General features: G+C 40.5%; 1 long non-coding RNA gene across 1 annotated transcript; it reads right to left on the bottom strand.

Moving 5' to 3' along the window:
- Nucleotides 1–56436: 56436 nt before the first annotated feature.
- LOC133501218 (uncharacterized) lies at nt 56437–70660 on the bottom strand. The gene is made up of 4 exons (XR_009795131.1): nt 69937–70660; nt 57293–57379; nt 57025–57200; nt 56437–56762 (listed from the first exon to the last, which is right to left on the bottom strand). It is a non-coding gene; the product is annotated as an uncharacterized LOC133501218 (long non-coding RNA).
- Between the last annotated feature and the right edge of the window lie 1429 nt (nt 70661–72089).

The raw sequence follows: 72089 nt of genomic DNA, 5'->3' as shown, positions 1-72089 counted from the left end.
ACCTAAGATTGAAATTTCAGACCCTTCCACGATTTCTAAGTGGGAGAATTTGCAATATAGCTGGGTGTTCCAATACTTATTTTCTTCACTGTAGCAGGGTGTTCAAATATTTATTTTCTTCACTGTACTTTGCAGAGTTCACCAATTGCAGGGGTGGTCCAGAACGTAAATGCCGTAATAAATGACTGATTACCATACTGAATAACATCTGAAAAAAGTTTGAGTTATAGGAGTATTTTAGTATGTATAGTATGTGTATGTAGTGTGGGTGGCAAAGAACGATTAAAGCACATTGTCGCTTCTTCACCGACATACAAACTAATCTAAAGGAGCTATGTGTGGACTAAGGATGGTGCGAGGGTCAAATTAACTGTCAGGGTAATTTTGCAAAGACGACATGCAGAGATGCTGATTATCCCTGAGCTAGCATCATTTTTTGTTTATCAAAAAATGTTAATTGCCTGTTTTTACGAGTGGGAAGATTAAAAGTTAATAGAAGAGACTAAATAAACACAATGCAATTGCACAAGGCGGTAGAAGATGGTAATTAATTTGTGGCCACCCCTGAGCTAATTAGCTAATATAAAGCAGGAAAAAAGAAGTTAATGAGGCTTAATGTAACTGATACTCGGAAAAGTTTAGACTAATGGATTTATGAATGCATGAGAAATCAACTGCTGGCTCGTACCAACTTTCACGTTGTGCGGCCCTGGTCTGTGATGGGAATCGTTGTTGGGGTTCTTCAACTTGATCACCTTGAATGTGCAAGTTTAAGAGTACTATAGCACTTTTTAAAATGTCATAGCTCCGTTTGACTCAAAAGAACTGCCTCCATGCCGAGTCAGAGATGGTGGACCATAGGAGGGCTGCTCCCCTTCCAGCTGTGAGTTGTTTTTTTAAAATCTTTAGGCTCGAGCTGTCTTGATGCTGCTGCAGGAGTGTATAGATTGGAAGGTCCGAGGAGGTCAGCCTGGCTCAGGTATCAGGAGTATGGAGGGTAATCTTCTGCTCGTCTCATGTGGGGGTACATATGGGGAAGATGGTCCAGTGGGCCCGTCAGAAGCGTAAATGAGCTTTATTGCATTCACAATCCATCTTGGTATGGTGGCATGCTTCTTTCATGTTTCATCTCCATTACCTCACTCTATTCACATGTGAACTTCATTCTAAGAGACACTTTATTATTTCACTTATTCCTGTGGCAACACAGATGACATTACGTCCACTCAATCGAGTCAAAGTGACATTTACTGTTGACACTATGGGCTTAAGGTTCATGGGTAATTTGAATAAAATTATAGGGGCTAGAATAATCCTGTGGGAGCTGAAGGGCTGAGATAATCAGGTAATTGCAGCTTTCATAAATGTAATTTATCAGGAGGGCAAAGACGACCGTTGACACGCTCCCTGCCTCCTAAGACTGACCTGCAAAACTTCCACCTTGTGACATATCACTTGTACGAGCCCTAGGGAGCGAAGAGGGATGATTAGGGAGATTCTGTCAAAATTACATAAATCATTATTCAAAATCATTTCATTTCCTGTTCATGGTAAACATATGATTTATCATGCAAGGTATTAATGACTATAAATTTACTTCTATGTCACAGGGTAAATTGTGGTGTTGCAAATTGAGCTCTAATGGATGTTTGACTTTGTTACGTAATCAGCATATCACAAAGGCACATCGTTGAAACAGTTAGTGGGGCTTTACATTGTTGGTATACTGAACCGTGATGAGCAACACAAAACGTTTGCTCCAGGTTTTAAAAAAATTAAATTAAATTCTGAAATAAAATTAAACAAATGCATTTAATTAACACATTGGAATGATACAAGTGATTGCATTACGTTGTCTTAAAGCCCAGTCAATCGGCCATAGTGTCCATATTTAAGAGTGGCCGTAAACAAGGAGCAGGTGGGAGGGCCGGAGAGATTGTGAGAAGCTGATTGGTGTACATGTATCTGATTTTCGTGACAAGGGGAGTGTTGCACGATTAATGGGAAACTAAAGGGGCAACATACAGAGAAGGAGAGATACCTGAGTATCAATCACGTATGAAGTAAAATGAGATGAAAGTTTAATATCTGCACCTACTCAGGAAACAAATAGAAAGGTTCTTAGTTGATTTTGTTCAATAAAAAAATATATTGTTTCTCAAAGTTATTTCACATTGCATTACAAAGTAATTATTTGAATTGGAGGTTATAACAAAACAATATTGCAAGATTATCTATATAATCATACTTAGTATTCCGACCTCATTAGTATTCTCGAAATTGTTAGAATTTCATTTTTCCTCATTAGGGTCACAGGTGAGCAGGAGATGACAAGTCAAAAGGCAGGTTACACTCTGGACTTGTCACCACCCATTTGCACAAACATATAGACAAAAAACATAATCACATTCACACCCAAGGACAAATGAGAGTCATCAATGAGCCACATATGTTCTTTTAAATGGATGCAAACTTCACACTAGAAGGACAAGACCACCATCCGAACCCCAAACCTCACGACTGTCAGATGGACTTGGTTGTGCCTCCCTTTTATCATAGCAACACTAGTTTCCAAATTGTTATACAGGTAGGGAAAACAAAATAAGAGCTGAGTTGTCTGGGGAACTTTTTGTATATTATGTATTATTATTTATTATAGTATTATATTATTTTTGTATCTATTTAGATCACTGATATTTACCTCATATAGTTTGAAAAGCTGTTTTCAATTTGACCCTAATTGGGACAGGACTTTGCTCCGCATTATAAAACAAATCACAGTTTTGTATGAATCATGTGGGGAAAAGGAGGCTCTTTCTGCTAATGAAAAGTCTCACCTTTCCAAAGGAATGAAAACACTGGACATAAAAACAACAACAACATTTTCCTATGCTTATTGTGTGGGTTCTTTCAGATAAAGTCATCTTAAGGAACTTTTGTGTCAGATATCGGCTTCTAAAAGAAATGAGCAAAAAATTAGCATAAAGCAGGTATTTGCAGTGCCTGGTGGACCTTGTGCTGCTGTCTATGGAGTCCCAACAAACTCTCGATGCAGGATCTTTCAAAGCAATGACATGTGGTGAGATTCATATCTGTTGAGGCATTTGACATCAGAGTCGACTTTACAAATGTATTAGCCAAACAGAGAGGGTGTCCGACTTCGTTTGAAACGTGAATGTTATTTTTTATCATTCAAATAAACTCACCCCCACATTCACACCTACAGGCCATTTAGTGTTCAATCAACCAACCACGCATGATTTCGGGGTGGAGGAGGATATTGAAGTACCAAGTGAAAATCCATGCGCTCGTGGTACAAACTCAAGATAGGTGAGGCCGGAACTGAACCATGGTCCTCAGAACTGTTGGACCTCCAAGGGGTGATGGCTGACTGTCGGGACAATGAACATTTCTAAAAAAGAAAAAATATATATTTATATGATAGATTTCTATAAAAAGTACTTCTTGGCTGTATGATATTTTTAAGCTATTATGAAATTACAACACAGAGTAATTTCTTCATGACTCACAATTTGAGGGGTGGGAGTGGGGGTGGGGGCTGTTGCCTATGCTGGAAAACTAACAAGTAAAGGATAGGAACAAAGGGTAAACATTATTGAAGAATCACTCAGTCAAGATGAAAATGTTGCTGAATATTGAAAGGCTAAAATCTTATTTAAAAGGCTAAATATTTGCACACACACATCAGTACAATGATAGAGCTGTTAAAATGGATTTCCTTCATTTTATACATCCATCCATGGATATATGGATAAAATTATTGATATTTTTGCTATGTCAGAGGAAACCGGTGCTCGGGGAGAACATGCAAAGGTCACACAGGTGAGACGGGATTTGAACACGGGTCCTGAGAACTGTGAGACAAACCAGGTGTCCACCCTACACAGTTATCCATCCATCCATTTTCTTAGCCAATTATCCTCACAAGGATCGCGGGGAGTGCTGGAGCCTATCCCAGCTGTCAACAGGCAGGTGGGAGGGTACACCCTGAACTGGTTGCCAACCAACCGCAGGGCACATAGAGACAAACAGCTGCACTCACAATCACACCTAGGGGCAATTTAGAGTTAGATTTAAACCGACAATGAGCAACCCATTACATAAGACCGTAATCAGACAGTTTAATGGAAAGTAACATAGAGGTAGATATCATTGGCGCAAAATGAAACTAATGAATTGCTCGGCAAGTAAAGTGAAGATTCTGTAACAGTCTGTGGTGGGCAGTGAGAGCGTAGCAAAGCCTTTCATTGTATCTCACATACTGATTTCATACAAGCCTCCTAGACAAGACTGCAACATGATAGGTCAAATACAGGTCTAAATGCCTTTTCCAGTTTTCTTATTTTTCCATTTCAACGCATCCGCCTGGTGCCCACGCTCTCTCGCTTCTGTAATGGAACACTATTGCAGAGGCATTTCTCTGTCAGATGGTGTCAAGAGGTCATCACTGATGTCACTGTCAAAGTAACCAGTGGCAAATAGGTCCTGACATGCACTCTCCAATGAGAGAATGAGAGTGGACAGCTCCTCTTGCTCGGCAAAACTGATAAGCTACAGAAGCGAATATGTGAGGGTTGAACCATTGTGGCCACTGCCCTGATTCTTGAGAGAATCATTTCAAATTTAAGGCTTGAAACGAAATGGGTAATCTTCTCCAGTACATTCTGCTTTATTTAAAGTGCCTCTTCTATATACATTTTTCTTCAAGGTTTTGATGAAAAAAAACCTGTATTAATGTTCTTTTATTATTATTATTATTATTATTATTATTGAAGTATCCCATTGTCCACAAGCATGTTCATGCTATATCACCCCTGTCACTCTCAGTCATTGTCACCCCCCACCCCTTTATCTGAGGAGTGCAGGGTTAGAGCGAAACAAATTCCTCTTGTTTCATGTCAGTTGCATGTCATGTAATGTGGAGTTTGCAATGCATGTCGAGGGCTGATTTCCACGGCTGTTTGTTTTGTACAAGCTTGCAGCGTCACGCTTATCTGTCTCCTGTCTAGGCAAAATTCAAAAAAGAAATGGCATTATATAGAAGAGAGGAAAACATAAAAACCTTACCACTCATATTAGTTTGACCTTTTACTGAGAGCCCCAATTCATGTTCCACCACTGGCTCCCATCCACGTCTCTACTCTGTTTCATCCTCTGCACACCAGTAAGTGCGAAGGATGACTGAATGAGCAGGAGACTGGCATTTTCTGATAGAGTTACACCCCACAAATGGAGTCAATCAAGGACCGGGTGGGGAAAAAAAATTCATTTTCTGGCAGAGGTGTCAGTATGATTGTCAGACCCCCATGACAATAAATCCATAGCACTAAAAAGAAAAAAAATGTGTTAGAGAAGGATGGGTTTCCAGCATATAAAAAAAAGGATGGAGGACTTTAGAAGAACTGAGAGGCCAGACGCAGTGTGAAACAGAAATCCTTGGAGTGTATTCACAGTCAATCAGAGCACTTACCTTTCAGCTGTACATAACACTATTTCATAGCAATTATTACCCTCAGTGAGCAGGTGACAGCACCGTGCAAATGTCTCGTAATCCTGAAATGACGGATTGGGAGGGAAACCTTGCAGTGAATTGTGACAAAGTAACCCAACGTGGACTTCTGTACTTAGCAACGTGAGAGTAGTTTGTCTTCATGCTTATGGTTACACTCTTAACTTGATTTGATGCAAGGGTTTTACTTCACCAGCGTCAACACTCTGACTTGGGCTGTTAGTAACATTCAAGTTCTTAATTGAAAAAAATGCTCTAGGGTGTGAATTAAATGTTTGAAGTATATTAGTAAATACTTAGAGGTGCACCTCAAAAAATTTGAATATTGTAAATAAATATTTATTTCAGCAGCTCATAAAGCATACAGAATCACTTGCACACTGAAATATTTTAGAGCTTGATGTTCTTATTATTTCTAGGATAAGAATACAACTCTTGAACATCATCATCTCAAGAACTACATTGGTCACATTATATGTACGGAGAATTTTCAGATTGACCCATCAGGGCTTGTCACAGCAGGTGCCGGCGTGAGGTTTCCCCCCACATTCCAAAAACATGCACGATAGGAAGACTGAAGAATCTAAATTGCCCATAGGTGTGTGTGGGAGTGTGAATGCTTGTTAATTTATATGTGCCCTGCAATTGTCTGAAAACAATGTCAGGGTATACTCCACCTCTTACCCATAGGTATCTGGGATAGACTCCAGCATACCCACAACTCTAGTGAGGATAATTGGTGTAGAAAAATTATGGAAATGTATATCGAAAAAGACATGCACAAGGTCCAACACTCTTACATGAGGATACATATTCATTCATATCTCAGAAACACTTTTTTATGGCTAGTATTATTAGAACTATTATTGTGTGGATACAACATAGCTGTCTCATTCTGGCACTTCAGCTCAAAGATCCCACTGGTGTATTGCACCAATAGTCTACTGTCAACATCTTGACTAACAAAAGGCAGTTTGTGAAAGAAGGAAAAAGAAGACGCATAGATGCATATGTGTTAGATTTCATGGAAAAAGCATATTCAGTAATGGGGTGCGGGGGGGGGGGTATTATACCTGTAAATACCAAAATGCTATAACCATTTACAGCCAACATTTTGCAAATCATGAAAATTCATTTCAGATACGTACTGAAAAGACATTTTGCCACTGTCTGAAAAAAAAAAAAATATTAATGTTTTAAAGAGAACAGCACGTGCCTGTGTGGGTTTTCTCCAGGCACTCCTGCTTCCTCCCACATCCCAAAAACATGGAACATTAATTGGACACTCTAAATTGCCCTAGGTATGATTGTGAGTGCAACCGTTTGTCTCGATTTGCCCTCCGATTGGCTAGCAACCAGTTCAGGGTGTATCTCCTCCCCGTTGACAGCTGGGATAGGCTCCAGCACTCCCCGTGACCCTTGTGAGGATAAGCAGCAAAGAAAATGGATGGATTGATGGATGTTTTAAAGAAATATTTATACATTTACTGTTTTTATGACATTTTTTTGCAGTGGTGGACTGACTATCACATCTACCATTTATGAGGACCCGGGTTCAAATCCAGTCTCACCTGTGTGGAGTTGGCATGTTGTCCACATGCCGGCATGAGTTTTCTCTGGATACCGCGGTTTCCTCCCACATTGCAAATATATGCAAGGTAGGTTAATTGAAGACTCTAAATTGTTCGTAGATGCAAATGGTTGTCTATTGGCTGGTGACCAGTTTAGGGTACCTGCCTCTCTCCGATGGTCAGTTGTGAGTCAACATGCCCGCTACCCTAATAAGAATAAGAATTATGAAAAACGGATGGCTGGACATTAATGACCTTCTGATGGAAAACACCTGCCAATAATTCTAACCCTGCAAAATTCATAAAATTTGTTCAGTGGGCCATTTCTTTACCGGCATTGATGAAATCATATGAATATGACCCATATGTAAGACATGATTTGTCCCTGGAGGAGGTTTTCGAGCACTTAAGTGCTATTCTAGTTTTCTTGTTGCAGTAACATTCTTCTTATAGCACCGAAGCAGCGTAACCTACCTTAACAAAAAGGACACTTTGGTTGACTGTCTACTTGCAAAACCTCAAACTTCAGTCATTCTTTTCAAACACATCCATAAATCCTAAAGTTCCCTGCTTGTTACATTTCCTTTATGTCAAGATGCCACCTAGTTCCGCTAGGGCAGGATGTCAACTTAATGCATCCTCAGGGTTAAGAAAACACAATCTTTGCTGCTGACTGATAGCCTGTCACCGCTCACACAAAAAGTTTAGAAATTTGATCCACCTGTCATCTCGTCGTTGATTATGAATCCCTTCCTCTCGGGACTAGGCAGCTCATTCAAATGCACTCGAGCCTTGCCTCCCTATTTGTTACATGGATGAGAAAGCAAACATTAAATGACTCTAAATGAGGCAGCGAAGGAAAGAAAGAATCCGGCTCATCTTAATGTAAACAACTGGCCCCAGTGGTTAGCCCACCGAAACAGTCTCACTAGTAGATGAAAACCATCAAGCGCTCTGATTTCACTTACACCAATCATGCATTGCAGCAGGAATTGAAGCATCGTCAAAAACCCAAAGAATATTTCAGTATGTCTTTTATTAAAATAAAAAAGAAAACATAACCAAATGAACAATAACAACAAAACTCTCTTCCATATTGTAATATTTTTGTTCGTTTGTTTTACTCCTCATTTCATCTCCTGAAGATGAAAAGGCAAACAAAAGGAGGGACTGTTTCTCACTTTAACCTCACTGTGAACTATAGATGACCTTCAGAGTCAAATGGCTTTGGGGTAGCCACTGGTCAGACTAAAGATATGTGTGTGCGTGTGTGTGTCTGCTGGAGGGGGTGCAAGATGTGAGCTCCAGAGAGGGGATTTTTCATGTTCTCCATGAGAGTTGTTTGGGTTAGAGGGGTTAACTCAATGAGGCTAAGTAAGTTTGAACTGTGAATCACAGCAGCAGACTTGTGCATTCGCTTATACAAATCTGTGGTGTGACCGCATCATGACTTTATTCAAAGGAGCTTTGTTGTTACCCATTGTACTTTCCCTCAACTTCTGTTCCCAAATACTTTCCTTCAACTTCTGTTCCCAAATAGTGTATGAGCTTGACATTGATTTATTGTACTGTAGATTGTATTTGTTTTGATTGGGTTGTGATGGAAAGATGGGACTCCAGCTGGTCAAGATGCTTGGGAGTTCTGGCACTCCTGGCCCGGCTGCCCTCGTGGATGCATGAGCCAAGCGGGCATGCACTATGAGGGCCACAGCGGGGATTGATGAGGCCAGAGAGGCGAGTTGCCTTCAAAGCCTTGATTGGCTTGAAGAAATAAAGAAAGCACGCATGCAAGAAATTGTACATATATTTTTTCCGTCTTCAGCCATTCTCTATACATGGGGAAATCACACTAATTAAGCTTGTGCTGTTTGAATTGTTGAACATTATCACATCTACAAAAACTTTATTTAACAATAGAACATGTGGACGTCATTGTTTTAGGTATGTTGGATTCACTTCACAAAATTACCTAATGTGACTGGGACTTAAAATATGCGAGGGCAAACTAAACAATGTTCATTAGGGATGGAAGGAAAGAGGAGTACTTTGTGAAAACTAAGTTTGTGCTGTTTTCCATAACTCAAATACATCCATTTACGTAGCCGCTTATCCTCACAAGGGTCGCAGGGAGTGCTGGAGCCTATCCCAGCTGTCGCCGGGCAGTAGGCGGGTTACACTCTGAACTGGTTGCCAGCAATCACAGGGTACATGGAAACAGACAGCCGCACTCACAATCATATCTCGGGGCAATTTAGAGTGTCCAATTAATGTCGCATGTTTTTGGGATGTGGGAGGAAACCAAAGTGCCCGTTGAAAACCCACGCAGGCTCAGGGAGAACATGCAAACTCCACAATGGTGGGGCCAGGATCGAACCCTGGACCTCAGAACTGTGAGGCCAACACATTCAAGTTGACCACCATGCCGCCTATTTATATATATCTATATATATAGATATATCTATATATCTATATATCTATATCTATATCTATATCTATATCGATATCTATATCTATATCTATATCTATATCTATATCTATATCTATATATCTATATATCTATATATCTATCTATCTATCTATCTATATCTATCTATCTATATATATATATATATATATATATATATACATATATATATATATATATGGAGAGAGAGAGAGAGAGAGAGAGAGAGAGAGAGAGAGAGAGAGAGAGAGAGAGAGAGAGAGAGAGATACTTGTGATTAATGCGCGTGCATTACTGACAGGGGTACTCTGGGTACGTAGCAGACACTTACTGGGAAATCCCACAGTCTCATACTTCCCCTTTTTCTACATAGAGGGCGCTAACATACATTATATCCTAACCTCTTTTGACATTCTGCAGGCTCCACCGGAATAAACATTGCTCAAGCAGAGCAACTCCCATTGGGAAAATGTAAGAGATCAGGTAGGACCAATGGAGAAGGTGGTGGAAAACGCCAAAGTAGTCCCTTTAACTTTTTAAAGACTTTTTCAGCATTTGTTCTGCACACTTACCTACGCAAACTCCAAGGGGCCTCAGTGACTGGGGTCCCATTTCAAACCCAGCGTGGAGCCGGAGAGCTCCTCAGCTGTAAAATGAGAGCGCCGGAGCGCAGTGTGAAAATGGATTAGCCTTGCTGAGATAAGGGGAGCCCTCAGTGAGCACTGCACACTTTGGATGGGGAAAAAGAACTGCTGTACAAATTGTTTTTGGTACATTAAGTACCTGTTACTTTATTTCACAGATGGAAAACAATAACACAGGCTCTGGGGTTGGAACCACCACTATATTGAGGAATTTGAAAGGTTCACACCCCCCCGCCCCTTCAGAGTTTGCCCCTTTTTCTTAATATGCAAAGTGATTTTTACTGAGGCCTTGCGACTGAGACAATTCAACAGATTGACAAACATCACATATGATGATAACAGACAGACAGTCAGGTTGGCTGCCAACACGCTTCTGAGGGAAATCATCCCAAATATCCACGTTAATAGAAATAGAGCAAAAAAAGAAAAAGGTGAATTTTCCTACACAGCAAACTGTGCATGGATATTTCATTAATAGCGTTGCTGCTGTGCCAGGTGCCCTAAATTAAATGAGTGTGTCAGATCCTAGATGAATTATACATTTGGAGTGATCTAACAGCTCTGTGGAACAGCATTGACACCCTGACAAGTCAACAATGGATATGAAAAATGAACCAATACCACACCACTAAATTTCAGACTTTCAAAGCCAAATGCAGGCATGGTATCTAAAACACTAAGATAGCCGCAACATAATGAACTAAAGTGGCAAAATGCACAGTTTTAGCTAAATCATTTGGTGATTGTATGAAAGGAGTGATGGAGATAAATTGTTCCAAGTGTATGCGGCACTGCCTTGGTTTATTGATGGTTGGTTTTTTTGGGGGGGGGGGTCACTGCATGAAGAGAACGCCACATTTGAGCTACGCACGTAAGATTCAGGCCTTCAACTCAATGGAAAAGGTAATTTCAAGTCAGTGGTATAAGTACCTCATTTCTCCACCAAACACATTAAGAATGTGCATGTACAGTGTAACACACAAACACACACACACACACACCACACACACACACACACACACACACACTTCTAGGTTATGGTTTTGCCACAAAAAAAGGAAACTTTAGGAGACTGAAACTAAAGTCAGCATTTCTTCGTCGAAGATGTGATATAAGGTGTGTTTGTAATAATCCTGTGTGGAAGGCAATCGGCTGCACTGACTTGTTTGGTGAAGTGATAAAAACCAACAATTGTGAACTAAAGCAATTTTTCCCCCTGTTTCTTCGCATTGTCCTCTTAGCTTCTCATTCTCTGTCTGATGAAAAACTGCACTCACTCTTCCTTAGAGCTCAGCAGATTTAGAGGAAACAATTACCAGTCCGGTGATCTCTGCTTTTTCAGCCCCACCGATAAACGCCGAGTGCCCTAAGGTATGGTCAGAAAATGATACAGTTTTAAACGGGTCAAATTTCATTGCCCCCCCCCCCCTCCTCATTCTCCCCACTCCCTTTCCCACCCTCTGAGGTTTTATTTCAAAAAAGTGTGGACAGATTTTTTTGTCGATGAAGGTAAAAAAAAAGAGAGAGAAAGACAATAAAGAATATGAAAAGGCCATTTTCACAGAACATTAGACATCACAAAACATCCCAAAGCTATGACTGGATATATCAAAACTGACAGGTAAAAGTTGATTGCTGGGTGGCCACTGATTGAGCTATATTTCATTGGGGGGAGCACAGCATCATTGTAGTCTCCACTTTGCAGGAAACCAACAGCTGAACAGCTTTTAATGGAAAGAAACTGAAAAGAGACAGCCCTATTTGCTTTTTAACTTTCATTTGCATACAAGTAACATTATGTTCAGGCTTTAACATCTAGAATTAATTAATGCATTTATGGTTGTGTGAAGGCTGTTTGGTCAGGCTTTGAGGTAAGACTTATAATTTTATATATAAAATATTTGTTCAACTTGTAGTACTAATATGATGTCTGATCTTTTTCTTAATGTATGTTGAGATATGATTAACATTCATTTTACATTGAATTTGATTACAGGTGCTGTACTTAACAGTTAAAGGTAAAGCAGTGATGACATGAAGTAAAAAATAAAATAAAAGTGAATACCATGGCTAGAAAGATGCCCTGTGCAAGTTTTCTAGATTGCATTGGGAAGTGTCACATTTAGTTATGTTGGACACCCTGTGATATGATCATTTGTTATTTGTGTCTTTATCCCCCACAAGTGAATGGGAGCGACGGTGAAAAGAAAGGGCATGAAAAATAGGAGAGATGCTGACAAGGAATGAAACGCTTGAGCTGTGGAGAAGGCCAAGTGGAGCAAAAGCAGCGCAGGCCACGAGTGATTGAATGATCCCATTCTGGCTTCTTTGTTAGACACGAGGCAGCGATGTATGAAGATTGATACACAAGTGCTCCACTCGCTTTGTTGGATCATCAAACGGATTGATATTATACTCCAGCCAAGGATGAAGACAAAGTAAGTGTTATCATACTCAATAGTGGAGCTTGTCAAAGGCGGGAAATCATCCAGTGTCACTGGTTATGGGAACATTTCGCAGACTGTCATGTGAATTTATCTATGAGATGAGGAGCTCTGGTGGCAGCGTGCAACTGATGGCGGAGGCCAGGCTGGCCTGTAAAGATCTTAGCTAAAGATTGAATTACAACATCATGCTACGAAACTACATTTATTTCACCGCTATCGTGTTTGTCCCGCGTCGACAGTAAATCAATCAATCTTCTTATCAGGTCTCCGTTTATTGTCCCTGAAATAATTGTATTCATATTGCGATCATTATTTTGATAAAAGAGATTACAGAAAATTGTTTGTCTGTGATAGTACAACCACCTTGTACGCACCCCCTGATGTTGCTTTAGGCTCTGCATCATACATGAGTCCTGGGAGCGGCAAGTGCAAAGTGATTGGATTAATGAACTGGTCTTTCGGGTGTTTGGTACTTCCTTCAGAGCTGTTTGACAAAAAATTACAAAGGAGTCACTAATGCCTGGATAAGACTCAAGGGTGTCAAACAAGGAGGGAAAAGGGGGACAACTGTCCCACAGGGCGCTGATGAATATGTGGACCCCAGACTGACATCGGCAGTGAGAGTTTACAGAATAGTTCTGGCAGCCAATTGACCCCTCCATAGAAATTGCGTCATCCGCGTCGCTGACCAATCAGAGGCCAGAGATCTGCATAAACCAAGCCCCTTGTTGGCGTCCGCTATTACCTCAGACAACGTTGCATGGTCCAGCATAGCTTTTGTTAGCGTTTTATCGCGTATTTGGGTTCTTTAAATATAGATATGGTTAAGAGGTGTAGTCACGGACTTTGTCATAGTGACGACAGGTATCCTGAAAGGCTAGTTGGTGGAGTTAAATTCGTACCCTTTCCAAACCGAAGACCCAGTACGAAAAATGTCTTCGATGGATCAAACTTTGTGGAAGATCGTATGATCAACTGAATCCATCTAAAATCAACCGGAACAGATATGTTTGCACGAAGGTAAGCCCTATATTTGATTTTCAATACATGTCTCATATAAATGAATTAGCAGTTCTTCGCTTTCATAACATAGCTACGTGTGAATGATTGACACACTTGATCTGTGTTGAGCGATATTTTGCAATGATCTGACTGCACAAACGTGTCTCTGTTCGGCGGCTCCCAAGCTAAGCTAAACCGGACTTTGTTTGCACAAAGGTATGCCCCATATTTGATTTTCAATACATGTCTCATATAAATGAATTAGCACTTCTTTGCTTGGATAACATAGCTACGCGTGAATGATTGACACACTTGATCTGTATTGAGCGATATTTTGCGATGATCTGACTGCACAAACGTGTCCCTGTTCGGCGGTTCCCGAGCTAAGATAAACCGGACTAGCGAGTCCTAAAAGCCTTCGACGTGCACCAAGACACCAAGACTGAAGGAAGGATGTTTGAGGACACTATAAAGTAGTGATTGTCGTACTCGGTCGGGACTTACGTAGGTTCGGCACTAATTCAAGAATAATTATTGAGGGGAGCGCGTGACGTTACACTAAGAAAACGAGAGAAACAACTCGTAAATCAAGCCTCGCCTTCTTCTTTTCCTTCATACGACGGTTCACAAACGGCTATACAGATACACATACAGATTCTGCACACAACTGTGATAGGTAAAAAGAAAATAGGAAACTGTCAATGACGAATTCGTCTTTGGGTTATAATATATTATATTATGTGGCTTCTCCGTCTTCCTCTGACTCCGGAAAGATCTCGTGCTAATATCAATGGTTTCTCCGTCGATATGCATGTAAATACCATTGAAATACCCTTCGCTGAAATACTTGAAGCCCTGCTGTCTGCTTTTCAACGATATTTCACTATTCGCTAAGAATGCGAGTGAGAAATCAGCTGGTAAATCAGACAATTTCGCTCTAGTCTTTTCTTCCTCCGCCGCCATTTTTGCTTATTGTTTGTCTGAGGTTAGCACACGTGGGGTGACGTAACTTCAGGAGGCGTGGTTAAGTGCCCTGTACGGAGGGGTCAATTGTGATATTCACCCCCCCGCAAAAAAAAAAAAAATAAAATTTTGATTAAAAAAAAAGCAATTGTTCCAAATCATCATAAGGTGAACGAGGATGCCATGAGAATTTTATATGTAACATTGGCACAAGAAAGAAAAAATATATGAATGAAAACTGATTAATGATTGTTATTATTTTACTGCTGCATTAATACAAAAAAGTACTAATTAGGATTTTACATGTCAGAAAATGGACAAGTCTTTGTGTAAAAAGCCAGGGTAAGTACTGTATCTGTATCATTCATCCGAGAGCGAGACAGTCATGTGATTGTACCTTGGATGACATCATTTGTTTTACTACCAATATGTACAAAAGCTAACACAAACACCCACGCTCCAACAACAGTTACAAAACAAGGATACTTGAGCCACATGGTGTTTGCTGTGATTTGGCCTTGTTAAGCTGTTAACCCAGAATAGAGAGGATTGCTTCTGTTGGGAAATGTGTGTGTATATGCGTGTGTGTGTACTGCTGTTGTCGTGTTTGTGTAGGTGATGGGAGAAAGAGGACGGGGTGGGTGTCCTAGCTTTGTGTTAAGGGGTCTATCAAGGGACAAACTTCTAAAAGCCACATGATCCATCTCCCTTTTTAGCTGGTGTCAAGACCAGTTAATGTGATGATGATTTGATGTTCGGAAACCAGGTCTTTGACTTCTTGCCTTAGATTGTGCTATGATAGAAACATTGGCACTACTGTGTTGTCCCTCCGTTTATTGTCACAAAATCACAAATACCATTCCATTGATTCAGTAGTATATAGATTTTGGGGGAAAAATGACATGCTGACTTTTTAATAGCTAAAATCCATCAGTTTTCTGTGCTGCTTATTCTCACGAGGGTCACGTTAGTGGTGTCGCCAATCAATCAATCATCAGCTGTCATCGGGCTTGAGGCGGGTACACCCTGAACCGGTTGCCATCCAATCGCAGGGCACATGGAGACAGCACTCACAATCACACCTAGGGACAATTCAGAGTTTCCAGTTAATGTTGCATGTTTTGTGGATGTGAGAGGAAATCGAAGTGTCCAGAGAAAATCCACACAGGCACGGGAGAACATGTAACCTCCATATAGCCGGGGCAGGGATTCAAACTCAGGTCCTCAGAACTGTGAGGCAAACGCTCTAACCAGTTGCTTCCTCCAATTTTAAATAGCTCATTGCATGTTCTATGATAAATGTTAACTGTTGTCCGTTTCCCTGTCTAACAGTAGTGTGTGGGTGTTATTGACTTGTGTATTTTATTTTATTAATTTTTTTGAGTGAACCCTCTGTTCATTTACCATATTTGATTAGTTCAATGCAAGAGACTACTGGTTGTTGGATGCCCAACAGGTAAATTCTTTTCCTTGACTTTTTGCGAGGAGCCATTGCTGTATTGCAATTAAAAGTAGCGAGTGCACTGAACCAGGAGTAAGAGTCGTGTTCATTCATAGTAATAATACTTATGTATGAGTAAAAAGTATGCATGTTGCATTGGAACTAGTCTAAGAAGTCCAATTTTTCAAAAAGGTTACTCAAATAGATTTAATGGAGTACAGTACACCTGCATGACGGTAACTGCCATGAACACCGCCTAGCCGTGCTACAATGCTCTCTTGTAAATGATGCCACTGGCTAAATCATTTAACTGGGAAGTGTTGCATGATGAATAAAATGTAAATATGTACAGTATATAAAAATAGAAAGAACTGTATTTTAATTTTCATCTGAGGTAAAGACTGATGCTGATAGCCTCACCCTCACATGCCGGTGAAAAATAAAATACACTGAGTCACCATAGTTGTAGTATTGTCCATGTGTACATGTGGCTTTTAAACAGTCTATGCAGTGTTGGTGATAGGCCATTCAATTGTGTCATAACTCTTTCCCGTGGACAATGGGCAGGGATGCTGTGTGTGTGTTTAAATGAGAGGGTTCTGCTACATTAGCTTCATAACACCATAATCCTCTCTCCATAAAACATTACATGCACTGCAACATTTCTGATTTATGAGGGTTAGAGAATCAATGGGGAGAAAAAAATATGCTCGCAAAAACGTCCCTGGGACAATATTGAGCAGATTATAATTGTGATTTCCTTCAAGTGGCTGTTAGCCAGATGATGAATGAGAGCCAACCTTCCACTCTGCCGAGTACTGCCGAGAGTCTTTAATATGACAATTAAGTGTCCGTCTCATATATTTCAATGCATCATCCATTCAATATCTTATATTTTATTTCCTCTCTCTATTCTTTGAAAATTCTGCTTTTATCTTTGGCTATCTTCCCGCCCCCCATCTTTCCATCTTCATGCAGTTTTTGCACAGATCAAATGGGACTCCAGTTTACTTCATCTCACAGCACTTACTTATGTTTTATGACAGACAATGAATCAGTTTTATGCTGTTATCGATTCCCACTTCTTATTACTCTTTTGTTTGAATCGAAGTCTCAAATTCTCACCACTCTCGTCTTGCGGTGACCTTGTGCGGATGAAAGAGAAAGAACTGAAGGGGGTGTATATATAGTGGAGGAGTACGTGTATTTAATTGTTTTTGTTTGCATGTGTATTCCTGTGGATTTATGTGTGTATATACGTGTTGCTCAGTGACTGTAGGTTTGAAGGATTTGTTCGTACCCTAAGAGGGTTGTCAAACTCATTTTTGTTGCTGGCTACATCCTAGTTATGGTTACCCTTGAGGAGCTATTTTGACCCCATATAAATGTATGATCGCGTCATGTTCTACACAACAAATTGATGGTTAACTACTTTTAAAATCAGTAGCCACTAAAAAAACGTTCAACTATTATTCAGGAGTTTTCTTTACAAACAAATATCTTATTAACTCGGTTTTTATAAGTGAAGAAAATTTGTAATTTTGGTATTTTCGGGAGAAATATGAAGTTAATGCACATGATTTGCTTTTGCAAAAATGACGCGGTGGACCGGCTCTGGCCAGTGAGCCTTGAGTTTGACACCTGTGCCCTGTGACTGCATCCAGTGCGGGGTCTAATTTGCCTCAGTCATGTGTTTTTTTTTTTTTTACACAACCCTGTTACAGAATGATAGGAAATGAATACATTAATTTTGTCTGAAAATATGACCCTTCTTTAAATATTTTGTTTTGTTTTGTTTTCCTAGCCAACAACAATGATTTTCTTTTCCTCTGGAGAAACTCTGTTGGGTCTATTATGCTTTGAATAATTTTTATTTTGAGTTGTTTTCATTATGTTGTTCAAGTAATGGAAAACATGCTTTGCAGGGATTTATGATTCACCTTCATCGTTATAAGTGACAATACTCCTGTTATTTGCATTTATTCACAAGAGTGTCTAAATACTGTGCCAACATGCCTGTAGGCCAAAATTGTCTTTTATTGTGTCACAGAATGCAACGGCAGTAGACTAAAATAATCAGTAAACACCAAAATAATTAAAACAGAGTATGGAAATGTTTTCTGTGTCCAACAAAACCACTGCTCATTAGATTTAAAAAAAACCAAAAAACAAATCATGAACATCAATGAACATGAATCCTCGGCCTGGTTCACAGATGACTGATTCATTGTTTTAAGGAAAACTGCATAACTGGTAAGCGCAGGGGGTTAAATGGAAATAGAGCTGGCTTGATCGCAATCAATTTGTCCCCCCGTCTGTTGGCAGGAGCCCAGACTTTGAGTCCCGTTGCCCAGAGTTGGCTCCAACAGGGCTGCCAGCAAGGAGCAGCATCAATGTGACCATTGAGAGAGAGATGTGTGCAGATGCAGTAGGAAGGTCGGGCCATTGTGTGGCCCTCTTCCCTCTCGCCTCTTTATTCAAGCCTCTAAGACGCTGTCCACATCAAAGTTCTTATTGAGGCCCCCCGAATCGGAAATCCCGGTTTGGCAAAGAGGTAAAGTCCTGAAGAAAAGAATGAGTTCCTTGACCCATCATAGGGACTTGTGTGGCATTAAGATTATCCATTGCAGGGCTTTAACACCCCAAAGATATACAAATATTATAGGAGAACATGACAAGATTGAGTCACTTTTTATATATATTTTTTGCAATAATTTGTTATATTATTTTACTATCCATTTAAAAGCTTTCAATTTTATCTGCAGTGGCAGATAGTGTGGTCTGTCTGCTGTAGACATGATATCAATTTTAGAAAAGTAAAAGACATCTTAAAAGCATTGTGAAAAAAAGAAAATATAACAAATATCAGAAACAAAATAAAACATAGTTCTCTATATATTGATTGCTTTAAAGCATCCATTTACTTTTTGGTACTATGGTTTTCTTAATGTTTTTTTATCTTTCATTTAATATGCTTTTAATCTTGGAAAGTACATTGAGTTAACTTGTGCCCTACAGTATATAAATAATATATGTAAAATACATAACTGCAACAGCATGATTAATAAAGTGAACAAAAGAACATATCATCGATAACTGGAGTTTGTTTTCAGCTTACTAAATGATCAGTACTGTTTTTTCTTTATGGCCCCGTCACACCATGACGTTCTGGTCAGCGTTCTATCGCGTTTGAGGAAACGTTGGTAGTCGCCCATGGTCACCGGGATAGCGCCAGATGAGCATTGTTTGAACGCTAGTGAACGTCAATGATCGCTGGGAATCGGCGGAGAACGCTGGTCTGGAAAATAAGTTTTGAACATGCACAAATGTTCTCACCGAGACCAGCGTTCATCAACGTTTAATTTTAAACGCCGCAGAACGTTCAAGAATGTTCGTGGAACGTTTTACTAATATTCACCGAGCGTTGCACGCGTTTGGCTATTGTTAGTCAGTCATTACTCTAGCGTTACTTGGTTGTTATTTATCGTTTGTTACCATCGGACCGTCATCACTGGGGTTTTCATGGTGTTTCGGGTCTCCAAGGGGTGTCACATGATGCGTTACTTCTCGGACGTGCTCTTCCTCCTGATGTTCTTTTTCCTCCAAAGACATTGCTAGTGAAAGAGGCTTTGCATTATTACTTGCAGTGGTAGTTGCTGAAGTCCGCACCCCACCTGTTTTTCGTCTAGGCGGCATGATGCTGACTGTTCAAACTCACGAGAACAACTGAAGTGACAATGAAATTTCCGTTTTCATTCCCGTTCCACTGTAACAATTACACGCCAGCAAAATACTATTTTGTGGTTATTCTTCGTTAGTCCCACACTCAACACGCTCGTCTAACGTTGACAAATCGCTCGTCGCGTGTTAGTGACTCGTTAGCACACGCTACTGGTTTTAAGGGGTATCATATTTGGTCGCTGTTACACACTTCTCGTGCGTTAGACACACGTTAAGTCATGCGTTACACACATGTTAATCACACGCCAGATGTGTCATCCGCGTTTGAGAATGCTGAAAAATAGAACGATTGAAATGTTCAGACAACGTTGACCAGAACGTCTTGGTGTGACGGAGCCTTTACATTTGAGAGAAAAAAAAATGTTGCAAATGCCAAAAAAGGGGCTTGTTTTTCAAACACCTTGTTGATATTTTTCTAAAAATCATGAAAAAGCAAATACAATTGGGTGAAGGGATGTGTCGACATAGCTCGGTTACTCCTCCATTTAGCTTTTTATTCGCTCACGTGGCAAAGCATTTGAAATTATGATGTAGATTGACATGCAGCAGCTGTCCCTCTCCTGGGTCCCGTCAGTCACCTCACTTGTCACCGTTGACAGGACTATGATGGATTAGGAATTGTCATCCAGGACGTTTGTCACTTGTTTACAAGTCGGCCATCCCTCATCTCTCACCACAGGCCAAGACTCGTCCAACCCCACCCCCTTTGCAAGCACTGCAGCCAGACACGCTACACAAGACAACACTAGACATTACAACAGCTTTTTCCCCTCCCTCTAACCTCTCTCTGTCTCTCTCTCAACACACACACCCCCCACACACATCCGTGGGCTGAACACAGTCAACACATTTAATGCATTAATATATGTGTTCTGTTCACCAATCTCTTGGGGACTGGGGCGATGTGTTCTCCTGTCAACCTCCACCCCTGAGTACTGACTGGGTTTTACACAAACATCCCACACGGAGTAGGCGGGAGCCTCAGAGTTTACCTGCATTCTGTTATTTCAACAATGGCCTTTGTTACCCAAAAAATTAGATACAAGTATAACTGTTTTTTTAAAATTTGTAAATAGATATATTACTCATAATATATATAATATCATATTTAATATATATTTATATATATAGTGGAAAGCTCAGACATAATTCTTCTTTGTTCAACCTCTGAAACATTTTTTTCAATAGGGAATAATGTAGATGAGTTTAATGCATTGCCATCCTCCAAATAGTAAATTTTTATTTTAATTCCTATTTGCGTCAAAAGATGTACACCGTGATTTCAAACAATAGAAAATGCATGAACTCAAAGCAAGTTAAATATGTATCATTTATCTTTTTGATTGTGGTTTGGTGGCATTGGAGGGATTCGAGTTAAGTTACGCTGAAATTCCACTCCATGATTTAACTAAGTAATTCTTCGGTAGGGTCTCCATTTCTTCAATCTGTTGCATTTGCTTTCTAATGCTGGTCAGTCCTTTGGCAACATTAGCTGCCTATTATTAATTTTTTATTATTTAGGATAGTTGAAACAGTTGACATGAGGTGTAACAATCGCAGCCCATTTTCGTACTTAGCGACGATCTCCTTCCTTAAATCTATTGTAGTTCTCAACTCGTTCCTTTTTCCTGCCAATCATTGGCTGAGCCTTTGCCATTCTGGTTATTCTGAGCTCCATTTTGATGGTTGTCTTTTGTTTTCTGCCACATGTCTCTGGTTTTGCTCTCCATTTAAAGCCATTAGAGATCATTTTAGCTGAACAGCCTATAATTTTGTACACATTTTTATCTGGTTTCCCATCTCCAATCAAATTTTTAATCAAACTATGCTGTTCTACTGGACAATGTGTTGAACGACCCATTTTCCTCAGGTTTGTTGAACAGGTGTTGGGCCTCATCCTTAAATAGGGACCACCTGATTCAAACCTGTTTTTCACAAAATTGATGACCTCACTGTTTGAATGCAACGCTGCTATTTTTTTTAATACACCCCATTCAACAAATTTCCCAATTGCAAAGCATTACTAGTATGTACACCATGAAGGCTGGGTCTTGTTGGTTTTCTCAGAATCTACTGCACCTACTGGTAACTTGTTTAACATGTAGCAATAAAAAATATACTGAAAACGTGGTTCAATATGGTTAGTCACATTGGCCTGCTATTATTCTGATCACTACTACACTACTATATGTATGTGACCCAAAAATGCGTCCCATTTTCTGGCTATTGTAACCCGGTTAAAAGTTGGTACAGGTAAAAGTTCAGTATAATAGAGTAGCAATTAGGTTATAGATTTTCTTTATGCAATGTGGTGGAATATCTGAGTTAGCCGCTACCACAGGGGCTAAGTGCATGCATGGCACTTGGCTTGGGCGCTAGCAAACAGCTAACACTAGCTAGCAAGGCCTGTGTGTTGGACCACGAAGAAGAAGACAAGGGCACTAGCGTCGAGCTAACACGGCTAGCAAGGCTTTTTTTTTTACTTCAAGGAAGAAACAAAGGATGAGGACCGTGACACTGGACAGAAGAAAAACCGCCTTCACCTTTCTTCACTCCTTTCCGAGGAAGCACCGCAGTGACATTGGGGTTTGAATTTCGTTTGCTTTGCCGGCTAGATTCAGTTTTGTTTGGTCTCTTAGCTTAGGTTAGCCTAGCTATGTGTGCAGTGTGTACCTGTTTTGTTCAATTTATTTACTGAATGACTGTTGAGTAAAGAAATTTGCTTTTCTAACCTTTATTTTTTTATTAAATGTTCACACTTTTTGTTACATAACTAGGTGTATTATTTGACTATCCGCAAGACAGTTAGAAGTGGGGAGTTTATATGATAGATGGGTTATCTACATTAGTTAACCTTTACTAATAAGGGAAACTTCATTTCTTTATATACTTTTTGATAGAGAATTAAATGCACAAGTAAAGTTGTAATAGACATTTAGAGTAATTACCATTGAGTTAATTCATTAGTTTCCTACTTTGGAGTGAAGAAAGAAATCAGGTGGCTACCTCGTCCAAGTATTTTATACGAGAGAGGCGCTACACTATATTGCGCAACAGCAAAAGAAAACAAGAGTGACCAATTCTGAAACTAAAAGAAATTGTCAACCATGGTGTAAGTGGCAACAGGATACTATTTTTAGACACATTTACTGTCCAGATGGATCGTTATTTCCAATACCCATTAAATCTGGGTCCATTAAATCAAGGTTCCACTGTCTATCCATTCTCTGTACTGCTTATCCTCACTAGGGTTGCAGGTATGCCAGAGCTTATCCACACTGAATTTGGGTGAAAGTCCCGAGTATGTTTATCAGGTACTCAATTTTATAATTTAAAATTTAATGTAAATAACTTGTTCAATAAAACAGAACCAAATTACCTGGAATACACTATGCAACAGCTGAGAACTATGCAGATTCCCATAAATCTACAACAATTGAAATTCAACAGACAGATTTTATTTGTCTTTTAATATATTCAAACTCTTTCAAAGTACAGTACATATTTGTGCTGTCTTAAACAATTGTAATGAAAAACTTTTGCTTTTATCAAGCAACTTATTTTTTTTCAATATCAATTTGACCCCGTGGGGGGGAAAAATGATTTTAAACGTAAAATCAAATTCTATCAAAATCTCAGAAAGGAACATACGGCATACCATTAAGAAAAAGAACATTAGTACACCGTATCAAGGATTGTTTGTCATTAAAGCAAGAGAGATCGACCAATGCATGAATATCTGTGTAGTTTTACGTTTAGTTAGTTTCCTCTGTCGGAAAACGGTGGCGCGTCCTCTCCAGGTCAGGGATGAGATCCTACCCAACGTGGAGGACTTCAAGTATCTTGGGGTCTTATTAATGAGTGAGGGAAGAATGGAGCGAGAGATCGACAAGTGGATTGGTGCAGTGTCTGCCGTGATGCGGACTTTGTGCCAAGAATGAGACTCGAGGGCAGACCCAAATGCACGACTCAGGTGACAGGTAAGCAGTGAGGAATAAGCCTTTATTCGTTCCAATGTCAGTTATCAGGGAGTCAGTCCAAACAAGCAGCAGGATCAGTAACGGCAGGCTTACGGGGTAGATCAGGAGAGAGGCGTTGGTCGGTACACGGGTGGTTGGTGTCAGGAGTACGGAAGTGCGGGAATGAGGCATGAGAGGCAACGATCTGGCGAAGACCAGTTATCCCCAGGGTCCTATAAATGAGGTGTAGGTGTGCGCCTCCTATTCAGCACCGGTGTGCTGGCCTCGCCCAACCAGGACTGGAAGGCAGGATCATGACAGTACCCCCCTCCCCTGAAAGGCCAGCTCCAGGCGGCCCAGGGGCATCAGGATGGGCCGTGTGGAAGTCCAGGAACGCTCCTCTGCGCCGTATCCCTCCCAACCCCTGCGACGAGAAGACAGCAGCCGGCGCACAGAATACACCGGACTGCCTTCCACCATGCGGGGGGCGGGGGTGTGGGTGTTGACCGGAGGAACCAGCGGTGACGGACGGGTTGGGCAGAGCCTCCTCACGTGGAAGGTGGGGTAGACCCTCATCGACAGGGTTGATGATCTTGCTGACGGAGAATGGCCCAATGAACCTGGGAGCAAGTTTGTGAAACTTCGTCCGCAGCGGAAGGTCCTTATTGGACAGCCATGCTCATTGTCCCACCTTGAGCGCTGGTACCCTTTCCTCTTGAGGTCCGCTGCGGACTTGTACCACGAAATGCCGATCCGTGTCCGGCACTGTGAGGATTGGTGCGGTGGTGAAACTTGCCTCGAGCTTGTCGAAAGCCTCCTGAAAAGGTCCCAGTCCAATTGAAGGTGTTCCATGGGGATGTGAGAGCGTGGAGAGGGGCGGCAACGGAACTGAAGTTCCGTATGAATTTCCGGTAGAAGTTTGTGAAGCCAATGAACCTCTGCACATCCTTCCTGCAAGCGGGAGTGGGCCACCGAAGGACCTTCCTGTCATGTGAGATATGACGACGGCAGTCCGGGAGTGGTCCGTCGGGAAGGCGGATGACTGTAATTCAAAATGGAGGTCGGACTGGGCAAGAAAGGGCTTGACGTTCCCCGAGTCACCCGAGAAGCGTTCTGGTCGTGAGAGAGGTGTTATGCTGGTACGCTGGATCTCCACAGAGGGCAGAACAGACGGAACAAGCAGCAGCCAGAATGGCCGCCTTCGGCGTTGCAGCAGCGCTATCTTGGGAGACTATCCACGGCTCCAGCCGGGCACAGATCTCATGGAGACTCTGATTTGTCACCTGGAGGGCAGACGCTGCTCAACCAGGCATCTGCCCTGGACCTGCAACGAGCGGCGGATGGCTTCAGAGTCTGCTGGGTCCATGTTATGGCCAGATCGTTCTGTCAAGAACGAGACTCAAGGGCAGACCCAAATGCACGACTCAGGTGAGAGGTAAGCAGTGAAGAATAAGCCTTTATTCATTCCAGTGTCAGTTACCAGGGAGTCAGTCCAAACAAGCAGCAGGATCAGTAACGGCAGGCTTAAAGGGTAGGTCGGGAGACAGGCGTTGGTCGGTCCACGGGAGGTTGGCGTCAGGAGTATGGAAGTGCAGGAATGAGGCATAAGAGGCAACGATCTGGCGAAGACCAGTTGTCCCCAGGGTCCTATAAATACCGATTATAATCAGTCGGGATGAGGCACAGGTTTGGGTCATGTCCAAAAGAACAGGATCCCAGATACAAGCGGCTAAAATGAGTTTCCTCCGCGCCCCCCCCCCTGGACCCCAGTCTGGTGGCCATCCAGGCCACCAAACGCGAGGCGTCCGGGTGGACAGGTCAGCAGGACGACCCAGACGCCAAGCACCAGGGTCCCCACGGGGCGATTCGGGTGGACGACCTCTGTGAGGAACCAAACGGCGAAGCAGAAACCAGAACGAGGCAGGCCACTGCTCCGGACAAGAACCTCCCACGCCGTGGTTGCAAGATGACCAGGGATTGGTCGCCACTGAGGCTTGGTCAGTAGGCAGCCGTGGATTGGTCACCAACGAGGCCAGGTCATGAAGCGGCTGGGAGCCATCAGGAGCAAATAGGATGATGGAGAGAAGAACCAGAGCCATGACCGCCACCATTACCATCACAGCCATCCCGTCTCTCCAGCTCCGGGGTGGCTCATCAGAACTCCCTAGCTCTTGTCGCCGTCGAGAAAAGGGCGTGGGACAGCCGCTGACCGGTTGCCGCTGGTACTCCTGGACAGGAACATGAGGCAGCTGGGGAACAGTCGCCACCTCCTGGACAGGAACGTGAAAAGGTGGAGGCAGCATCACCAACTCCACCTCCTCCTGGACGGGAACGTGAGGAGGCCGTGGTGCCATTGCCCCCTCCTGGACGGCAACGTGAGGCGACTGGGGAACCATTGCCTCCTCCTAGACAGGAACGTGAGAAGGCGGAGGCAGCATCACCAACTCCACCTCCTCCTGGACGGGAACGTGAGGAGGCCGCGGTGCCATCGCCCCCTCCTGGACGGCAATGTGAGGCGGCTGGGGAACAGTCGCCACCTCCGGTCGCCGACAAAGCAGGAACGGGGAGCGACCGCGGGCCGGTCGTCGACGAAGCAGGAACGTGGAGCGACCGCAGGCCGGTCGCCGACGAAGCAGGAACATGGAGCGACCGCAGACCGGTCGCCGATGAAGCAGGAATGTGGAGCGACCGCGGGCCGGTCGGCACTGGTACTCCAGAGCACGGACGGGAAGCGGCTGAGGAGATGTTGCCACCTCCTGGACAGCAACGTGAGGCGGCATCGGGTCGGTTTCCATGGCGACGTGAACGAGATTAGGCAGAGAGTCAGTCGAAACTGACACATGGGCGTGTCTCGGGAGCGGGTCAGTTCCAACTGCCGTGTGAGCTCTGCTCGAAACAGCCAAAACCTCGACGTGGGAATGGCGAGGAGGCGGGTCAGTTTCCACAGCTACGTGCGCTTGGCGAGGTGGCGAGTCCGTTCCCACTGCGACGTGCACTTGGCAAGGTGGCGAGCTGCGACGTGCACTTGGCAAGGTGGCGAGTCCGTTCCCACGGCAGCGCGCGCTTGGCGAGGGGGCGGGTCTGTTTCAACGACGATGTGAACGAGAGTAGGCAGAGAGTCAGTCGAAACTGACACATGGGCGTGTCTCGGGAGCGGGTCAGTTCCAACTGCCACGTGAACCTGCGTCAGCAGCGAGTCCGTCGCCGTTGCGACGTCAGCGTAGCTCGGCTGGTTCGCCAATCCTTGCTGGACCTGGGCCGTGAGAGCCGCCAATTCGGCGCTCTGCCGCTCTATCTCCGCCCGCATTTCGCGGCGGAACGCCTCGTGATTTGGCAGCTCCTCCTCCCTCTGGGCTGGAAGCTTCGCCACCAGCTGCGGGTCTGCCGGTCTCACCGTTGCCGGCGAGGAGTGGGAGGACGGTGTCTTCGTTGCCGCGCAGCGGGAGACACCAGGGAGCGCCTGGCCGGGGCGTCTCCTCTGGCCGCCACGCGGAGGTCCCTGGTAGATGGCCAAGCGGGTTCCCTCAAACGGCTTGGTGTATTTGTATCCACCGGGCGAAGACGTTCGGGTGCTGGGAACGCGGTGAGGTGGAGCAAACTGACTGGGATGAAAAGCCGGGCAAAGAGATTCAAAATCAAAGTCATCGGAGTCGTACTCAGGCAGCCGGTCATACAAATCATGGTCCTCCACATATTCCGAAAAGTCAGAGTCCAGAAGAATATGAGGAGCTGGACGGGTCCTGGTCGGGACGTATTCATAGCTCGCTGGCAGAGCGTATGACACGGAAGCGGAGGACGTCAAGGAGCCTACCCAGATCGGACAGGCTTGGTCCTCCGGCAGACGGTCTACCTTGCGTCGGCAGGCAGAAGTATTAAAGGAGTCAGGCTTACAAGGTTGGTCGGAGAACGGGCGAAGGTTGGTACACACAGGTTGTCGATCAGGGATACGAGAGAGCTGGAACGGGACATGAAGCTCAACGAACTGGCCCCGGCCAGTTGTCATCGGGGTCATATAAATACACAGCATAATCAGGTTGCATGAGGCGCAGGTGTGCACCTCCCAATCAGAGCAACCGCGCGGACACCCGCACAGCCCGGGCTGGAGCGGCAGGATCATGACAAAATGAGCCTGGACTTGAAGCCAAGTCCTCAGAACTTTGAGGCAGATGTGCTAACCAGTCGTCCACTGTGCTGCAATACACACACACACACACAATGTTCCCTCATTAATCGTGGGGGTTACGTTCCTTCTCCCCCCGGGAATCCTAAAAATCTGTGAATAATTGATGCAGTTTTAAAACACCCATGTATGATATCTACTCTATCGAGAGGTCAACATGTTCCACCTTGTCTACAGCTTGTCTCAGTCATATCATGCTGTGGAATTGGGTGAGTAAATATCCCAATGCAGGCATTGGACAAGCTGGAAAATGAACTACTCAACCTGTCTTTGCTTGGAGTCAACGATGCCAGCTGTGATCATGCAGAGAGGATGAAGGGATGCCATCTACCTTGTACTGCTGGGACGCACCTCACATTCCCACTGTGGCCCTTGAGAAAGACCGTAATATTCTTTATCTGCGTTAATGGCTCCCTCTGTGGATGCTGAGATAGCAGACGTTGTGAGAGGGAGGTGGGGGGACGGTAAGTATTTTGCATGCTGAATCCCATAAAGAGCATATTGTAATTAAATTGAAAATTTGTGAAGACTCCCTTGCTGGTAGCATAACCGCTGCTGTGAGAGCAATCATAATTGGCTCTCAAAACATGCATAATTACCTTCAGATGGCATTCTTTTACAGTTGACACTGTTGATGCAGTGAGGGGGTGAGAAGGGAGCAATTGGGAAGATGAATACAAGGCTCATTTCACAATAGTTTTACAAGCCCAATTCCAAGGAAGTTGAGACATTCCCTTAAACATCAATAAAAACAGAATAAAATTATTTGCAAATCATATTTAACCTATATTTAATTGAATACACTACAAGGACAAGATATGTAATGTTCAAACTGAGAAACTATTGTTTTTAGCAATAATTCATTCATTTAGAATTTTATGGGTGCAACTCATTCTAAAAAAACTGGAACAGTGTGGAGTTTACCATCGTGTTACATCACCTTTTCTTTTAACACCATTCTATACACTGGGAATTGAGGAAACTAATCACTGCAACTTTGTAGGTGGAAACATTTCCCATTCTTGCTTGGAGTACACTTTCAGCTGTTCAACTGTCTGGGGTCTCCGTTGTTGTGTTTTATGCTTCAAAGTGCGGCACACATATTGAGGGGGAGACATGTCTGGACTGCAGACAGACCACTCTAATACCTGCAGTCTTTTACTACGAAGCTAGTAACACAATAACACAAGTTTAACACATGCATGTTTCTCCAAAAACTGTATGCAACGTTCAGCATTAATGGTGCATACACTGATGTGTAACTTACCCATGCCATTGGCCCTAACACTGCTCCATACGTCATCACAGATGTTTGCTTTTGAACTTTGGCTTTAACAAATATTGCTATTGTAGTGCATTCAATTAAATATATGTTTAACATGATTTGCAAATCATTTAACACAACGTCCCAACTTCATTGGAATTGGAGTTTGACAACAGAAATATTTTGAATATGGGTGAAATATTACATAAATGCGTTACAGTACTTATCTGAGCTTAAAGTTGTTGAATGGGTCATCTATACTGATGACTTGTAGCTGAGGGTAAGATGGGAGATTGGTATTAGTATAATAAAAATAATCACATAATGGTTGGGATTTTCAGGGAACTCCAGGATTGCTGCATTGATATTATATTATGAGCATATGTTTTATTCCTTATGACCCCTTTGGAAGGAAATAAATGTGTTTTTGTGCGTGTTTATGAGGGTAACTTTATAGGTGTGTGTCCATTTGTTGTTTTTTTTTTCAATGAAGTCAACTCAAAATATCCATCCATCCATTTTCTTTTACAGCTTATCCTCACGAGGGTCACGGGGAGTGCTGGAGCCTATCCCAGCTGTCAACGGGCAGGAGGCAGGGTACGCCCTGAACTGGTTGCCAGCCAATCGCAGGCCTCATAGAGACAAAAAACTGCACTCACAATCACACCTGGGGGCAATTTGCTGTGTCCAATTAATGTTGCATGTTTTTGGGAGGAAACCGGAGTGCCCAGAGAAAACCCACGCATGCAAACATGCAAACTCCACACAGGCGGGGCCAGGATCGAAAGAAAGGTGAGGCCAACGCTTTACCAGCTGAGCCACAGTGCCGCCTCAACTCAAAATAGTTTCACAAAACTTTTTGTCACTGACCAAAGAATTGCCAAGGTCAGGCTCAAGGAAAACTTACATCTACATACATACAGCATACATCTTGACAGCTTTTTGTTGTTGTTGTAGATTTCCCTTTGAGCAGCATGGTGGACGACTGGTTACTACATCTGCCCCACAGTTCTGAGGACCAGGGTTCAAATCCCTGCCTCACAACCCTAGTGAGGATAGGCGATACAGAAAATGGATGGATGGATGAACATTTCTCATTAAAATATGGTGTTGAATAGCAACATTATGAAGACTGATGGTACATGTTTCTAACATCCCCAAATTCTAATTGCAATTCCACCACCTGCCCTCTGGAATGTTGTCACGTTTTTCTACAGTATATTTTGTACAGTGCATTTCCTTTTCTGAAGTAATATGTTCTGTTAAGAAATTTAAAAAAAGTTACTTCACCACCATGGCTCACTTTTGGCTAACAAGAAAACTGCAATCAAGAATGATGGCCATAATCTTAGAATTCTTTGCAAAATGTAGACGGTTATTGGTTTCATATTTGGTGACGTAAATCTTGGACTTTCTATGTGTCTCTAATCTACTACTCCCTTCAACATCATCTTATATTTAGCTATAAACATACAGTGTAGGCGATAATATGCAATTAAAAACAAAGATCATTAAAAAGTTATTGGTGTCTGCCTAATTACTATAACTTTACCTCCTTTATAATGAGCACATATTGGTATTGATTTGAAGCAAATCTCCCTTTCCTCCTTGAACATGCAGGTAGTTACTTTGTGTTAAATCATTAATATTGTAATGATTTTTTCAGAACACTCTCAATTAAGAGCAGAACAGAAAACGACCCTGGGGATTTCAAGCTCACACTCTTTTGTGATATTCTAAATATAGGCTGCCTTCTCTCACAGGAGAATATGGAAATGGTCATTCTGCATTTCTTTGACATTTGTTCATTAGGATGAGCATTTATCTTTTTAGATTACATGTTTATAATAAGTACTGTATATATGAATATTTGGTTGTAGGTAACATCATGTAATCATGTAAGGAGAGTATGAGTTTCACACAAAAAACCTGTACAAAAACATATGACACTTTTTATGTAGCCATCATGGATGGATGGATGGATGAATAATAACTGGTTCGTTTCCAGTTCCCGAACTGGTGACAACAAATCGAGTAGGTCCTGACCTGCACGAGCGTTCAATAACTAAATCCTGATGAATTTGGACCGAATGCAATGAATACTCGACGTGGGACACCCCTGGTGACGACTTCAGTTGACTAAAATCATCATTTGTATAATCTTAGTACCCAAGCAGGAGAGAGGATGTCAGAAGAATGGCGGAAAAGTGTGCTAGTCCCCATTTTTAAGAACAAAGGTGATGTTCAGAGCTGTGGAAACTATAGAGCAATAAAGATGAGGAGCCACACAATGAAGTTATGGGAAAGAAGAGTGGAGGCTTGACTCAGGACAGTATCTGCGAACAACAATTGACCTTACAAAGCATAACCAGTAGTGAAAATGGATGAGAGGTTGGAGTGATGAACATTGTCAGTCTTTGTAATCTAAACCTAAATACTGTGTGATCTCTGCTTTGCAACCCAAACACCTCCTCAATTGTGCTCACTCCCACCCACCACCAAAAAAAAAAAATAAAATTAAATAAAAAAAAAAAAACACTACTTCAACGGGATAATATGCTATCCAAACCAACAGCCACAAGAAAATCTGTCTTAATTTCCCCCAGCTTCAGATAAAATTTTCCTCTGGCTCCACGAAGGTAGTTGTTCACAAACACCATGTGTTTCTTCCAGGGGCATTCTGGGCACAGCCATCCCATTATGCATTGTGACCATGCCAAGAGCCTGAATATTTGTCCTGACCCCCTTTTTTAATTCATTTCCTTGAGTCTTTCTGGGGCCCCCGTGCAAAACACATAGAATACAGGGTTCAAGTGGTGATATACAAAACCCATGTCTCTCATTTTCCTTTCACTGAGACCCACAACATTCAGGAGAACCAGGAGGGGCTTGAACAAAGACCTTTGGAGATGGGCGTAGATTCACTATACTCTGTTACCACAGTTTACTAGGGCTTCCTTTTAAAATGCTTGACATTTTATTCTCTTTTTGTAGATATAGTTGTCTCGTACAGTGCGTCATCTTTGTTTGACTTCATCACATGCAAAGAGCCATTTAATGTCATTACCTAGGAAACCAGTGAGTTTTTGCTAGCAATGCACCAAACGGCCAGTTTGTCAATGGAATGTGCAAAGTGTCAATATAAATCTATCAAAGCCTGCTGGTTCCCATTCAGAAGATTATTTTTCATATGTATATGAGATGTTTCATTGTATTACTTTCTCACACAATTTGGACAGCCAATGACAAACTAGAATGGAGCTCAGGAGACCAGAGGGTGAAGGGATGTTTTATTGGGGGAATGCGGGTTAGAATGTGGTTAAAAGGACACAAAGAGCTTTTACAGTAAAGGGTTCTGTTGTGGGTGCTTCTGCATTTGGCTTTGGGATTAGGATTATTGTCATATAAATAAATACTTTATCCCAAAATACACTAAAATACCAAAGGTCTGGTCAAAAATCAGGGGTCTATGACCTGTAACGATTTTTAAGTTGAGAGTCTGTGACATGAATGTGAGATTCCTTGGTGTACTTAGATCTGATGCCTGCAGACAATTGTCACAGCATGGCATTTATGCTCATCTGACATTATCAAAATGTTCATATGACAGCACACCAATTATGAATCTTGACCAGAAAAAATTCTTTCTAACTTGACCTTTAAGTGAGATCCTACATTCTTATGCTATATGTCCCGTTGCTTTCGCTCATTTTGAGATTCATAGTTCTTTGTTCCTTGTTCCCATCCCAAGGTAAATCCCATTCGGTCGATGTTTTGTCATAGAGTCTTCTGAAAATTTGCACTCCACTTGTGTTATTTATTGCCTGCAAACGGTCATGAATTCTGAGTCAAAGTGAAACTCATATTGTGATCAAAAACATAAAACTCCTATCACTTTAGGTGTCACTGCGGACACAAGAAAATGAAACAGGTACTCATAAAGGCAGGGGCATCATAAATCAGCAGAAGAGCTAGTGCAAGGAGATGCTTGATTAAAAAGAGGAGAATTAGGTATTTTTGGAAAAGTGGCAAATAACATTGATCTATGCCCCTGTCAGTGGTGGGGCTTGACATTGTTGTTTAGTTTTTATGTGTATTGATGGTATATCACTCTCTCTATGTAGCTGACAGAACAATATGAGCGGGCACAGAGCCTGTCCTCCATGGCCTGCATTAGTTTTGTAGATGGGAAAAGGACATACATGTGATCACAGTGTGCGTTCTATAAAATTCTCTGTCACTGAAACACAGCTCAAAAGTGTATTATTTTCTTGGGTGAACCAAGTGAATCAGACTGTTCTGTTTTGAATCTGTTTTTTTGATACTGCCATGGAGCATGATGAATTTGAGGTCAGTCAACGGTGACACCTAAAACTATTTTATATGTGATTGTAAATCACTCTTAACCCAATTTCGAGTCAGAACCCCTTCCACAAATTAAGTTCTAGATTTCTACTTAGAGGAGTAAATGAACTATGCTTTTATTAAGTTGATGTCATCTTTAATTTGTTGATTATTACATGGTCAAACCTGCACTGCTGTAATTTTAAATTGGGATTTACTTGTATCTGCATGGAAAGGTATTGTGCAAAGAAAGTTATTCTGAAAATTGGACTTTATTTTAACATCTATTCTACATTGTATAGTTGAAAAATTGAATGTCAATTTTTTTTTTAGGCTTAACATGTCTAAAAAAAATGAGCATCAGTCTCTAAAAGTATGATTTTCATCATGTTCCCCACTATAATTTTGAGGTGTCTGGATGGCTGATGGAATCAGTGAACTCTGGAGAGCGGGGTGAGGACCTTCCACCTCATCCATCACTCAGTGATGGACATGGGAAGCGGGTGCCTGACAGGTTGGTGGCTGGAGGTAGGCGGGTCGGAGGGTAGAAATGGGGTTAAGGATAAGGTCGGAGAGTATTGAAGAAGGGAGGGTAGTCAGTATGTCCAGAATCAAAATTAGTCATTTGTGACTAGGCGAATAAAGCTATCTTAACAAAACATTGTTTCCCTCTTTGTGACCACAAAAACAATTCCACCTCCACACATTCTGTTCAGATGTTTTTCCCCGATGAAAATAAATGTCACTTGTGGTTCTACAGTTGACAATAATGTCACCCATTTCAAATGGTTAAGGAGAGAGACCACAAACTGGTCTTAGTGAGGTCTTAAGAGTTTCCATAAGATGCTTGTTTCTTTACACCAACTAAAATGAGGATGCTTGTCATCAATCATGAAAGCACCTTCACATGATCTTCCTGACATCGCTCTCCACTGGAGATTTCTTTTCAGGAATGTGTTCCCCTGTATTATTTTTACATGTGGGGCATGAATAACAATGCCTTGTAGTTTATGTACAAGCTTTGCAAACAATGACAGTCAAACCTTGAACTGAGACAACAAGAATTGAGTGACACCCCGCAGGCAGTGCGTCTAAGTCGAGAATTTGGTTGGGCTGACCCCATGACCTCATAAACGTTTTGACAATGAACATTTGCTCGATGTTCCAATATAGGACTAGCCTTGACAATAATACATAATAATAATAATCATATATATATCATAATTGGTGACTGGTTAGTCAACTGGTGGGCGACATCTACCTCGCAGTTCTGAGGACCTGGGTTCAAATCCAGCCTCACTTGTGTGGAGCGTGTATGGTCTCCCCAAGACTGTGTGGGGTTTCTCCGGATACTCTGGTTTCTTTCCACATCCCAAATACATGAAAGGTCAGTTAATTGAAAGTCTAAATGGCCCACAGATATGAATGTGAATGCGAATGGTTGTTTGTTTTTATGTACTGTATGATTGGCTGGCGATCAGTTTAGGATGTACCCCACCTCTCATCCAAAAATTGCTGGGATAGGCTCCCGCCTGTCCATGATCCTACCTAGGATATGCGGTTTGGAAAATGGATGGATTCTCTGAAGGATTGATGAATTATTATTATTATTGTCCATCCATTTTCTGAGCCACTTATCCTCACATGGGTCACAGAAATTCTGGAGCCTATTTATTGATTATAAGAAAAGTAAAGACCTGTGTTACTAGTATCTATACAATATAAGTACTTCATCTCAGAGGAAAGAAATATTAAAATGAAAATACATTTTTCAAAATTACTTGAGGACAACTTTTAGGGTGGGCTAAAGTCCACCCAAAATAGGGCTGGCCTTACCACTGCCCCACAACATGAACCAACAATGGTTTAACTCAGGCCCAAGCTCATGAATATAAGAGAGATATGGGTTCAATGATATTTGACCCAGGTCATCCTAGTGCCTTTCCATAAAGAAATATTTAGCACATGACTTTGTAGTCAGATGTTCCTATGTCTAGCCTTAACGCAATCATGTCTAGACACCTCTGTTGCGTTCCTGCTGCATAATTATATTGCACACATTATGTCAAAACTTTTTTAGGAAGGTCTGAGATCTCTCCTTCCTCTCTGCTGACAGCAACAGCTCTAGAAGAGTGAAACCAGGAACTAAAGATGGGTGAGATGACTGGTTCACTCTCACTCATATTATAGATCTGAGATTTTCTTTTATTTCCTTTTTTTCACAGAGTATATAAGCATGGGTTTGGTTCGGTTCAGCATTAACTCTGCAATAATAAGAAAAACTTTTATGATAAATATTTTGGGTGGCCAGATGTAGTGTAGTGGTTTCAGAGACTTTTGTGCATCTGGTATGAAATCAGTTCACGTCGAATGCTCATTTACTGTAGGCCAGAGTAGTACACCTTGGTAGTCATATAGGTTAGTCAAGGCCTCTGCCTTGGCTTAGAATAAAATGGGCTGTCTAGAAAATGGAAACAGAGATGGCTCATGGTGAAATGGGTGTTGCGCAGAGTCCTGGGTCAATTTTTCTACATAATGAAGGGCCACACTTGTTCTTCCAGTGGAAGAGAAGCGAAGTAAGTCAAAGCATGCACATTTCTGTTATGTCATTATCCAAGTCGCCTATCCTACTAGGGTTGCGGGAGCCTTTCCCAGCTAGCTTCAGGCAAAAGGCGGAGTACACCCTGAACAGGTCGCCAGTCAGTCTCAAGGTAGATATTGATACCATCACTGAGCGGGAATCAATCCCACACTGCCTGCACCAAAGGTAGGCATGTGTACCACTACACCATCAGTGACGTGCACTTTTTTGTGAATTTATATTGATATAATATTAATATATTGTTTACATATGTTCATTAATATATTCAACACTATGTATAGTGGGGATTATGTGCTACTACCACAATTTGGGATGTTGTGAGTTCGTAGGCTAAATATTTTGAAGAAATTCTCAAGTCCACTGACATGATTTCTCATGAGCACATATGCATTAATATATTCAAAGCAACACAACAGAGGGAGAAGGTTTACAGAATTTGTTCAACAAAAGAAACGCGCGAGTGTTAAAAAAAAATATGAACAGAAAGTAACTCGATAGAAGGTCAATATGAAAAAAATCCAACAAAGTGGTATGAAATAAGGAAGGTGGAGGGAAAGTCACTAGAGGAAAACACTAAAAGTAACTAGGAAAACTAACTAAACTACACAAGGCAGAGGAGCACAATCAGAATCATACCGTAGTAGTTACAAGCAAACCGCTGATGAAAATAGCGACTGGCAGGACAGAATCCCAGTAGGAATGTGTGAGAGAGGAACAAAATCAGCAATGTTTTGGCAACAATGTACAATTTCTGTGCATTTCTTTTCTGCATCTCCCATATCTAAATGCACTGACAATAACAAATTACCAGCAGGTCTATGGCCGGAGCCGAGAATCCTGAAGGAACTTCAACACAAAATAAAATTCCACACATGAAAAAAACATATATACATACATCCATTTTTTGAGCTGCTTATCCTCACAAGGGTCGCGGGAGTGCTTAAGCCTATCCGAGCTGTCATCGGGCAGTAGTTGGGTTACACCTTGAACTGGTTGCCAGCTAATATCACAGGGCACATGAAGACAGACAATAGTCACACTCACAATCACACCTGAGGCCAATTTAGGCCATCCGTGCATGTTTCTGGGATGTGAGAGGAAACCAGAGTGCCCAGAACATTTTTTTTTTTTGAGGTGATTTAGAATGAGATGATTTAGAATGAATTCTGGACAGGGTTGAGAAAAATGTGCTCCGCGATCCACCGTTTCAGGAGAGGGAAGGTATGCAGAGTCAACACCATGTATAGTGGGGATTGTGTGACACACCAGCACCTCTGGATTGAAGAAATGAGGTGACGGTCCTCTGTTTTTAAGAAGGTTGTGTTATAACTATAGGGAAAGCACACTCCTCAGCCTCACTCGTAAGGTTTATTCAGGGGTTCTGGAGAGGAAGGGGTCCGTCAGGAAGTTGAATCTGGGATCTAAGAGGAGCAGTGTGGTGTTTGTTCACCGATAGCAGGGGCCTCAAGGGTCCATCGGTGCTTGCACAACCAGTTTACATGTGTTTTGTGGACTTGGAGGTGTTTGACATTGTCCCTTGGGGAGTCCTCTGGTGGGTACTTCAGGAGTATGGGGCCCTGAACTTCCTGATATGGGCTTGTTTGACCCTTTACATTGGGTGTCAGAATTGGTCCACATTGCCTGCAGTAAGATGGATTAGTTTCCAATGAAAGTTGGACTTGAACAAGGGTGCACTTTGTCACAGATTCTCTTCATTACCCTTATGGACAGAATTTCAAGGCACAGCCAGGGTGTTGAGGGGTTCCAGATTGGTGAAATCAGTATCTCATTGCTGCTTTTTGAAGATGATGTGGTCCTATCGTCCTTAAGATACAATATTCTTCTCTCGCTGGAACAGTTTGCAGCCGAGTGTAAAGCGTTAGGGATGAAAATCCCCAGCTCAAAATGGTCATGGTCTTCAGTGGGAAAAGAGAGAAGACCCCTCTGTGGCTCGGGGAAGAGATCCTACACCAAGTGGAGGTCTTCATGTATCTTGATCACAACTGAGACAAGAATGGAGTGTGAAGAAGCAGCTGAGACAAAAAGCAAGGCTCTTGAGTTACTGATCAATCTGCATTGCTACCCTCATCATCTAACGAGCTGTGAGTCACGATATATAAAAAAATAAAAATAAGATTGCAGAATGAACCAGCTGAAATGAGTTTCCTCCGGAGGAAATAGGATGAGAATCTCAGTGGGGTTCAGGCTCAGAGTTTGGCCGCTGAGAGTATGAGCGGAGCCAGATGAGGTGACTCGGGGAACTGGTTACCATGCCTCCTACATGCCTACCTGGTGAGGTGAGGCACATCCCATGAACTCGAAGCCCTGAATTCTGACCCAATACATGCTTGAGTGACTACTCAGGGTCAGTAACCCCCATGGTGAGGATGGCTAAGGCAGATAGCAGTAACAACATGTAGAAGAGTGCAATACTGGGAAACATAATCACTATGCTTCTCCTCACCATCCATCCATCCATCCATCCATCCATCCATCCATCCATCCATCCATCCATTTTCTGAGTCACTTATCCTCATGAGGCTTGCAGGAGTGCCAGAGCCTATCCCAGCTATCATCGGGCAGGAGGCGGGGTACACACTAATCTTGTTGCCAGCCAATCGCAGGGCATATAGAGATGATAAACAGTTGCACTCACAGTCACACCAAGGGGAAATTTTGAGTCTCCAATGAATGCATGTCTTTGGGATGTGGGAGGAAACCTTGCCCAGACAAAATGTACGCAGGCACAGGGAGAACATGATTTAAACTCCTTAACTTAGAACTGTGAGACTAATGCTCGAACCAGTTGTTCCACCATGCCGCCCTACTCTACTACTGCTACAATAAAATTATTTCACTGTTTCAAAATGATAGATCAAGTTAGCTGCGATCTGTATCTGGTATATACAGTATTCTGCATTTGGCATCAATGTTAAGAATATGTTATAAACTGGTCATGCGTATAACTCTGATTAGGTCAGGATTTTATACTTTCAGTCATGTCATGATGTATTTTTCAAAATAAAAAGTGATTACCAGCCAGTCAAGCAATCGGGCAGATATAATAAATTCACACCAGATTATCCAATTTATTCTGTAACTAAGGATACACAGTTGTGAACACAGCAAACAAAACACAGATTAACTCAGATAATAAGCTTCAGAAAAATGTACTAATTTTTTGGTTGCAGCAGACGCCTTAAAAAATATTTGCACCTTTACTGTAACTGCATTTGCTTCCTCCATTGCATTTGGCAGATGCTTGTGATCAGTTACACACTGGTAAGACACACATTACATCGGCCTTGCTTGTCATTTGCTAGCCAGAACCTCAGTGGGATGGGTATGACAGGACGTGCCAACAAATTGCCTCACTTCTGCTTGTGTAGCTGAAGACAATGAGCCACCATATGCAAAACTGGGCAAATGAATGGAGCTCATTTGTACTGGCACCCAGAGTCCCTCCTCCGCTCAACGCTTTTGGGGCCACAGTGGCACTGAGGGTGAAACAGACAGACGAGCCCACCCTCTGCCATGATGGCAAGTCTCGCGTTTTATTTGGTTTAGAGAATCTGATTTTTAAAAAAAAAAGAGATATACTGTATGTGTGTAGAGTGTTGCATGAAAATTGATTGTATATATATATATATATATATATCTTACTGTAAAATCAACCTTTCGTGAAAGTTTGAGTTTGTGTCATTCTATTACGGTGTGCGTGGTGTTTTTGTGTGTGCGTTGGCCTGGGATGATGGCAGATGATTAAGGAGTGGCTGCTCTGTTGACATGAGATACTAATGAGGATGAAATGAGAAGGTCAGGGCTCGTCTCCAGGAAGGAGACACTGCACTCCACCCACCCCCACCCCCATTACCTACCCAACCACCCCACCCACAGCACCATCTCCCACTCCCCTTTCTTAGCTTCTATTTTCCTCGCTCCTCAGGATAGACAGCTGATTCTCCTCTTCTTCATCACCACAGACCGATACACACAAACAAACCAAGGTAGACACTATTACAGAGACAAACACACACGTACAGTACATAATGTGGGACCTCTGATCTTGAACTCTGCAGCTTCATAATTCTAGTAATTATCAGCTCAACAACTCTGGCTCAGCAGCATGATTAGTGTAACTTGATAACCACATCATCTTGTACTCTTTTGCCAGTCATGTCTGCCTCGTGTTTTGTTCTTCTTCTTTTTTTTTTTTTTTAATCTTGTGATATTTACAAATCGATGGCCTAGATGTGCCTAGTGCTGCCAAAACTGATGTGCTTGTTGATTCATTCAATCACTGGACATTGCTTCATCTTGCTTGCAGAATATTTCAGTTATAGAACAAACATCAAGGTTGTGCCACTTGTGGTGAAGAGAGTCAGTGATACGCCTCAACACATTTATTCAAGGTCTTACATTACAATATTCGATAATTTGGTACACATTTCCAGGATCCTGAATTGTTTCCCCCAAAGTATCCAATAAAATCAGGGACATAAATAATTTTCCCAATGTGAGCAGGAGCAAAATTGCTGAATATTTCTCCAAAATACATAGAATGATTGTGGACCCTCACCCAGACAATGAGATCCAGGGTACACCGTGGACAGGTTGCCAGTCAGTGACAACATATGTACATAGGCGACTGTTGACACTTTTTTTGTTGGACTGTAGGAGGCAACCAGATGATTCAAAGAGAATTCAAGGAAACACAGCGAGAACATTCGATTGCTACGTGGACAGATCCAAAATGAGATATTGATATAGATGTGAATTTGCTGCCAGGGCACGGAGCTACTCTGAAAACCAGTAGAAATACAAGTTTCAAATGAAGACAAATGTGACAGTTGTGCAACAATGCAACAAAGTGAACTGTGTGAGTTCAGCAGAGCTCTTATTAATGGAGATGTGTTTGGGTCTCTATCAGTATAGTGAACTGTTGACCCCGACAAGAGGAAGGATGTAGTTGCCCAGCTGTATGCCATTTTTCATCTCTTGGGTAAATCTCAAAAGAAATGGGCTAGGAAGAGGTGGAGGGAGAAATGGGGAAAGTGCAGCTGGGTTGCAAATAAAAAAAAAAAGTTTTTCCCATCAAGTGTTGGATAGAGGCCACCTAAACCTGGGTCCTTGTGCATCCCCTCATCTTGTTAATCGAAGGTTAGTGTATATCATACAAAGACACACACACACAATACATACATAAAAATACCAGGCCGTAATCTCATTTTAATTTGGTGTGATTGTGCTGGCCTTCTCTGTCTGATCCCCAGCAAGTGAGCCAGAGGAAAAATGAGCCTGCCAGTGGTTAATTGACCATACAGATTCCTAATGTGTCAAGTGCTGGCCTTGCAGATGAGCAATGGCACTTTTTCTCAATGCATCTTCCTTTGTTTCCTCTTTAAGGCTAATGAAATCGGCCTTCTAGTTACCACCTGGACGAGAGTCTCTGCCATTATCGAGACACTTCTGTGATCCCATTCACAAAGTCTACAGCTAGGATTCGTCTTACCCTCAACACACGTGTAATGTCTCATAGACGGACACTGATTGCACACAATGCAAAGAACAATGCATGTGCATGATTTGTATTAGGTGGACACTTGTGAAAGACATGTTATCTGGGCCAATGTTTAAAATATATTAATGACTAAAGCCACGTACCTGTTTATTTTTACTTCCTCAAAGAAAAAGTATCCATTATTCAAAGATTTTTTTTTCTCAGTTGTCTTCTTTTTTTTCTGCATGCCTTTAGGTAGCACACTAATGAGCTTAGCACTGGGGAAACATGGAAGTGATTAGATGAGTTTGGTTGTTTAAGAACTGTGTGACGACATTTTAACATTTTTATTAAAACAGAAAGACGGCTGTGAAAAGAAATTAGACTAACTGGATTACACTGTTTTTATTAGGGTTAGGGTTATATATAGCTTGTAACTAGTTAATGTGTGTGTGTAATTGTTAGGCATAGATCATAACTGCCTTCTGATGGACTCCTTTGTGTCTTTTCCCCAACATCCCAGGAAGAAAGTTTTGTGTTCAAGGTGCTCTATTACCATATGTTTGCTCATTGGGGACTGAAGCAGGCAAGAGCTGGACTCTTTGACCTTCAACCAGGTAGAGCAATGAATACTCCAGGCTCTGCTCACTTGGGTTCATGCCAGGTGAACACAGTAGTGGCCCATCCCAGCCAAGCAAGAAGAGCCCTGTGCACATTTTGGTAAAGCCAAAAAGAGAACAGGCTGCATGAATGTTAGAAATAAACAACTTTTGAGAATTTAAAGAGGTTGAACAATTCACCACACCACCGAGGACTAAGGTGTACTGTATACTAGCCTAAAAGTGGCAGAAATGCCATACACCTCTCATATACAGTATAAAGCGTACAGTATGCCTCCCTGCTTTGGCTTTCAAAGACAAACAAAATACAATGAAACACATTCATGACAGTCATCCTCAAGTTGATATGTTCCGCCCTCCAAAATTAATGTAAACTGGTCAGGGAGGCTGCCAAGAGACTGCATTGTTGAAGGAATTAAAAATAAAAAAACACTTGAAATCCCCAAAAGCATGTTGGAAAATGTGTTTTTGTCTGATTAAGTATAACTTTTTGGCACTAATGCCAACAGATAGGTTTGGCGTGAACACAATACTGCTCATTACCAAAAGAACATAAGGACCTGCGGTTGAGGGAATTATGAACAATTTCAAATACCAGTCATTATAGGCAAAGAGCCTTCACGTTTCAACTAAAACTGAACATTGGGGTTAATCAGAGCCCTTTTAACTGGTGGCAAGTTTGTTCTAACTTCGATTTAATGTATTTGAATGGTAACTGGTAATTTCTTGACAAAGCCAAATTCCTAATGGTATGTAGGTGTGCACAATTGTACAACAACATTATCTTAGTTGTTAATTTTTACTTACACTCTAAAAAATACTCATGTATTTATTCGTATTATTTCTCTCTTTTCTAATTTAGTTGGACAGTCATTTCAATGGTGGAAAAACTTTTGTAAATATTTATCTTAGTCCATTCATCCATCCATCCATCCATCCATTTTCTTAGCCGCTTATCCTCACAAGGGTCACAGGAGTGCTGAAGCCTATCCCAGCTTTCAATGGGCAGGAGGTGGGGTACACCCTAAACTGGTCAGTCGATCGCAAGGCACTTAGAGACAAACACTCAAAATAACACCTGGGGGCAATTTAGAGTCTCCAATTAACGCATGTTTTTGGGTTGTGGGAGGAAACCAGAATACCAGGATAAAATCCCACATAGGCACGGGGATAACATGGATTTGAACCCCAGTCCTCCTAAACAGTTATTCCACCGTGCCACAGTCCAGGTTTTACACCACAAAAATCTTTTTTTTTTCGTTTTTTTTTTTTTTTTTAACAGGGCCTAAAACTACTTCACACTGTAACCTGAGCTTGAACGGGTCCAATCTGTCAAATAATTAGCCGTTGCCAAGCACAAAGGTTTTATTTGTATTAGACTTTTCATGTCTACAAAATTTGGCAAAATTAGATCTTCCTGTTTTGGAATTTCACTTTCCACAACGTACGCCGTTCATTTTGTGAGAGGATTCAAATTTTTCACTTTGTAAAAAGTCATGAAATAACTGCTGTTGCTGTGTGCTGACACACACCTAACCCCTGTCTCCCACATGTACACAGACACACACACACACATACAGACTCCACGGTCTGTGATTTTGGATGGATAGATGGTTTAGGAAAAGAAAGGGTCTGAAATACATAATCTCCTGAAAAGAATGAGGCCCTCCGGGATTTTCTCCAAAGTGGCCCCACTCTGCACTGTGGCTGAGGAGAGAGAGCACTGCTTTATGTGGGAGGGGCCTAAAACTACTTCACACTGTAACCTGAGCTTGAACGGGACCAATCTGTCAAATAATTAGCCGTTGCCAAGCACAAAGGTTTTATTTGCAGGAATTTCACTGAGGCAGGATTGAATAATATGCTTGTGTATTGTGTGGGGTCATGGGAACGTCATCTCTTACTGGTGGGCCATAAAAGATGGCTAAATGATAATGAGAAAAGGCTCGAGTGACTTTTGTATTGGTTTCTAGCTTCCTCTCCTTCCCTCGTTTACCCTCAGTCACTCTGATCTTTTTTCTCTGCTCATCTTATTGCACAACATTACATTGAAGGTAAGCAAGGTAGCTGTATTAATTGTCATTGTGAGGCCAAAACAAATGGGTTTTGCTATCAAGCAACATTTTGTTCACATCATATAGTTTTTATTTTGATGCTGGATTTATGATTAAAGTTTATTAGCGAATTGATAAAAAATGTAAAATAAATTAAAAACGCTATTCCTAATAAACAAGAAAAAAATTTACAAAATTAATAAATGTGCTTGTAATGAAGCCAACTCCAAACTCCGCCCAAGAAAAAAAAGGTTGCCATATGCTGCTGTCTGAAACCCGCTTGCTCAATTGTCTTCGTTGTATCGTGACCCCTAACCCCTGAGTGCAGCCAACCAGGAAGTGTATAGTGTTAAAAGGGATTGATTAGTCTGTGGTCTATTGATGATTGTTTATATCATTCCATACTGCAGGTTTGACCCCCAGTGACCTCTCTGTGGACCAATCTGCTGAAAACCATGACCTCCATCCATTTGCAACGCCACTAATTAGCTTTGACAGGGTCTCCATTTGCATCTGGGTTGTAAAATGAAGCCATGGAGATCCCTGATTGAGGGAAGACGTGGCCCAGCAACTCCACTATTTGCCTAACATTTCCTCCTGACAAATGTCAAACATATTAAACTTAATGTACCAGCAAATCTTACTCCATTATTTGTATTTTGTTGGTGTATGCGTATGGTGGCGTAAATGGTGGTCATATGTCAAGGGATGTTCAGCTGCCTGAGCACAATGACACATGCTGGTGTTTACATGTGAGAGTTTGCAGTTTTACCAGGAGAGCCATGTGGGGTACAAGTGTTCGTCCAACAAAACACTGCATAGGTATGAGGAAAGTTGCTTTAAAGTAGAATAATTGGATTATTGGTTCCTGTGATCTTGCTAATTATAATGAAAGCAAGCTTACAATTTCCCAATTATTATTCTATGCCAACTCCGCTCCTCCTTTAATAAAGAAAAGCACTGATGCAAAACAAAATGCCACAACTCCATTTTCTGCCTATGCCTTAGAGCCATTTAGAGATCAGGGGACAAAACACCCTTCAAATATCCCTGTCCCACACCCTTGCAACATATACGAGACACCCATAACGTTACATACAGCTGCATGAGTGAATCCTCAATATCAATTTTATTTCCATAAATGAAGCATTGGAACCATGACCACCAGGAGGAAAAAAATCAATTTTATACTGCATGTTAATAATGAAAACAACTGAGCAAATGAGACTCTTGCTTCCATCACTCCACTAATTGTGTTCTTTTCTGCATAGTGTGTATGCCAAATCGTAAGATTTTGAGGACTTCTTTTTTGGAGGGGGTGTATGGTTTTCAACTGCGGGACTTTGTAATAGCATGTTTTATTGAGGGCTTGGCTTCACTTAGACACATATAGGAACTGATATCTTCCAATCGTCGTGGACTGAAATATTAGGTGCCAGAAGTTTGTAGACACCATGCGAGACAGATTTGACGCAGTTCTCAAAAACAAAGGTTACACTCTTATATGTTGACTCAGTGATTCAAAGGAAGGCTAAATCTTTAATTCATCACCTCATTTTGAAATGGATACAATAAATGTATTTCTAAAGTAAAATACAGATACTGCAATGTTTATTATTTGCTGTTCTTCATGTAAAGAAAATTGAATGTACAATTTGTATTCTCAATGCATGTGTGTGTAAGGATATTGAAGAACTTTATTTTGAAAACAGCTGTACATACAGAAAATTACATAACTATAGCTCTCTCAATCAAATACATTTTGACAGTTCGAATTTACTTAAACGTGGCAACACTCAGCATAAGGGAACGTGTCTAGAAGTACTTTGCTCATTACTCCATCAAATTAACATGAGTCACATGTTGTGCAAACAAATCATTTCAAATTCTCTCTTCACTTAGCTCCTCCTCCATCAGAGACACACTTGTGATTCTCTGCCATCAGTCACTCATTCACCTCTCATGGCCGGGCTGTCAGTCTTTCAGAAAATGCCCTGGATCACAGTACATCTGAGAATATTTCATCTTGGATTCGAGGATAAGTGAGAGGATTTCAGTTCAAGCTCGATCTTAGCATGAAAATGCCGCTCAGAGTGAAAAGCTGAGGATCTACACAATGTCGATCCCCTCACCTCAACCAGATCATTGTCCCCTCCACCCCAACTTCAAAATGCTACTCACTCAATGCTTCTTTCTCTATTTCCCTCTTTGCGACATTTTGTTGATTTAGCTGTGAGTAGCTGCCTAACATAACAGTGGCCGACTCCTCAAGGGGCTAAATACAGCTAACCCCCATTGCAGAGTTATTCTATCTCTGGACTCCAAGGGGAACACAAAAAGGATGTATTTTAATTAAGCAAAACCCGGGGGCTTCAGCATTTCTATAGTCTTACTGAGGTCAGGATGTCTAGATGTAGAAAAAAAAAAGAATTGGAATCAAGCTGGAGAAAGAGAAATTGCAACATCAGAAACCATGCCACATCATGTACATAGTACACTAAAGTTCAAGAAACAATGATATCTGAGTTTTACCTTGATTTGACAAAGTTTATATCACCTCAGTGAACTTTAGTTTGTATTGTAGACACAGCTGTAGCTGAGCCATTTACGTACTATATGAATATGACATGCTTGTCCAGCTCTGTTTAAAGCAAAATGAAAGTTTCATGAGCTCTTTTAAAGGGGAGACAGGAATCCCAAAGATTTCTCAGACTGTGGACAATTCAATCACCTTTTAAAATTCTGTAAAGGCATTTAAGTATAGAAAAAAATGTTCCAGAAAACTAGAAAGCATTGTTAAGATTGTCAGTCCTGTCATTAACTTATCTTTCAAAATGAATACATATTATACCGCATATTATAATTCATGTTGTTCTTGACAAATTATCAATTAATCTATCTATTGCTTGAACATTTATTTCGAACACGCATTACAAACCCCTCAAAGAGATGTAAAAATGACTATAGACTGTAAATATAATCCCACACTGTAAAAATTATCTAAATCCTACCAGTTTAACAATACCCAAGGTAAAATATCCATCAAGTGCAGACCAAAATACATTCAGTTCGATATGTACAATGTACACATATATACATATTGTATGTACATACAGAACTATACTTGTATAGTGTACATTAAACACTGATACATGTCTCCATGTTTTTGTATTATGACTTTAAATCGTAAATGTAATTAATTAAAAAAATAACTATACCTTTTATTATTTCTTGAGGATACTACTACTGTGATAAATGACCCTCTACTTATCTTTTTTTGTTAATTTACACAATACATACATGTACTGTTTTCTAATAAATTATCTGCATGCCTTTGACAACTCACAACAACGTACAAGTATAACCTTATGATCATTATTTTTCATAATGATTTTTGGGATATTATTTTGATGTATGGTAAACAGTCTTTTTTTTCTGGCAAAGTGGCTGTTTTACTGAAAGAGAATGTACTATAGGAAATGCAGCAAAGGTCTAATAAACTCTAATAGCAGGTGAAAGGCTTGTGCTAACTCCCCACCATAACGCATACTCAATGCTCTCTCTCTGTCACTCATTTATTCCCACACACTCAACACACCCACGCACATGTTCGCATGCACACACTCTTTCTTTCGCTCAAACATACACACACTTTCTAGAGCTTGGGTTAACCCTAGAAATAAAAAATAAAAGCAATACATTAGGAACATGAGGAGAATTCAGAATGCCAGTTGCTGGTAGGAAAGATGGATTGCCTGAATTCTCGACCAATCACCAAACAACACATCGGCTACAGCGTTGATTGATGAAGTATTTAAGTCGTCAATCTCCCATCACCTTCTTTTCTTCTCTCTCTTTCACACAAATGGAGAAAGCTATGCTGTGTCTGCAGATTGGAAGAACTGACCCATCAGACACTTGAGAGATGTCCAGCTGCTTCTCCGTTTTGAAGACCTAAATCACAAGGGTTGCTGTCCAATTTAGTCATGTAAATAAGACAACTTGGTAAAAACGGGCTTATTCTACTCTGAATTTTCACCTGCTGACCACATATGAGGTCTTAAGACATCTTTGTGGTTAGCGGTGGATTGATTTGAGTATATAGTATACACAATACAGTATATGTATCCACTTCAACCTACACAGTCCCACATTACGGGTTTCTGTGTATATTACTCAGCCCAATGATATTGATTAGGAATCATGATTAACAATAATATTGATAAAAATGAAACATTAGCCCTCACCTCTGACCTTATTTGTAGACCTTTATGTACTCAATGATGTATTCAATATCATAATCATGCTTCAGTACACTTTGCTTGAAAATGTCGATTTGTGTGTGCAAATAAGCAGAGAATAAAAAAAAACCCACACACCTGAATTATATCGTGTTGACAGTGCATTGGAGAGCAAACACATCACCAGGCTATACGGGAATTATGGAGATACCATTGATCCAGCAGTTAACCCATTTTCCCGCATTGGTACAGCACAAAGCCCCTACCCCCGCCCACCTCATCCATTGTGTCCCTCTACTAATATGATACCCCCCGAAGGTTCTCCAAAGACCTCATTTCTAATCAATGCATGTGGTTGGTGGGATCATCCTGTCTCTGCAAATTAATGACTTCACTTTTTTTCCCGTGGTTTCATTCCATCGATTTGTTTTATTAGCCTATTGATCTCCATGCACTCATCATAACCCTGCAGCTCTCAAGCCAACCCTATGTTTCCTTTTTGGTAACCTGTACAGAGAAAATATGCATTTTGGTGCTCCATGGCTCTTTTAAGTTATGGTTACCCTGATGTCTTTTAGCATGACTATTATTAATTACATTCAAGGTATGGCCATTGGATTGAATTCTTAAGTAAAGGACTTCAAACCAAATATCTTGATTTTTTTTTATCACATTCGTGGTTTTATCCATGCTGACATAGTGGCCAGCCCTCGGTGGGCTTAGTAACAGCCATACCGGACTCTCTCTCCTTTAATTCCCTTTGAGATGTGAACAAAAGGATAGGAAGTGCTTTACTCTGACAAGTCAGACTTCACTTCACAAGAGGAATTACTGCTTTTCATTTTCTGTCACTGGAGCGTTTTAGTGAGGTGCTTCACTAGCGTAACGATGAACTTTTTCACTTGTTTATGACTTGAACCTTGCACGAAGACATGATTCACTGTTGTTGAATACGGGGGGTGGGATGGGGTGGGTAGGTAAGATATCATGTTTACAAGAAGTTCATATTAATTGGGCAGAAACAAGCTCAAATAATTACTGTGACTTCCAGCAGTATAACTGCAGTAGTCTTAAATAAAACATGTACAGCTCCAAGTACAATAAAAACAAAGAGATAACTCATGCAAACAACAATCCTATATTCTGATCATGTTGATTAACTTTATACCCATTATCATAAAAGTCCACATAGCATATTTACAGTATTACAGTATTTGGATCATCAGGGATGCATATACAACTCTTAGGCTGCAGGTACTTCTATCCTGACAAAAAATGTTGGTATCCTTCGGTTAAAATAAGATAATCCCACAATCGTCACTGAAACAACTTTGTTATTTGAAATGTGCCACAATCCATACAAACAACTCACAATGCTTCTGGGAGAATGTTGGGACAGATGAGACAGACATCAATCTGCAAAGGATATTATCACATGAACTCACGAACACTTCAGAAAACCAGTGTCAGTAAATGTAATTTGGAGCTACATCCATAAGTGGTATATCTGGAACTGCAATTTAAAACTCTACTATGCAGAGCACCTGAAATGCCGCCGGGTTCTCTGTGAGCCTGAGCTCATCTAGGATGGACTGATGGAAAGTGTGGTCCGACAAGTCCACATTTCAAAATGTTTTGGGAAATTGTGGATGTCATGTCCTACGGGCCAAAGAGGAAAAGAACCATTGGGACTCTTATGAATGCAAAATTCAAAAGCCAGCATTTGCGATCCTATAGGGGTGTGTTAGTGCCAATGACATGGGTAAAATACACATCTGTGAGACACCATTAATCCTTAAAGGTATATACAGGTTATAGAGAAATTGCCATCCAGGCAATGTCTTTTTCATGGAAGGTCCTGATTATTTCAGGAAGACAATAGCAAACTCCATTCTGCACGTTACAACTGTGTGGTGTTGTAGGAAAAGAGTGTGGGTGAGAGACGCGCCTGACTGTAATCTCCAATTGAAAATTTGTGGCACATTATGAAGTGTGAAATGCAACAACGGAGACCTCAGACTGTTGAACAGCTGAAGCTATACATTTTTTTGGAATGTAAAATTAAAATTCAAAGTTAATGATTGTTTGCTAAAAACAACAAAGTATCAGTTTGAGCATTAAATATCTTGCTTTTGTAGTGTCAGTCTATTTTCAATTACGTTTAACATCCTTCCATTATTCCATTCGCTTACCTTCATAAGGGTCACAGGAGAGCTGGAGCCTATCCTCGCTAGCTTCAGGTGAACAAAAGACTACACCCTGAACCAGTGGACAGTCAGTTGCAGGTGAGATGTATCCCTGAGTAGGTATCGATCCCACGCTGCCTGCACCAAAGTTATGCGTGTGTACCACTACAACATCAGTGACTCTTATTTAATCCCATCCCAACTTCATTGGAAATTTTTTTTGTTTTACACTCCGTAACGAATCAGACTTAAAAAATATAATTCTAAAAGAGAAGGAATCTAAAATATATTAATAATAATGTTGATGAAAATTCGGATAAGAATATGTTGAGCTTTGTCAATCATTTTGACTCGTGGTGTGGGGTGTTTCAAGTTACAAAAGGTATAAAGCTGACAACAAATAGGACACCAATGTCTTAGTGGGGAGAAGACTTAAAAACAAACCTGAAGAAAATGCAATACAAATGTAAATGTCTTCACAGTCAAAATAAGACAGGCAAACAAATGTAAAATAGAGACCGAAACACAGAGCATGAGTATGGATGTGATACCAGAAAAGGAAAAGATACCACAACATTATCATAAGGTGTACAGGTAATGGCAACAGCAGAACTTTGCCCTAAAAGTTGAAAGAAGTATTCATTTGTCAAGGAACACGTGTCAAGCAAAGTGACCTACAATAATAGACAAAACACATTTTCAATCAAAAATGAAGAAGAAAGATATTTGAGGAAGAATACATTATTTTACTAAGAAAAAGGGGAGCAGCTGAAGAGTACTTAAAAGAAAAACCAAGTGTTAGCTATTGTTCAACATTAAAGGAAAGACATATGATGGGGGATCAATCCAATTTCACAAAAATTCAGTTGGGATAGGCTCTATATCACCTGTAGAAATGAATGAATGAATGAATCATTTAACCTCAGAAAAACAGATGTGCGCATTGGACAAATCCTACATACTGTAGTCCTGTTGCTTTGTGAAAAATACTATTGGACAACACATCTTATCAGAAAGGAGAAACACTCTTTTCACAACAGAAAATCCTTTTGGGGCTTCTGGCACCATTTCCCTGTCCTTTCATCTGGCTCCCTGATGGTCCAGCTATTACTGTACTACCCCAGTGTTTGAGAGGATTCTCCATGCCTGTATAGGCCTGGAGGCTGCTGGGATCTGGGAACACTGGCACCATCAAATAACATTGGGCAATTAGATGTACTCTCAAGAACAAATGTGGCAAACATTAGACACAAGGCTCTTCTGGTATGAATAAGTTAGTGGTTAGAAAGCAACAAAACTTAGTTGTGATGGAAGTAAGTTTAAATGTACTATAGACGAAGACAAATACTGTACTGACAAATTTCTAAGTTGGGAGCTTTATTTGCTTGATTTGTATCTGCAAAAAAAATAAAATATATATATATATATATATATATATATATATATATATATATATATATATTGATGAAACTATCTCAGGGTGTTATTTGACTTTTTTATATTCAGCAACCATTTGTGTTACATTTTTTTCAGAATATCAAACACAATTAAGTAATATAACATTTTTAAAAGGAAACTGGTAGGGAAAAAACAAAGTAACATCATAATATAATAACATAACATTTACAGGGGAAAACTGCTATTTAGGAACTTGTGTATGATAAGAACTGAAATGAACCTATTTGAGTGATTTTACTGTAATGTGTCACTTTAAATTTCTCAGTTGTGAGAAACATGGGAGAGGTGGTTTCTCATGTAAGGGGAACACGACGAGAGGCCCCATTCTACTTTTGTGGTGAAAGGTGACATAACCCATAATTCCACTCCAACCGCAATCTTCTTTGATCAGATGTTCCCCTGTGAAACTGGAACCGGGTTTTCACATGACACCAAGGAGACCAATGATGGTCATGGATTTCTTGGGTCTTTAATTTCTGGATTAAAAAAAAAACAAGAAACTTTGATTTGGGTATCTGATTAAATAGTAAAATAAAACTAAAACTTATGAAAATATTCTGTTTTGGTCCCTTATGAACTGTAGTTAAAAAGGCTGCATATGAGCAGCGAGCTTGTAATAGACGTTAAAGTGGTCCCTAGACTCTCAGGCCACTGAATAACGATATTTTTAGAGAGGATTTTTTATTTTTTTGCAGAAATGCCTTAATGATTCCATTGCATTGTTTATTTTTTTTTTTCATTTCATTTTCTGATAATCTTGATGGATAATTTTGATTGAAAATATCAATGATTTTTTTCAAGCAATTATAGTTGGCCTTTTTCCACTGGCATTTAAACAGACCAATATAGAAAAATGGTTTTCTTTGATTGATCCTTGGTAACATCACAGCATCTTTGGGTGGCCAGGCGTTAATTATGATGTCATGGATCGTTCGATCTGGGGTCTATCATTCATTCATCTTCTGTGCTCTTATCCTCACTAGGGTTGCAGGCATGCTTGAGCCTATCCCAACTATCTTTAGGAAAGAGCTGGGGTACAACCTGAAGTGGTCACTAGCCAATCACAGGATACGTACTATACAAACAAACATTTGCACTCACATTCACACCTACAGGCAATTTAGAATCTCCATTTAACCTACCATCCATGTTTTTTGGATGTGTGAGGAAACCAGAGTACCAGAGAAAACACGCAAGCAGAAAGAGAACATGCAAACTCTGCTCACGCGAGACCAGATTTTAGTTTGGGTCCTCAGAACTGCGAGGCAGATGTGACAGCCATACTTCCACTCTGCCGCTGTGTAACGATCATTTGAAACATAACTCACCAATTGTTGGGTTAAAGGCCCAATACTAGAGAACCAGAGTTGGAAATATGGGCAAAAATAAAGAGCAAGGAGGACATATAAATAGGGTTAGGGTTAGGGAAATACTTTGCTGCCTTTCATCTGAGTTTTTGCAAGCAAGCCTTATGCTGTTTATTGCCATTTACATTAAATTGACAAATTGTATTGATGTCAAACTTAAACCATGTCACATGCTCATTTTCACCTTGGTTAGGCATAAAACAGTTGAAAATATATTTATATTTTGTTGTCATGGGATTTTTAACATAGAGCTACAATAGAAGGCAAAATAGAAAACAGTCTAATGTTGTGATGTGCGCCACAGATAAGTGATCGTATGGAAAGGGGAGCAGTTAAAAAAATAAGTGAGGAATTCTTTCAGCAGTCAGGACAAAAAAAAACACAGTCTACATTAGCATAAATAGGAACACAAAAGAGGGAAAAAGGCGAAGAGGAACAGGACACAAAATAGCATTGTCAACAGGACCCCCAGTGAGGAATTCCTATTTCATATATTTAATTATCCCTGTCAGATGGAAAAGAAGTGAGACAAAGCTGTCTTTGTTCTCCCTCTTCATCCCCCGCATGTCTGCCAATTAATTTCAGCATGCGAATATGACTAATTGTCTCTTTGGAGCCACATAAATAATCATTTTGGCCCTTGCTGGAAGGGGGGTGGTATGTTCATCTGCCAATTTATGATATTTTAGCACAATGGAAGATGTACAATTCAGGTGATCATGTTAGCAAAGTGATGCCACCCCTTTGTAGGCATTGCCCTCTGCCCAACAGTCTTGCAGCGAGCATAATGCCCCTGTACTTTTCCTCTTTTGTAAACAAGAGTTCTTTGTTTAGAGTGGTGACATTAGCATCATAATTAGACTGAGAAATTTCAGTAATGACATTTTGTTTTTAGCGGGGTTAATAGAAATACATCTTTCAAACCCAAAATGTCCATAAAGGACAACACAACTTTGGAGATTGCTTCTTTAGGTCATGTTGAAAGTTATTTACTAGTTTTTTAAATACAAAATGGCTCTTACTATTCTACTTGAATGAAAATGTTAGTAGCAAAGAAACACTTACTTTGCCTCTACACTTGAGTTTTTTTTAATCCTCTCGACAAACATCCTTACAAAATAAGAGAATTGCACTTACGTTTAATACATTGATTGTATGTGAACTTAATGATTGTATAAATAATGCTCCTAGTCAACATCAAGTGCCGTCGAGTTCTTTGTCTTGAGGAAGGTAAAAAATATGCACTCTTATTGAAAAGATATTGTCCCATAACATAATGCCATGGGGATAACAAGTCATTAAAATTGGATAGTGCTGAAGTGATGTCAATTGTTTACTTGAAAAATTCCTGCAGGATTTCAACCAAATATTAACATCACGAGTGAAACATCTACCGGTCAATAAATAGCAGATTATGCTCACTGGAATATAAAGTACACAGAATTGAGCTTAACCACTTTGTAGGAACATGTATTGTATGTGCTTTCCCCCATAGTTTAAATTGGTCGCCATATTTAATTTATGCAGCATCCCCAATATTATCATTATTACTGAAAAAAAGAAAGTATGTTAATTGTGATAGGTACTCTGGATTTAAAATGAGTTTCAGTGTCTTTATCTATTCATCTTTGTGTTTAAACAGTGAAGGTGTAATTTGGGAATTAAATGATAAAAGAAATGTGTTATGGGATAAAGGCTGTTAGTCACCTATTTTTACATTTTTCTAGCATTTTGTGCACATAATCTATGTAAAAGCTTTTTCTGTTTGACCGTATTTTGCAGGCCCCGGTCTGAAAATAATTGTTCACAAAGATATTGCTTTAGCATCTAGTATCGAAACAGAAACTTCACACATATTAAATCATACTGCATTCAAGATGTCCCAGGTAACTGGGATAAGCATCCAAAGTAGCAGCACTAAATTTGAAATTGTACTTTTCCACTTTAAGTCATTTTGAAAGTGTTAAAAATCTGTGACAATCAGAGGAGTTAAAAAAAAATACACACACACACAGGGGAAGACAATTTAAACATACCATTTTTCAATTCTCTCTTAGATTAGTCACTTTTTGAGGTGTTGGCCCTGTCTTATCTTATGCAAATGTATCACTCATCCCTCAGACGGTGGAGCGGCGCTAAAGCGTTGTGAGGCGAGTGGCTCCTTGTTCTCAAGCAGCTGAAGTCTGAAGAAAAGAGAGCCCTCATAACGGTAAAGTAAAAGCATAATTTTGACTAAAGGAATCAGCACTTCACCATCACAAAGCGAAACAGAATAACCCTTGGTCAGTATCACGCAGAGCTGTGCATGTGGAGCATGCTGTGGCTTTATCGCTAATCACATATACATAGCTGTATATTTAGCTATTGCAGGGACTACACACTATCATGGACAGTGTTCTTTTTGTGTTTTGACAAGGACTAGCCTACATCACTTACTTCACTAGCTTGTTAAAAATGTACACCGTTGCCTTCTCCCAAAATTACAAAAGTTCACATTTCGATTACCTAAGAAGCGCTCCTTGTGTTTCTTTTGGGACTTCAGAAAAGTTGTCATGTGGGGGCCTGAAACTGACACCTGCTAGAACAAAGTGGAAAAGAAGCTGTTTTGAGCACAACAGACTCGATGCATAAAATATGTGCACCCAGCCACTTAAATTCAAGATTTTTCCCAATTTTCCATCCACGTACATTTGCATTTTTTTCTCAACAGTCAAGTGTCCAGAAAACGTTATAACAAAAGGAGGGAAAAAAATCAATTTGCATTTGGTGTATAAATAGTTCAAGGACAAGGGCTGTTAAGTTTGAAATTAACATGTAAACAGTTGGAAAGTCTGCCCTGCTACCCCCCATCCCTTACCCTTAGCCCCCCTCCTCCTGCTAAATCCCTTTTAGTGCCTTAATAAATATACATAAAGGCCTCACACAAAGACTGTCTTGTTCCTTTAAATGGGATACTTTTTAATGGAGACATATATTTCCAGGATTATATCAGCATTCACTTGCAAATTTCTAGTTTTAATACTCCAATGGAGGCAGTCTATGAATAAGCGTATCTTCTGAATGCAGGGAACACCTGGTCCTGAGGGCTGGACTATGAGAGGGCTTCAAGCTGACCTGCTGACAGTGCCAAGACTTCACTTGTTCCCAGCCATTCACATTCTTCCTGACATACTCCGATGCTGCAGACGGTGCGCATGTAACTATGCTGCCATTTGGCACAGCCAAACAGGAAGATGATTAAATGCACAACAAGGACACTATACACATTCTGATTAAAAAGAGAACTTTATACTTTTCACACATATGCCAACCGAGAACAGGTTGGTGTCAAATGGAAAATAAGGTTTTCAGAAAAGATTACTTTCGTCTGCATTTGTTTCTGGCCTTAAGGTGGAAACGATGCACGATCAGACTTCAGAACTCAAACAAGGAAAACAATTAAGCTGCACAGTTATTTTTTTACTTACTTGGCTGCGTCTGAAGACGGAAGAAGGGGAGAAAGAGTTGTACTATTTGGAGGCAAAGGAGGAGAGAGGAAGGGGCACATGGCTATTCGTATGCACCCCACATCCACTCGATGCACAATCAGTCCTGTATTGCGTATTGCAAATTTATACCCAGGATGTTGGTTTAGAGTGTTTCCCTGAAAAAAAAAAGAGAACTTTTTTTTTTTTTTTTTTTTTTTTACAAGTGTCTGCTTTCATGACCAAGAGTGATTGAGGCACACAAACAAACCTTTGTTTCAAAGCTGACAGATTCACAGCATGAGCTTGGACTTTTTGTGTTCCACCCCAACTCACAGTTGCACTTTTTTATAATGCTCTAAAATCAAAAGAGGAGAAATTGTTGTGTATTTACATATAATCTTGAATGATTAAAAACCTTGGTCCCCAGGTTTCCCAGAAAGCTACCTTTTTAGAATACCTTCAAATTTATATATGGCAGCCGTATAGTGCTGTATTTAGTTCTGATTTTATAAGGGAAGGTCATGCATGGGGTCCATGCACATGTTTTTAAGCGAGGTTTGACTGGGCAGTGGCAAAGTAAATAGCAAATGTGGCACCAGGTTAATTCAAGAGGTCCATAAAGATAATTTGTTTCCCTACCCAAAAATGTATTTGTGGTAAAGTTCAAAAACCTTTTAAACAATTCCAATTAGACCGTCAGAATATGTAATTTTTAAATCTTGCAGCAGTCCAACAAATTCATCTAAATTTGGTAATGAACTGTACAAATATTAATTCACTGGACTTTGATTTAAATAGCAATCCTGCTCTATAATGTTCAACAACTTGTTTAAGTCAGTCCTACTTTACAATTTCTTCTATGATTAAAGCACTTGACATTGAGAAGATAAAGTGCACATGCAATGCTGTTACCATAAATATTCTGTTTCAACCTATAGGTCGCAGGGGCAAAGACTGAGTGAGAAAAGGAGGTGGAGGAATTACAGGACTCATACGCGTGTGATTGGCAGTTCCCTTGGCTCCCGAGGTTAGAGAGTTCAGAGAAAAGCCGATTATTCCTCTCCCTCAGGTCAACCCTTCATAAATAAACAAGGGGACCGCCTGAGGCACAGTGTTTTAGTATGATTAGCATATCATACAAGCTATCGACAAGACACTTATCATATTACAGCACGTCAAGGCGCAGAGCACACAAGGGTTACATGTACAGGGCAGCTGAGCATACATCTCTGTTCATTAGAAAGGTCCTCCGGGAGAGAATAAATCATATCAGCATGTGGTGATGCCTGTGCAAGCATTTGATTCCAACTTCATAATGGATGTTAACCAGGGCTTTCATAAACTGCAGAGGCAACAAATTGGCTTGATTCCTTTTATTTTCCCACATATTCAATGGACCTTCATTATTGACCAAGAAATCACAGTTTTCCAGTTTCTAAAGCATAGGATATTTTTATCTGAATATTTGACCAGTCACGGATGTTGTTAATGATCGAACCTGGTAAAAATACATATCACAAGACATTAAATGTCTTAACCTCTGTTTGAATTTTGAGTTTATCCCACAACTCAAACATGCCACCAACAAGGAATTGCACTAAACAGTGAAATGACATAAAAGTAAGAGGAAATGATCCAGACTTGGCACATGCAGTAGACAGTAAATGATGAAATGAGTCAAAAGTTACAATTTCTTTCCATAATTTGTGGCTTGATGAAGCGGGAGTTATCCCAAATTTCTGACACGCTGCTCAGATTTCAATTTGGGAAAACTTCTCCCCATGGCTCATCTCACCAACAACCACAATTAGTAGCTAGCCACTCTGACCAAGGGGAAGGAGCAAATGACATCCACACCTAAGCCCTCCTAAGCCAGAAGAGCCAGAGAACCGAGCAGCCTCAATGATCCCACTTGCAGTCAAGCATGGCCTCTTTAGGTGAGTCATATGCTGGAGAAGGGGTTGTATTTACTAACTGGTTTGAGCAGTTTATTACTCTCTGAGAGCCAGATTCGTAAGGAGTGACTGAATGGGGTTGAAAATACAGTAGCTGAGATCACTTTACAGTGCAAGACCTGGATTTTTGGATTAATATTTTTCTTACCTAGGTCAGAGTGGGAACCCGAAGCTGGGACCAGACTGGAGGTAATAACACCTCAATAATCATATTCACCACTGACATTGATTGCATGACAAAAGGAACGATATCATAAAAGTATGCAAAATGTTAACATGAATATGAATGGCGTTTGCATCTACTACAGAGCACCATCATTCCTATTCTTTTTACACCCCACTGCTTATCCACATACGTTTCCAAATGCTGGTTGCTCATTGCCCTGTTCGATGCCATTCACCAAGCCCCAACCCCCGTATTTCCCTCTACTGTCAATGCAAATTAGAACTTCACACATAGTGACAATCTGCCGGGTACTCTGTGATTTTACACGACCAATTAAGGCCCACTTGGCAGTTGTGTGAACAGTTTCATTAGAGGAGATAATATTGCAGAGTGAAATGATAAGCAATCATTATGATTAATGCAGAGACATTTCATTGCCCGTTAATGAGGTGTAAATTATCTCATTATTTTTGAAAGACTACAGATTAGATTAAAGTGGAGTGGACAGCACTCCTCTGTGTTCAGACAAGTTAGTGTTAATTAGGCCCAATCTACAGGAACAAATGAGGCGCAACCCTTTGGTAAACAATTAGGCTTCTATTGCCCCTGGCAAGATGGCCAAGGATAGGCAAGCTAATAGATGACTGGAGAGAAGGATGTTAAAGGAGTCTAAATCTACATCATTGTTACAAATTCTCTGCCGGAGTTAGACAAGTGATATGGGTGATAATCTTGGGGATTCAATAATTATTGAGACCCTTATGCTATTCAAAAATTGGGCAAGAGTATCTATACTAGGTACATATTTAGGTATTATTCATGTAAATACTTTTCTTATCTGAATAGTCCATTTGAACAAAATAACAATGCCGCAATCACAAATGGCTTTATACTCAAATTGTCTTAATAATCATCACGTTCAAATAAAAATACTAAGAAATGAAGTGTCACTTGTAAAAAACATTTCCTTTCAGGCTTCCTCATATAGACCTCGTGCACCTACATCACTGAAGTCACGTGACTGGCCATACTGCCGGTCAAGCAAAGCATTGATCAATGCTAAGCCGATTGGATATGACACGAAAATATGTCTTATAGCACGACGCCCAGAGTTTTGTCTGATACCGTTAAACATTTAGAAGGTGATAATAAACGAAAGTACCTGGAAAAATGAGAGACACTTGGCATAGAAGACGCATATTTAATGCCGAAGTAGATGTTTTCGCTGATTTGAAAGTGGACTGTTAACCGGCTTCTGCTGGTCTTGGACAATTGGATCTGCACATGTATCTGGTGAGTAAGTCGTCGAAATTCACACAGAAGAGTTTGAAAGCGTAGAAAAGTCTGGATGCATACACATACTTCATTGCTGGATCTGTTCTCAATGGGGAGACGGCTCGTGAACGTGGAAGTGCGTTCGGCTACATGTTAACCTTTGCCGAAATCCATTGATCTTTACAGCTAGTATTCAATACAAATACCAATATATAAATAAATGACCCATGGTTTTACACAAACTCGCATTCATTAACTATGATTGGAAAAAAAAAAAAGAGGACAAGCGGGTCGGGTCCTCCATAGCGTTTCCAAATAATTATTTATAATGCCAAGTTGGCTCATTTGAGAGCATTCGGCTCCTGTGTACACGAAGTGTGTTGCGGCCACATGTTAAACTTTGGCAAACCTCTCCGTGTCAGACATTTTTTTTAAATATGCATTGTTCTCAAATGAGTCCAATGTGTATTTAATAAAAGAAAATAAACCGCTGGGATAGGCTTCAGCGCCCATACGCGGAAGCGTGTTGCAGCCACACGTTAACCTATGTAAACTCTCTGTGTGACAGACAGTTTATTTTATTTTTTAAATATGCATGGCACTCATTAGAGAACAATGCATATTAAAAACAAACAAACAAACAAAAAAAAAATATCTGAGATTTACCAAAGATTAGATGTGGCTGCAATATACCTCCATGTATGCTGGAGGCGACTCCGTGTTTTTTTTTTTTTTTTAAACGCATTGTTCTCAAATAAGCCAACTTGGCATTACAAATACTTCTTGGGGATTTGAGATTGAGAAGAATAATTCCTACCTGAAATGAAGTGATCGCTACACAGTTGTGTGTGTTTGGTTGGGCACCATCCATCACGTTGAATCTTTTCTGGTCTTTTCAGCTGGTATTATATAGAATGACCTCTTTGAATATCTGTCTTGTCTGTTGTAACAACCAACGGCACAAGAAGTCTCGGGCATTGTGAATATTCTGCTCCGGTTCAATGTCCCCGACACTGACGAGCAGCTTTTTTTGACCGGCAATGTGGCGACGTGAAAATGGTGATGTCACGTGCACGAGCTCTATATTTTACCATAACAGGAAGAGGCCTTCTGTCTACATGAATTCTTTCTATGCTTTTGGCCCTAAGGATGATTCTTCAAAAAATATATATACTTCCATCAGGTACTACGCATTAACAACTGTAAACAGACCATCTAGAGTTGAGGGCAATCGATTTGTGTAGTTATTACCACGATCGAAGTCTTGTGAAGAAGTTGACTCAGCCAACGAAAATGTGGCTTGACTGACACACAGAACAACGCATGAACATTTAAACTTGGACACGCCCTCTAAATCCAAATTTCTTGTACGTGTTGACAGTAACAAATAACTTCCAAACAATAATCAAGTCATTACTCCTTTTACTATTTCAAAGTAAACTAATGTAATGTAATGTCATGTGATGTAATGTAATATAATGAAAAACACGATTTTATGGTTTGAAATCTATTTAACTGGAAAGCAAGAGTGATAAAAGGTTTTGACTGACACTTCTCTCTCTTGACAAGGTTTGCTTTTCAGTTGAAAATAGTTTATTTTAACCAAGGTCCATCGCTGTAATGTGACCACAAGTAGAACCGAGGTTGGTTTTGCACCTATCACAGAGTTGTAAATCCTCGTGGGCTGGGACCAGCAAGCTGGCTAGCCTAGCTCTTGTCATCTGTCACACTGTGTTGGATCCTGAGCAACTTTCTCTCATTCATTCTCCATGGTCGCCATATGCCTCCAGCTACGGCTCCTTTCCAGTTTCGTTTATGACATTGCCATGAAGATCCATGCAGCTCATCAGGCTTGGCTATCGGACGTCCTCCTCTGAAGATCATTGTCTCAGTGGAGGGATGAGCCGAAACTATGTGCAGTGAGTCCATCTGTTTTCAACCATAAACACTGACTAAAAATCACAATATACAGTTCTATGTATTTTTGGGGGATTTTTTCATGTTTTTTTTTTTTTTTTTTTAGTAAATGCAGCCTGGCAGCTTTTGTAGGTCATTTCAGAATAAAATAAGTACTACAGTATACGATTTTTGAAGATTAGTTCCGATTTGAGTGTGTAAATTCTGATTAGTTATTTTTTTTTTCAGGCCCACTCGAATCCCAATTCGAGTCACCACCAATTCATGCACAGCCCTAATGGGTACCAAGCAAACTAATGATAATATAGACCAAGGAACTCAACAAACAGGTCCCACCACATAGAAAGTATTGTGGTTATCTTCCATACACGAGGGTCGTCACCAAGATGGAGCCTATCCCATTTATCACTGGGGAAGACGTGGGGTACACGCTGAACTGATTGCCAGACAATCCCAGGGCGCACAGAAACAAACATATTCACATTAACATCTACAGGTGTGAAGCGTCTTCAATGAACCAAGCATACATGTTTATGGGATGTGGGAAGAAAGTAGCGTAGCTTGGGAAAACCCCTGCAGGCACAGGGACCACATGCAAACACCACACAGGCGAAGCCAGATTTGAACCCATGTCCTCAGAACTATGAGGCACCAGCGGTCTACCATTCTTCCACTCTCCATCTATCCATTTTCCTAGCTGCTTATCCTTACAGGGGTCGCGGGACTGCTGGAGCCTATCCCAGCAGTCAATGGGCAGGAGGTAGGGTACACCTTGAACTGGTTGCCAGACAATTGCTGGGGACACCGAAACAAAAAAACATTCACACTCAGAATCACACCTAAGGGCAATTTTCAGTCTCCAATTAATGTATGTTTTTAGGACATCGGTGGAAACCGAAGTGCCTGGAGAAAACCCAACCAGGCACGGGGAAAACATGCAAATTCCACACAGGCGGGCTGGAATTTGAACCCCAGTCCTCAGAAGTGACACAGGGCCGCCTTCCGCCATTATATTTGTACTTTATTGTAAAATACATTTAAGAAAGGCATTGTTAGTTCTTTCAGATTTGTGAAACTCAGGAAGACATGCTGTTGAAATGCAATTTATAGAACTGTATAATTTTTAACACATTTCATTTGGCAGAGAGTTGGACAACAAAATACTCAAGACTGAATTATAGTTCATACGATTGAACATATCTTTGAAACCTCAGCGTCAGGAAATAAGACAGTATCATGACTTTTCAATTGAGGAACCAACCTCTAGTTTAATTTTAAGACACAAAAAGTGTCTTAAAACCAGCTGTTCAGTCATTTCATTTGTATCTTTCTTGTAAGTCATTTTTATTTAACCAGACAAATTTTGTAAGACTTCTAGCATTGAATAGTTTTCCTCTATCTAATCTTAAGACACAATGAACTAACATCTTTAGGAAATGTTTGCCTGTGACAGCATTGATTTTTTTCTTTCTCTTGCATTGTCTGAAAAGATATGTTGAGGTTTTTCAAGAAAAAGTGATTCTGTAATCCTTCTGCCATAGGAGTTATGCTTTAGAAGCAGAAGGCTCTTATCGGTGATTGATAACGCTTAACTCAAAAACATATAGAAGCATTAGGAATGTCAATATTTTGCTGGCAACTGAAGGTGACCCCTGGTTCCTCTGTTTGCTGTGTGTGCACGAAGGGCTTTGATGGTAAATTTGTAAGGGTGGTTATGTGGGGAGGCTATTATGGATTTGCTATCTGGCCTCAAGTGTTTGCGGCTGATTATGTGATTAAATCAATAATAATTTCTGTTTGGACTCCTTTGCTCCTCTGCTTCATCTTCCTTTTCCTGTGTAGTTGAGCAGAACGGTGGGTGGGAACACATGCACTCATTCACTCACATGCACCAAAATACATGCACAACAGATCACATTATCCTTTTCTTTATTAGAAAAACTTTGCTTGAAGGACTTATGTGGAAATCTAGGCTAAAATGACTTTAAAATACAATTGATTTCACTCAAAAGCAGAATTAAACTGGACAGAGCATCTGTCACTGATGGTGTAGGTCAGGGGTACCCAGACTTTTCTACCCCAAGATCTACTTTTCAAGCAGCCAGCCTCTCGTGCTCGAAGACAGTGGGGTCTTTTTTTTTTTTTAGAATGACCAATAATGAAATAGAATGACCAAGTCACAAAGATTTACCAACTATAATAATGCAGAACATATTTATTTTAAAGTAAATTGAGGATTCTTTATGTGTAAATGTATGTTTGTGTACATTGCATAACCAACCACATGAGGCAATATCAGACAACACAACATAACTATGAAAATTTTTTGTAACTATCTGAGTTCACGTTGATGATCACTAAACACCACATGAATGAAAATGCATATTTGGGCTGTGTCATTCACGTCAGTAGATTCATCCAACTGCATTCAGAAACACTCACAAGCCCCGATGTCCTTCCACACATCTGGTATGGCTTCAAAGCGCCGTGTAACTGTATTCCTTGACAGCGGTAGAGCTTTTTTGAAGATATTTCCGCCTTATTTTTAGAAGGTCGGAACAATGACTCATGCTTTTTTACCATCTTTCCATCTTGGAAAGACTTCTTGTTAATAACAATAATGTGACGAACCCGGAAGGGATGGCGGCTTTCGTTGTGCTCTGCGGTCAATTGGGATTTTAGATCGTTCATTTTTCTCATTCTCAGCTTGCTTTTTGGCGGAATGCCGGTGTCGTATTTGCCATGAACAGTTCGAAAATACCACTACACATTTCACTACACTGGCAGATGAGGCAAACACACTTTGAAAATGACATTATGGAAATAAAAGTCCGCCTGCCATTCCGTATGAAAGTGATACGTTTTTCTCTTCTTCTTTGTTCCAGCATCCATACTCATGTTTGATAAGATTTCTTCACTTTAAGAAAAAAGGCAGGCCTTAAAATAGTAGGGGAACTCGCTGACTAGTGTTTTTTTTTTTACTGTGTCGTTGTTTGCACATGCGCAGTGAGCTAAAGGTCAGAAAAATACGGGTGCAGCCTTTTTGTTTGTTTTTTTTCGGCACGCCATCGCGATCGACCAAGACTGCCTTGTCGACGCATTGAGCAACCCTGCTGTAGTTGAACATTTGCTTGATTTTGATGGAGGCAGCGTTGGTTCATTTCACATTCAGTGACAGTATGAATGTGACTGTAAATGGTTGTCTCCTCTCTATATGTGACCTGTGACTGCTTTAGGGTGGACTCCACCTTTTGCCCAAAGTCAGCTGCAGTAGGTGGTACAGACATCAAACGGATAGGTAACATTCAACAACTTTGCAAAATGCCATGATTTCCATATGTATATATGTATTCCAGTGTCTTTTTGTTCACCTCATACTTCGGTTTGGTGCCAAAGTTTGCCAGCCAATGAGCTGCACATTTTTGCCACTCCAGTTTAGCCACGTTGGATGTTATGTCTAGACTGCAGGAAATGCAACATTACATTTGTTTACAACCAACAGGAACTACAACCAGAAGCTGTTACGAGATTAAAGGGTGCTACCCAGAGAGAAAATGTGTGTGGCTCAACCCCCTGGCTTTGTCAACAATCAAGCCAATAAAGGAGTGGCAAAATGGAGAAAGGGTGCAGAACTGCTACTGCTATCTGCAGATGAACAGTTTACGATCAACACAACAATCTCAACCGAGATTGCAGCTCCTGAATGAAAGTTGTGTGTCCATGTCTGCACTGGATTCACAGTATCTTCTATTCCAGCATATGATGATAACGTATACATAGTTTGTCTGTGCCCATGTGTGCGTGAGTGATTGTTTGTGACTGCATTAACTCTGATTCCATTAGCAGCCTCTTAAATCTATACCCAATAAAAATCAGCACAGGCATGGAAAACAAAACTCAGGGAAACATCTGTAAATCATTGATTTCACATATTGCAAAACAGCTGTGTGGCTAATGAGAAAGAAATATATATTTTTTGATTAATTAACCCAAAAATTGGAAAATCTAAACAGTCGCAAGGGAGATGACAAGTGCAGCAGGCTTGATCACACAGGAGGAGGGGGACATGCTGTTGGAGCAGAGGAGCTGCTGTTTGCCAGCTTGCTCGACCAGGAAAGGAGCGGATCAAAAGAGGGGTTAAATATGTTATCCTCAGTGACAATAGCTTGTTCACACATTGAATATTGGTGTAACATTGAAAATAAAAATCATTAAATTCGCCATTGGATTGTCGAATACAAAAGGGCGGCCAGGTTTGTTTGACCAGACAGCAACATTAAAACATTAATAGCATTGAAATTATAATGTGTATGTTTTAATGTGTAATTCTAATCAATAAAAGCTTCAACATGATTTTGATGGTAAACTGTCCGGATAAAAAGCAATGATTCACTATCAACAAGTCAACAATGCTCTAGTCTAGTGTGTTTAAGTTTTTCTTACAGTTGAATTGTGATGCACTATAGAACAGTGACTTTGGTAACTTCATAATTTCCGCAAATGGAAATGTAAAAAAGTACTTACCAAAAAAAAAACATCACTGCTTTGTGGAAACAGTATTTGATGCGTGCAGTGTGTTTAAAAAAAGCTCCGCTAATGACAAAAAAGAGAAGTTGAGAAATGGAGTAAAAAAAAAAAATAACGTTTGCAAAAGTCCTCAGCTGAACAGGTTAAGTGGAAACTAGTGTTATGATTGTGTTTAAAAAAACATCCTCGAAATGCTGAGTTGTTCACAAGGAACGATAGGGGGAGGTTCACCACTTTGTGGACAACTGCATGAGCAAATAGTCTGAAAGTTCAAGAACAATATTCTATTTATATATTTACATGGAATTTAAAGATTTGAGCCTGTATGGTCTATAAAGGGTTAGGACTATTGAGAAGTCATGGGGCATAAGCAGCAAAGTTGAAAATCAACATTGAATACATGTAATATTTAATCCCTGAGATGAAACTGTATTAAAAAAGGCATCATTGTGGGAAGGATATTGCTTCATGGGCTCCAGAGCACCTCAGAAAACCATTGTCAATTGACAGAGTTGGTTGATACATATACAAATGTAAATTAAAACTCTAACATGCAAAGCAAAAGACATACCAAGAGCAGCCAGAAAGGCCAGCCAATTCTCTGGGACAGAGTTTATCTGTGATTAACTGATGCAAAGTGGAAAAGTGGGCTGTGGTCTGACAAGTCCATATTTCAAATTGTTTTGACAAATTATGAGTGTCTTGTCCTATGGTCCAATGAGGAATAGGACCCTCCAGAATGTTAATTGTGCAAAGTCCAAAATCCAGCATCTGTGATGTAAGGGGGGGGGGGTCGTATTGTCTATAGCATGCGTAACTTGCACATCTCTGATGACATCAATAAAGATGAGTTGTACATACAGCCTTTGTAGCAACATGTGCTGCGATCCAAGCAATGTCTTATTTAATCTGCACATTACAACAGTATTGCATCGTGAAGAAAGAGTATGAATACAAGACTAACCTGTGAGCAGTTCTGATATGGACTGTTAAACAACAGAAGATGTACATCAAGCAAGAATGGGAAAGAATTTCACTTACAAAGCTTCAACAATTAGTGTCTTCAGTTCCCTAACGCTTATTGAGTGTTGTGAAGTGGTGAAGTGATGTAGCAGTGTTAAAAGGAAAGGTGATGTAACACTGTGTCTCACACACAGCATTTTTAAAACATGTTGCAGCCATAAAATTACAACTTGATGATTATTTGCTAAAAACTGTTTGTGTTTGAACATTAAATGTCTTGTCTTTGTAGTGTATTCAATTAAATATAGGCTGAGCATGGTTTGCAAATAATTTTATTCAGTTTTTATTTATTTAATGTCATAACGCCATTGTAATTGGGTTTGTACAATTATAATTATTTGCTTTATGTTTTCATAACGAAGTTTTTGAAGGAAGTTGGGAAAAGAAACTAGAGTTCGTAACCACTAAGTTGTTCATACCAAGGCTAAGTCAAGGACTCCCCTCTCCTGAACAGCAGTTGAATGTATTTTTACAAAGGCTAATTCCAAAGAAATGAGCACATCTTTGTAAAACCTAAATAAAAACAGATTACCTTGGCAATAACGTTTCTCAACCTGTATTTAACAGAATACATTAAAAAGACAAAATATATAGCTACATTCGGTCATCTTGAATTTGATGACTGCAATAAATTCCCTAAAAAATTGAGACAGGGACATTTTTAACAACATTCAATCAATATTTAGGATCTGGGGACACTAATTGTTGAAGCTTTGTAAATCAGAATTATTTCCCGTTCTTGCTTGATGTACAGCTTCACCTGTTCAACAGTCCGGGATCTCTGTTGTCATATTTTACGCTTCAGAACGTGTCACACATTTTCAATGGGAGACAGCCCTTGACTGCAGGCGGGTCAATGTTGTATTTTTACTCTTTTGTTATGAAACAATACTGTTGTAACCTGTGCAGATGTGGTTTGGCATTGTCTTCTTAAAATAAGCAGTGTCATCCATGAAAAAGACTTTGCTTGGATAGCAGCATACGTTTCCCCACAATCTGTACCTGTATGTACCGTCCATCCATCATTTTCTGACCCGCTTATCCTCGCAAGGGTTGCTGTAGTGGTGGAGTCTATCCCAGCTGTTATTGGGCTGGTACACCCTGAACTAGTTGTCAGCCAATCGCAACGTGTATGTACCTTCCAGCCTTTCGTGTGCTTTCACAGATGTGCAAGCCACCCATCCCATTGGGTCTAACATAGCCCCATATCATCCCAGATACTGGCTTTTGAACTTTGCTTCCATAACAGTCCACACAGTTCTTTTCTTCTTTGGCCCAGAGGACATGACATCCACAGTTTCCAAAATCAATTTGAAATGTAAACTTGTAGGACCACAGATCACTTTTCTGCTTTGCATCTGTCCATCTTAGATGAGCTCGAGCCCAGAGAAGCCGACGGTGTTTCTGAATGTTGTTGATGAATGGCTTTTACTTTCCATAGTAGAGTTTTAAATTGCACTTACAGATATAGCACCAAACTGTATTTACTGACATTGGTTTTCTGAAGTGTTCCTGAGCCCATGTGGTGATATCCTTTACATATTATTTGTTTTTGATGCACTGCTGCCTGAGGGATTGAATGTCACAGGCATTCAGTGTTGATTTTCACCCTTGTTGCTGATGTAACGCCTCTCTAGTATAAAATACTTCAACGAGGTAGCCAGCTGAGTTCTTTTCTTACTCCAAAGTATAAAACTAATAAATTAACTCAACGTTAATTACTCTAAAGTTCTATTACAATTTTACTCTTTACTTGTGCATTTAATTCTCAATCAAAACTCTCTGAAATAATATTTGCCCTTATGAGTAAATATTATCCTAATTCAAATAATCAAGCTACCAAATAAACTCACCACTATTTTAACTGTCTTGTAGATAGTCAAATAATAAACCTGGTTATGCAACAAAAAGTGTGAACATTTAATAAAATAAAAGGATGGAAAAATCAAACATATATACACAACAGTAAAATAAAGTCAAGTAAACAGGTACACAATGCTAGGAACCCAGCAAATATGAATATAGCCAGCAAGCAAACAAAATTCAAACCCAATGTCACTGCAGTGCTTCCCAAGGCAGGAATGAAGAAAGGTGACGGTGGTTCTTCCTCTGTCCGGTGTCCTCACGGTCCTCGTCCCTTGTCCTTCCTTGAAGTCCTGAAGAAAGGTGAAGGTGGTTTTCCCTCTGTCTGGCGTCCTCACGGTCCTCGTCCCTTGTCCTTCCTTGAAGTCCAAACACAGCCTCGCTAGCCGCGTTAGCTCAAAGCTAGCACCCTTGTCCTCTCCTTCGTGGTCCAACACACAGTCTTTGCTAGCTAGCGTTAGCTGGTGGCTAACGCCCAAGCCAAGTTCCAAGCATGCACTTAGCCCCTGTGGTAGCGGCTAACTCCACCACGTTACGGCGTAATTTGAGTTGTCCACTCAAATGAAACACTATCCCAGTTGAACTTTCAACAGTCCTTGTCGAACATGGCGATCAAATTTTGATAAATGTCCACCGTTCACTTTTTGTCTTTTTGTTAACCTCCAACAACCACTCTCCCTTCCACTGGTCTAGCCTTTTTTTCTCTCTCATTTTCCCACGTCTCCTCAACACGTCACTTCCTGTCCTTCTTAAACAATGGTTTCAACAATAAAATGGCAAACAAAAGTATTTCTTTTTCACAAATAAATCAAACACATTTAAATACAAATCCCTACAAAAGAAAATACAGGCAGCACACATAGTTTAACAGATATTTCACCACATTGCGTAAAGAAAACCTATAACCCAATTGCTACTCTATTATACTGAAATTTTACCTGTACCAACTTTTAACGGGGTTACACTTATTTGCGGTGATTTCTCCAAATCCTCTGAACCTTTTGATGATATTATGGACACTAGATGATTCTTAAATTCCTTGCAAATGTACAGGAACATTGTCCTTAAACTGGTCAACTATTTTCTTACTCACTTGTCAACAAAGAGGTAAACCTTGCCCCCATCTTTGGTTCTAAATGACAGCAATTCAGGGAAGGTCATTTTACACCCAATCACGGCCCCCACCTGTTCACATTTAGCCTGTTCACCTGTGGGATATTCCAAACAGGCGTTGAGCTTTTTTGGAACGTGTTACAGCCAGAAAAATTCCAAGTTAATGATTATTTGCCAAAAGCAAATAATCAGTTTGAATATTAAATATCTTGTCTTTGTAGTGTTTTCAATTAAATATAAGTTAAACCTGATTTGCAAGTAATTAAATAATGTTTTTATTTATGTTTAACACTATGTCCCAAATTCATTGGAATTGGGTTTGTAAATGCAATATCTTTGTTGTAGTTGTAATTGAAATCAAAATTTGAATTGTGATCGCTTCTTATAGTAAATCAGCATGCTCAAACATATAACGAGTTCACAAGTCAATGCCCCCCAACCTGCCAGCCATCTGATGGCTAAACAGCAGATTATTGTTGAATAAAGCGAAATTAACAATGATTTAATACCACCAACCTGTTTCCTAGGATGTCTCCCAATAACACTGTTATTAATTTAGAGTGACTTATCAATAACAAAAGGAAAACAATTGTCTTGATTCATTATTTTATGAGTAGTCAATTACTGTAGGTATGTCCAGTTTGTTGTAATCACATCCTCGATGAAATTTGGTGCTGGACAAATTTAAAAAAAAAAAAAAATCATTCTTGTCAGGTGCTAAATGTAACCTCTCTCACAAATAAAGCCACTCTTAAATGCAAACTGTTTATAGTATTTGCAGCATAATGTTTTTATTTTTCAGCCACTTAGTAATTCTATAAACCTACTTTTGATGAGAGACTATTCAAATGGGTAAAAAAAAATGCCAAAATACCACCAGTGTGCAAGAACTTGTTGGATGTAAGTGACACATTTCATTGTCATTGTGCCACATGTTCAATTCCTCATTCCACAGGCAGACTTTCTTCCTTAAGCATTCACTGAATACAAACATAAAGTCTGCTGACATTCACTCTTGCCTTCCTCATAAATGGTTACCTCTCAGAGGAACTGCCCATGATCTACACACAAATATATTAAACATCATAAATCAGCTTCATAAAGGATGTCTGGGAGATTCAGTGTCTTTTTGAAAAATAAAAGAGTGGAGAGAAACCTAAATCCTTGTGATTAATGTGTGCCTAAACCTTCACATAGCCATGGTAACCGGAGCAGTTTGCAATGCT

The sequence above is a fragment of the Syngnathoides biaculeatus genome, chromosome 5 (genome assembly GCF_019802595.1).
Source record: "Syngnathoides biaculeatus isolate LvHL_M chromosome 5, ASM1980259v1, whole genome shotgun sequence".
NCBI lineage: Eukaryota > Metazoa > Chordata > Actinopteri > Syngnathiformes > Syngnathidae > Syngnathoides > Syngnathoides biaculeatus.
Note: the sequence above shows the minus strand (reverse complement) of the source record. Positions and strands in the feature narration are given on the sequence as shown.